Source organism: Thamnophis elegans, chromosome 2, assembly GCF_009769535.1.
Source record: "Thamnophis elegans isolate rThaEle1 chromosome 2, rThaEle1.pri, whole genome shotgun sequence".
Taxonomy (NCBI): domain Eukaryota; kingdom Metazoa; phylum Chordata; class Lepidosauria; order Squamata; family Colubridae; genus Thamnophis; species Thamnophis elegans.
This window is the reverse complement of record NC_045542.1, coordinates 8,927,246-8,999,334: the sequence shown is the minus strand read 5'-3', so window position 1 is coordinate 8,999,334 and position 72,089 is coordinate 8,927,246. Positions and strand designations below refer to the sequence as shown.

Genomic DNA, 72,089 nt, shown 5'->3' with positions numbered 1-72,089 from the left:
TTCTTCATCTGGATTGAAAGATGTGCTGTTTAAGGTACAGCTCCTTTTAAATGAATATATTTAGAAGCTTTGTCTGTTGAAACTTGTGTCTTGTCAACATTTCCCCTTCGGGGGGAAAAGGGCAGCATATAAATATAATAAAATCAAAATCAAAAATCAATTTCCTTCTCTTTTGAATTTATCTAGGTATATTGTATGTAAACAACTATAGGAATTTGGGGGCATTAAACACACAGATGTAGAAAGTGGGCAAATCCTTATAATGATTTAGTTTAGTTTAGTTTATTGAGTTTGTATGCCGCCCTATTCCCGAGAGACTCAGGGCGGCTCACAATAAAAGGGAGGGGATACAAAAAAATAAATAAATAACAACAATTTAAAACTCTGCAACAGCCATACCTCGAATGGGGCTGGATAGTTCAACAGCCCCAGACCTGCCGGAACAGCCAGGTCTTAACCGCTTTGCGGAAGGCAGGAAGGGCAGTAAGGGTCCGGATCTCCATGGGGAGATCGTTCCAGAGGGCCGGAGCAGCCACAGAGAAGGCCCTCCCTCGAGGAGTCGCCAGCCGACATTGGCCGGCGGATGGAATTCGGAGGAGGCCTAGTCTGTGGGATCTGATAGGTCTTTGGGAGGGTAACTGGCAGGAGACGGTCTCTCAAGTACCCAGGTCCGATACCATGTAGGGCAGGGGTGGGTTTTCTCGCCCCGTTCCAACCGGTTCGGTTGGAACGGGGCCAGCGGCGTCCTCGTGCACGCGCGCAGTGCACGCATGCGTACTAGCATCTGTGCGATGCTCCAGCTGCTCCTGGAGGATCGTGCAGGCGCTGTATGCGTCCTGCGCATGCGTGGAAGCGCAGAACTCGTCAAAACCGGGTAAGGAGCGCGGGGGGGCTGGGGGGCCCTTCGCCGTTCCCGGAAGTTACTTACTTCCGGGTTCGCCGACCAACCGGTTCGCGGGGACCGCCGCGAACCGGTTGAAACCACCCCTGATGTAGGGCTTTAAAAGTAACGACTAGCACCTTGAAGCGTGTCCGGAGACCAATAGGCAGCCAGTGCAGCTCGCGGAGGATTTGTCCCATAGTCAACCTATAGTGGGATATTCTATACATATTTCCTCTGAAGTAAATTCACAGTAACTGAACCAGAGGACAGCTGTAGCCCCAGCAGTAAACAGTGGTTATTACTAGTGATGTGAATGGAAAAATACTCAGGCCACGACCAGCTTTCTTCCTTCTGTATTATTACTTGTTGATATTTGTACCTCTTATCACACCTTGTACCTTCCATCATGGACTAAGTACCAGCCTATGCCCCATCTCTGTGCCCCACCCCTGCAGCATACCACTCAAGAGAGATAATATAGTTGATTAAATGGCAATAAGGAAATGAATCTTTGCTATTTTTTTTTTTAAACAATTTTATAAGTTTGCCCATCTCAAAGCTGTGACTCTGGGCAGCACAAATCGGATTAAGGCAACAAAAGATAATGCAACAATAGAAAACTAAATTAGTAATACCTAATCCAAGCAGAACAACAAATCCGCTGGTTTAACTTCTTGGTTCCGAGATATATGTATGTTGAGTATATAACATGACTAATATTTATAAGGGTGTTTAGACCAATTAAATAATGTGTGGACTTCAACTCCTTGAATTCCCCAGCCAGCCAAGGTTGCCAAGATTGAGAAACACTGTTCTGGCTGCTGTATCAAGATGCCTGAATACATGGTTTACAGTTCTACATCTGTTTAGCTAGAAATCTGTTCTGTTCAATTTTAGGGACCTTATTTTTAGCCAATATTGGTGGAACCTAGCAGGGGGAGAACAAGGCGGGAGTAGGACTGGATAGCATATGGATAGGAGAAATAAGTGAACAGACAGAAGATTGTGCTACAATCAATATTTGATGGCATAAACATTTATAGGCCACATATGGCCATAAGCTTATATATAGTTGAACCCACACTAACAGAAGCTACTTTATGGGCTCTGTGGCTTATGAATCTTCCGACTAGCAGTTAGCAGTTAAGACTTATAGACTTATATACCGCTTCATAGGGCTTCCAGCCCTCTCTAAGCGGTTTATAGAGTCAGCATATCGCCCCCACAGTCTGGGTCCTCATTTCACCCACCTCGGAAGGATGGAAGGCTGAGTCAACCTTGAGCCGGTGAGATTGAACCGCCGAACTGCAGTTTAGCAGTCAGCTGAAGTGGCTGCAGTACTGCACTCTAAACACTGCGCCACCTCGGCTCTTACAGGTGCATTACAGGTAGTCCTCAATTTGCAACTGTTCATTTAGCAGTCACTCCAATTACAACATCACTGAAAAAAATGGACATGACCAGTCCTCACAATTATGACCATCGCAGCATCTCCACAGTTAAAATGTGCGTGCTTGGCAACCGGCATGTGATTACAATGATTACCGTGTCCCTGAGAACATGTGATCATCATTTGAAACCTTCCTAGCTGTTCTTCCAACAGCAACATCAATGCTTAACTGCGGTGTCATTCAATTAATAAACTGTCATTCAATTAATAAACAGGGCAAAAATGGTCACAAAATTGGGCACGACTCACTTAACAACCTCCTTGCTTAGCGATGGAAATTCTGGGCCCCAATTGTGGTTGTAAGTTGAGGTCGACCCTGTAGTCTTTTCAGTTTTCCCCAAACCCTTCTGTTGTTTTGTTATTTGCACTTAACTAGCACAACTCCCTTCTAGGTTTGCAAATGGCTAGTGGTTTTACTATTTCTTCAGTTTCATTAAGCTTCCTCAAGATTTGAGCCTAACCACTAGAAAGGTCTCCAGGCCGTGGCAATTTTGGATCCTTTCATGTTTGGTGAGAATAGAATGAGCGGATGAGGGCTGGAAAGCACAAACATTATGAAATGGTTTGATATTTTATGACTGTACAAGAATATTGCTTGCTGCAAGTGGTGACTTCTAGCCTTTAACAATATTGGCTGAGCTAAGTAGCAAAAGGAACTGAAATGCTAAAACGAACTGAACGCCTTCATTCGGAGAGACATCAAGAAGTAGCATGAGAGCTTTCGAAAGGCAGAGACTTCTGTTCTTGATTTCTTTGGCAGCACAACCACAATTTAGAATTTAATTTAGAAAGACATTGTTCCTGTACTCTAATGAAAGACACATGACTGCAGATTTTTAACCAGATTACTCTTCTATCGTGCTAAAAAGAGAGGAAATACCAGCAAACACAAAATACGCTTAATTCTTTTGCCCATGCTTTCCATCCCTTCCCCTTAATTGCCAATACCTTCAACTTCTGTGGGTCCTTTAGGCCTTGTGTTGAACTTCCCTGCATTCCCTCTCCTAGCCACCCCAAAGCCATTTGACCCTTCTGATGCCAACAGGTGGATTGAGACCAGTGGTGGGTTTCAAAAAATTTTCGAACCTACTCTGTGGGTATGGCCTCCTTTATGGGAGTCCCTTGCTGGCCATGTGAACTGGTGGGAGTGGCCCTTGCTGGCCATTTGTTTTCTTTTCTTCTTGTCTTTATCTTTCTTTCGTTCTTTCTTGCTTCTCTCTCCGCTCTCTCTCTCCTTCCTTTTGTCTCTGTCCCTTTTGCCCCATCTCTGTCCCCAAAATTTTCTCTCTTTACTTTTTCTTTCCTTTTTTCTTTTTTATTTTCTTTCCTTTCTTCCTTTCCTTCTTTTCCTCTTTCTCTTTCTCTCTCCTTTGTGAGGCTTGTCTCTGTTTTGGGGTGTGTGTGTGTGGTGTGTGTGTGTGTGTTGTGTGTGTGTGTGTGGGTGTCAGTGGTCGGTTTTCAAAGATTTTGGAAGCCTCGCTCTGTAGGTGTGGCTGCTTTCCGCGGATCCACTGGTGGAACCTCTTCTAACCGGTTCGGTCGATTTGACGAACCGGTTCTACCGAACTGGTGCGAACTGGTAGGAACCCACCTCTGATTGAGACCATGAATTTCTAGTCCCACTTTGGACAAAAAGCAGCTGGGTGACCTTCGGACAGCCTCTTTTTCTCAACCCCAAGAAGAAGGGAATGGCAGACCATTTCTAAAAAATCTTGCCAAGAAAATTGCAGCCGCTTGTCCAGGCAGTCTCTGAGAACCGGATCTGGGTGAATGAAAAAACAAAACAAAAAACAAATCCACGTCAAGTTTGAATTGCCTGGCTTGGAATTGCTAAGTCTTTTCACATCATCATTGAAACTGCTTGTAATAGTGCTGCAAAATCATTCTTCATATACGCAAAGCATTTTCTTTGCTATGTCCCAAATCCAAACTCTGGCACTGAAAAAAAAACTCTCTAAACTCTTAAGGTATACTGTGCTGAGTTCTGATGCTTTAATATTTGTTGCCTTCTAACTCCTGTTACTACAGAGCAATACAGATAGTCCTTGACTTAAACTACAACTAGGACTAGAATTTCTGTTGCTAAACAAGGCAACTTTTAAGTGAATTCTTTATGATATTTGACACAGTTAAGTGAAACACTGCAGTTATTAAATGAATTGCAATAGCAATAGCAGTTAGACTTATATACCGCTTCATAGGGCTTTCAGCCCTCTCTAAGCGGTTTACAGAGTCAGCATATTGCCCCCAACAACAATCTGGGTCCTCATTTCACCCCCCTCGGAAGGATGGAAGGCTGAGTCAACCTTGAGCCAGTGAGATTAGAACCGCTGAACTGCAGATAACAGTCAGCTGAAGTGGCCTGCAGTACTGCACCCTAACCACTGCGCCACCTCGGCTCTTTTTTTTTTTTTGCACGGTCATTAAGCGAATCTGGCTTCCCCCACTGACTTTTCTTCTCAGAGGCTGGCTGGGAAGGTCACAAGTGACAATCACATGACCCTGGGGTACTGCAAAAGTTGTAACTACATGTGGTCTCCAAGCATCCAAATTGTGATCATGTGACCTTGGGGACTCTGATGGTCGTAAGTCTGAGGACTGGTCACAAGTTACTTTTTTTAGTGCCGTTGTAACTTTGAATGGTCCATAAACAAATGGTTGTAAGCAGTAATGTTATTCTATTCACTACCGGTTCGGTAGCGAGAGCGCGCACATCTGGGTATGCACAGAACCTTCTGCTCATGCGCAGAAGGTCTGTGATGATGTCAGGGTGGGTGGGTGGAGCCTCGCGCCGCCGCCACGACCGGTTCACTTGAACCGGTGCGAACCGGCAGCATACTACCTCTGGTTTTAAGTTGAGGGCTACTTGTAATCACCTTCACCAACAATAATCCTGATAAAAATGCAATAGCAACAATAATTGAACTTTTAACCGAACATTATGAGTAACGTTGGAATTATTCAGGGTAATACTTGTTCCAGCATTTCCACATATGGCACAGTCTGAATGCCTAAAGTGCCTCTGAGCAAACAGAGTTCATGAAATTGTTGGTGACATAATCAGTTTTCTTTTATCAGTAGGCTGTTATGAATGTACAGTATTCACTACTCTGTTGAACTTCGCAATCTCCCACTTCCTCTCCAAATGAACCAGGCTGCCTTACTCAGCCCCATACGGCAAGACGATTTTGCAGGAAGTTGCATGAAAAATAGTAAAGCACCCTTCCTTAGATGCTCCTTCCTACACGTCCTCCTGCACCCAAATGGGTGGGGAATAGCCACCACCTGATCACGTGGCTGGGGAGCTTTGGAAAATGCGCCCCCATTCATTTGTCCTCCCCTGACGTCCCCCTTCATTCCAGATTTAACCTGGATCTGCTAAGACCAGCCACAGAAGCTGAGCGAAGGCTCAGCTTCAATCAATCGGAACAGAGTTGGAAAGGACTTTGGAGATCCTCTAGTCCAGTGGTTCTCAACCGGTGGGTCGGGACCCCTTTGTGGGTCGAACGACCCTTTCACAAGGGTCTCCTAAGACCATCGGGAAACACATATTTTCGATGGTCTTTAGGAATCGCGACACCGATTTTATGGTTGGGGGGCAGTGGTGTGATTCAAATAATTTAACAACCGGTTCTCTGCCCTAATCACCAACCGGGTAGGTCATGTGATTGGGTGGGCGTGGCCAACTCAACATCACTTATGTCGATAGGCGCTTCGCCTTAGTTGTTACAATGGTAATAAGGGTTAACCGGAGAGGCAGTTTCTGTAAGCAGAGCAATAAAGATGAGGCTAGAAACAACACCAGAATGTTTCCTTCCTGCCTTCCTTACAGGATTAGCCCTGTAAAGTGGGAAAAAAACAAAATTGTTCTTCCAACAACCGGTTCTCCGAACTGCTTAGAAAGTTAACAACTGGTTCTCCCCGAATGGGTGCGAACTGGCTGAATCCCACCACTGGTTGAGGAACTGTATTAAAGGGTCGTGGCATTGGGAAGGATGAGAACCACTGCTCTAGTCCGACCCCCTGCTCAAGCACGAGACCTTATGCCACTGATGGCGAACCTTTCCAGCACCGAATGTCCAAATCAGGACACTCACATGCGTGCGTGTGTGCCAGAAACCTGAAGACCAGCTGAATTTTTGGGTTTCGGGGGGGCACATGCGCATCGGCCACCTGATCTTCATATGTGACGGAGCGCCAGAACTCAAAGACCAGGTGGCCGGTGCGCATTCTGCTGGTCTTTGGATTTCCAGTGCTCCGGCGCACACGAAGAGCAGCTGGTTGGTGAGCGACGGAAACCGGAAGAGCAGCTGGCAACAGCATGCGTGCCCACAGAGAGGGGTCTGCGGACCACCCCTGGCATGAGTGCCTTAGGTTTGCCATCACGGCCCTACGCTATTTCAGACAAGCGGCTGTCCAGTCTCTTCTTAAAAACTTCCTGCGATGAAGCATTCACAACTTCTGGAGGCAAGCTGTTACACTGATTTAATTGTTCTCACTATTAGGAAGTTTCTCCTTAATTCCAAGTTGCTTCTCTCCTTGATTAGATTCCATCCATTGTTTTTTTTTGTCCTGCCCTCTGACGCTTTGGAGCAATGTTCTCCCTCCTTGGCAACTTTAAGACTTGTGGACTTCAACTCCCTGAGTTTCTCAGCCAGCAAAGCTGTTTGAGGAACTCTGGGAGTTGAAGTCCACAGGTCTTAAAGTTGCCAAGGATGGAGACCACAAAGCTGGCTGAGGAACTCTGGGAGTTGAAGTCCACAGGTCTTAAAGTTGCCAAGGATGGAGACCACAAAGCTGGCTGAGGAACTCTGGGAGTTGAAGTCCACAGGTCTTAAAGTTGCCAAGGATGGAGACCACTGCTTTGGAGAATAAGTTGGCCCCCTACTCTTTGTGGCAGCCTCTCAAATCTTCATCAGCTCTGCTTGTGTGGGAGTTTCCCAGGTTCTGTTTCCCACCCCTGGCCTAGGAGTCCAGGGCCACCCTCTGCAATCTTCTGGGTTCCAGAAAGTTGGCCATCTACGTAAGAGCAGAAGTGAGATATTTTGATGTTCTCCAACTCAGTTTTCTTGGAGCAGATTGAATACAGGTAGTACTCATCTTACAACGGTTGGTTTAGTAACTGTTCGAAGTTACAATGGCACTGGAAAAGTGACTTACAACCGCTTTTCACACTTATGACCATTGCCCCATCCCCATGGTCATCTGATCAAAATTTGGATGCTTGGTCACTGATTCATACTTATGGTGGTTGCATTTGCTTGGGGGGGGGGGTCATGTGATCACTTTTTGTGACCTTCTGACAAGTCAATGGGAAAGCCAGATTCACTTAACAACCGTGATACTGACTTAATACCTGCAGTGATTCACTTAACAGCCACGGCGAGAAAGGTCGTAAAATATAAAACTCATTTCAATGTTTCACTTAGGAACATAAATTTTGGGATGAATTCGGATCGTAATTCTATTTTATGTGAGCTTTGGCCACATACAAAAACTTCCAGTTTTTAATAGGTTTAATCACACTGAATGTGTCCAATCCTGTTTTTAAAAACTATTTTAAGCTAGGGGCCATTACGACATTTCAGGGAAGTAATCTGTAAAATTAAATATATTGCAAAAGAAGTATTTTGTTTTTTATCTGCTGCGGATTGTGTTACTCATGTAACTCATCAATTTCATTTTGAAAACCTGCATTCCACTCACCTGACAGCACGACTTATTTTCTTTCCGCCTCCCTTCTACACCACTCATAAACCTCTGCCATGTGTTCTTAGTGCTTCCTTCCCTAAATAAACAAGCCTTTGGTTTAAGTGACCCATTCAGTCTTCCATTTATTTGCTTTGTGGCTGAACCCATGTGGCACGTTGATCCTAGATGAACCAAACAGACTTTCACCTCATATCTGCGCAGATCAGCCAATAAATGTATCGTAGGGTCCAGTATAATAATATTGAGATGATACAATCTCAGGGACTAAGGAATCTCATGTGTAAGCATGTTGTCTGAAAACAGCCTGGGTGTAATATATTGACATAATCAAATCAGTTGTTCAATCACATAGCAGCTCAAGTCCATCACTTCTAACTTGTGACTTTTCTCAAAAGCGTATCTTGGGGGGAAAAAACCAGGGCACCAGTCCTAATCACCTCCAAAGAGTTTTCCCTAATCTGGTATTTTATTGGCCTGTTGGACTGCCCCTTAAATCATTCCCAGCAAACAATCCAATAAGCTCTTTTTTCTGGGAGTCGTCCAGTTCCTCAATCTCAGTTGGGAGTAGAATTTCCATTCTTGAGCAAGACAATGAAATGATTCATGCCCGGTTTTATTATCTTTTTTTTCATTTCATTTCATTTCATTTATTATATTTATATGCCGCCCTTTTCCCCCGAAGGGGACTCAGGGCGGCTGACAAATCAATCTGGGAAGGGGGGGGGGTACAGACAAAAAAATAAAAAACAAACATGACAATACATAATTTAAAACACACAACAGTCATACCATTCGAGACGGGGGCAACAGCTCTTTAGCCCCAGGCCTGTCGGAACAGCCAGGTTTTAACGGCTTTGCGGAAGGCCTGGAGGGTGGTGAGGGTTCGAATCTCCACGGGGAGCTCGTTCCAAAGGGTCGGAGCAGCCACCGAGAAGGCTCTCCTCCAGGTAGTCGCCAGTCGACACTGGCCAGCGGATGGAATTCGGAGGAGGCCTAATCTGTGGGATCTAATCAGTCTAGTGGAGGTAATTGGCAGCAGGCGGTCTCTCAAGTACCCAGGTCCAATACCATGAAGGGCTTTATAAGTGACGACTAGCGCCTTGAAGCGTATCCGGAGACCAATAGGCAGCCAGTGCAGCTCGCGGAGGATAGGTGTTACGTGGGTGAACCGAGGTGCACCCACGATCGCTCGCGCGGCTGCATTCTGGACAAGCTGAAGTCTCCGAATGCTCTTCAAGGGCTGCCCCATGTAGAGCACGTTGCAGTAGTCCAGTCTAGAGGTCACATGGTTGATAAGTGAATCACTGCAGTTAAGTGAAGCATGCAGTCGTTCAGCAAATCCAGCTCCCCCCATCGATTTTGCTGATTGGAAGGTTGCACATAATGATCACATGACTCCAGGCTACTGCAACTGTTGTAAATATATGCCCGTTGCCAAGCACCCGAATTTTGATCACGTGATCACGGGGATGCTGTGATGATTAAGAGGACTGGTCACTATTTTCAGTGATGTTCTAACTTCGAATGGTCGCTAAATGAATGGTATATAAGTCGAGGACTTCCTTTACATTATGGCTTCCCGCTTGTAAGCATGCACCGAACTGTTCTATGAAATTATAGTGTTCATTCATTAATTCTACATATGTATAATAAATAAATAAATACAGCCTCTTTGTAGTAATCCATATAAAACATCCATGTTAGCAATAAATACCGGTAAAAAACATTTTAATGAAAGTCAAAAAGGGTGTTCTGGGTCTTACTATTGCTAACATTCAAGTACCATTTAAAAAATAATAATTACCTGTTTTCAAGAGAGCTTAAGAAACTGTCTATACATTTCAGTGGTGGGTTTCAAAAATTGTTGGAACCTACTCTGTGGGTGTGGCCTCCTTTGTGGGAGTGGCTTGCTGCCCATGTGACCGGATGGGAGTTTGCTTGCCGCCCATGTGACCGGATATGAAATTATGAATTAGTACTTAGATCGGTCCAAGTAGCTATTCAGAAACTCTGGCATTGAAGCATGCAAGTCTTAAAGCTGTCAAGTTACAAGATCCTTGCACCCCTACCCCTTTAGGAAAAAAACTAGGGGTCTTCAAACCTGACAGCTTTAAGACTTGTGGACTTCAACTCCCAGAATTCCTCCTCCAGTCATGTTGGCTCAGGAACTCTGGCATTGAAGCATGCAAGTCTTAAAGCTGTCAAGTTACAAGATCCTTGCACCTCTAACCCTTTAGCAGTGGTGGGTTTCAAAAATTGTTGGAACCTCTTCTGTAGGTGTGGCCTGATTTCCAGGTCCACTGGTGGAACCTCTTGAGCCGAGGTGGCGCAGTGGTTAGGGTGCAGTACTGCAGGCCACTTCAGATGACTGTTATCTGCAGTTCAGCGGTTCTAATCTCACCGGCTCAAGGTTGACTCAGCCTTCCATCCTTCCCAGGTGGGTGAAATGAGGACCCAGACTGTGGGGGCGATATGCTGGCTCTGTAAACCGCTTAGAGATGTCTGAAAGCCTTATGAAGCGGTATATAAGTCTAACTGCTATTGCTATTCTAACCGGTCCGGTAGATTTGACGAACCGGTTCTACCGAATAGGTGCGAACTGGTAGGAACCCACCTCTGATACATTTGCAGGGTGAGCCCACTCCAGGTCCCATCCGATAAGCAGGGAGTGGGAGTTTAAGAAGTGTGCCTTCTCAGTGACATTGGCTGCCCTGTGGAATAATATTATATTGTTCCCATCCTTCTGATTTTCTGCACACTGTTTAAAACCTGGTTATTCTCATGGGCCCTGGGCTAGGACATAGGTTGAAGCCCTTTGGATGGTTTTCTGATGTTTGGTTTTGGGGCGGGGCGGGGGGAGGAGGGTGTTGATTTCCAGTCTTTATTCTTGATATATTTTGTTTTCTTTTTTTAAACCTATACTGCAAACCATCAGACCGGCTATCGAGCTGCTTAAATATAAAACATTGGAATGAAAGTGGATGCACCTATTCAGGATGTCATTTGTCTCAAAGCTCAATTTGTCGCCTTCCCCCTTTTCAGAGAAGATGAAAACAAAGCATACTGCCATGATATGTTGTTATTATTATTATTTAATGGATTTATAGGCCGCCCAATCCAGGAGGACTCCGGGCGGCTTACAAAACAAAGAGAATAATTAGGAATAATACAAGAAAACAATTTAAAAACATCACCATGCACCCAATCTAATCGGGGCTGGACCTCAGTAATGAGGTCAACAGCCCCAGGCCTGCTGGAATAGCCAGGTTTTAACGGCTTTTCGGAAGGCCATGAGAGTGGGTAAGGTCCGGATCTCTGGGGGTAGCTCATTCCATAGGGTCGGAGCGGCCACAGAGAAGGCCCTCCTCCGGGGAGCCACCAGCCAACACTGCCTGGCTGACGGCACCTGAAGGAGGCCCACCCTGTGTGATCTCACCCAGCCGTTGGGAGGTATGCGGCAGTAGGCGGTCTTGCAGGTATCCTGGCCCTAAACCATGTTGTTTCCCTAAGCACAAGACATCCAAATTAAACTCGGTGCATCCATTTCATTTCATTTCATTTTCATTTTCACTTTATTTGTATGCCGCCCCTTTCCCTGGGGGGACTCAGGGCGGCTCACAGTTCAAAAGGGGGGGGAAGGACAAACAATTTACAACATGGAGACACTACATCATTTAAGAACACAACAGTCATACAATTCGAGTGGGGTTAGAATCGTTAACCCCAGGCCAGCCGGGACAGCCAGATTTTAAGGGTGGCGCGGAAGGACTGGAGGGTGGTGAGGGTCCAAATCTCCACGGGGAGTTCGTTCCAGAGGGTCGGAGCAGCCACCGAGAAGGCTCTCCTCCGGGTAGTTGCCAGTCTACACTGGCTGGCTGATGGAATTCGGAGGAGGCCTAATCGATGCGATCGTATCGGTCTAGTGGAGGTAATTGGCAGTAGGCGGTCTCTCAAGTACCCAGGCCCACTACCATGAAGGGCTTTGTAGGTGACAAGTAGCACCTTGAATCGCACCCGGAGATCAACAGGTAGCCAGTGCAGCTCGCGGAGGATAGGTGTTACGTGGGTGAATCGAGGCGCACCCACGATCGCTCGCGCGGCCGCATTCTGGACCAGCTGAAGTCGCCGAATACTTTTCAAGGGCAGCCCCATGTAGAGCACATTGCAGTACTCCAGCCTAGAGGTCACAAGGGCACGAGTTTATGACCCTGCTTCACTGATGATCAGGATCAGATCTTATTTTACTTTCTTAGGTTTGGTAGGAGAGATGCAAAAGAGCCTAAAACCCTACAGGTCGTCTAGGAGGAAGCCAGTTTACAAACTGAGTAATTTTTCCTGATCAGACTATTTGACTTCCCTTTGGCCTGATAACAACTGCTCGTAAGCTGGGAGGAATGTATGCCTGCCTGTTGTGCCATGGAATGTGTGGGTGTATGGAGATAATGGGGTTGTTGGTTCTTCCCTGCTCTCTTTCTCAACCATGGTGGCCTTCAGTCTGAGATTAAATGACGCCTCTAATCATTGTTTCCCCCACACATAGTCAAATCTCTTTGAATGGGCAAAAAATGCCTCTTGACCTCGCCTGGGAGAGTTTGTTTTAAATGTGAAATCCAAACCTAGGCACATGATGCCGTGGAAGGATGCCAGCTGGGCAGAAGATGCCCCTTGCTGTCAATTCCTTAGGTAGGGGAAGCTTAACCCTCCGGGATGCCCACAGTCTGTCTTTCCTAACCAAGGCATTTTTTTCCTCTATCTCCCACCTACTGTGAAAGAGGACAGTGGCCTATTCATGTATAGTTGCCAACTGACTGGGAAATTAAACTGTGCTTCCTTTGTTTGCTGTCCTTGTGGTTGTCATAACATGGGGTGGAGGTGGTGGTGGTGGTGCAGGGACAGGATGTTAACTCTTCTCTGATTAAAGCTTCCCATTTAATTGAACGGGCAGCTTTGTTGTAGGTCTGCTTCAGGCTTATTACAGTACCACCCTCTAGAGTCTAAATGGACTCTACTAACTCCATGCCCAGAACCCTCAAAATCATCCCCCAAATCCATACAAAGTCCAGCTCCACCCAGATGTAGCATCTGGCTCAGGCAACTAGTCGGCCTTTTGCCTCTAAAGCTCACTGCCATCAAGCAACTCTTTCCATTTTAATTCTCTTCCATTTTTACCCTTCCTGTTGGTTTTAGGGGTGCAAGGTTTAATCACCTCCCCCACCCCCAACTATCCAGGGATGTTGCTATTAGGAGACATCTGGGCAGAGGTGGGTTCCTGCCAGTTCGCACCAGTTCGGTAGAACCGGTTCGTCAAATCTACCGAACCGGTTAAAAGATGTTCCACCAGTGGACCCGGAACGCAGGCCACACCTACAGAAGAGGTTCCAAAATTTTTTGAAACCCACCACACACAACACACACACACACACAGAGAGAGAGAGAGAGGAAGAAAGAAAAAAAGAAAAAAAGAAAGAAAAAGTGAAAGAGAGATGAAAGAAAAAAAGGAAAAAAGGACAGAGACAAAAAGAAGGAGAGAGAGAGAGAGAGAGAGAGAGAAAGAAAGAAAGAAAGAAAGAAAGAAAGAAAGAAAGAAAACACATGGCCAGCAAGCCACTCCCACCAGGTCACATGGCCAGCAAGCCACTCCCACAAAGGAGGCCACACCCACAGAGTAGGTTCGAAATTTTTTTGAAACCCACCACTGCTTCTGGGTGTACTATGGGGAATTTAAATGGCAGCTTGGAGTCACCAAGGATGGATGGAGAAATCATTGCCATTGCCTGGTTACAATAATGTTAGTTCTATTGTAACACAATCATAATGTTACTATTATCTTGGGGTAACAGTAGCCTATCTTGCTCAAGCCTCCCTCAAATTGGGAGCATCACTCAGCCCTTCCAAGTCCTGAAAGCATTGCATCATTAAATAACTTGCTAGATGATCACCTATTAAAAAAAAAATGATAGCAACGCATGCAAGAGAATGATCCCTCCCTCTCTTCCTTCTTCCTTCATACACACACATGTCATACGGAAGAGCGCCTCTATTTACTCCTTCCCATCTCCTCACATTGTTTTCTCCTTCCTTAATGAAGAACATTGATTGCAAACATTTTCATAGCGCCGTGGAAACTTGCCTCTTGCTGAAGTCTCTCTCTAATGGTACCACGTGGATTGATGGTCTCCGCAGAAATAATAAAATAGGGATCAATTAGGGATGTGCCTTCAAAGGGGTGCCCAGTATGATTTTTGTCCCTTGCCAAACCAAGAAAAGAAATTATTTTTTTTCTCCTCAGAGCTTATACCTTTCTTCTGGTTTTACTAGATATAAAAAGAAACGCTTGTGGCCTCTGTGTATGACTGTTATGTGTGCCTGAAGACAGATCTTTCTCAGCTGACAGATACTCACCGCCTATTGCACATGGAGAGGGGGGGGGGGGAAATCACCAGGTGATGAGTCGGATTGTCCTCACTTGGTTGCAGGGCAAATGGGATGAGCAATTCTAATGTCAAGTTCTCTGGGGCTTGGGGTTGGCTTTCTCGGCGGGGCAGAAACTTTTGGCAAGGACCTTTTGATTTGCTTTTGATTGCATTCAGCGAAGTATGCAACTCCAGAGCTTTTTAAGGGAAGGAAATGAATGAAGGAGCATGGCGGGAAGGAGGGAAAGGGAGACAGTGCAAGCGTTACCATTTATTGCTTGTGTGACCTTGGCTGTGTCACTTGATCTCTTCAGCTTTGTCACCTTTCGCGAAATTTAAATCTCCGGGGATTCACTTAGGGCTCTCTGCATTGCTTATCAGGTTTCAGCCCCCAGCACAATTCCATATACCTTCCCTCTCTCTCTGCTCTTTCAGTTTTCTTGTTGGCTATCAAGTACAGAATTCTTTTCAACTCTTCTGGTCATTCCCTTCCCTTCCCATATCTGCGAGACCGCCTCCTGCCACACTCCTCCCAACAGCCGGTAAGATCCCACAGGGTGGGCCTCCTCTGGATGCCGTCAGCCAGACAATGTCGGCTGGCGGCTCCCCGGAGGAGAGCCTTCTCTGTGGCTGCCCCGACCCTTTGGAACGAACTACCCCCAGAAATCCGGACCTCGCCCACTCTCATGGCCTTCTGAAAAGCTGTCAAGACCTGGCTATTCCGGCAGGCCTGGGGCTGTTGACCTCATTGTTGAGGTCCAGCCCCGACTGAAGTTAATGTATTGGTGTTGTTTTTTAACTTGTTTATTTTTATTTTTTATTTTATTTTCTTTCTCTTTCTGTAAGCCGCCTGGAGTCCTCCGGGATTGGGTGGCCTATAAATAAAATTAAACTTCAAACTTCAAACTTCCTCTTTTTAATCTTGCATCAATTTCCCATTTAAAAGGATCACAGAAAATTAAACCAAGATTCTGGAGTTCTTTGGAGATCCAAAGACTGACCAAGGGGCCTACCTTATTTTAAGGTATTTAAGAGCCGAGGTGGCGCAGTGGTTAGGGTGCAGTACTGCAGGCCACTTCAGCTGAACTGCTATCTGCAGTTCGGCGGTTCAAATCTCACCGGCTCAAGGTTGACTCAGCCTTCCATCTTTCCGAGGTGGGTGAAATGAGGACCCAGACTGTGGGGGCGATATGCTGACTCTGTAAACCGCTTAGAGAGGGTTGAAAGTCCTATGAAGCGGTATATAAGTCTAACTGCTATTGCTATTATTTTATTTCCGCTTGTGAAGAGAGAATAGCAATTTATTAGAATGGATATACATGGGATATACACAGGATATTCATTGCCAACAGAGGTACAATTCTGCCAATTTTAATGAGAAAAACACCTAAAGGGGAGAGACTGGGACTATTAGTAGTATGGAGGCAAAGGATCGCTTAACTAAAGATTTTTTTTCACACGTGACATTTGATTCATCCCTGGAACAAATCACACAATGGCCACAGTATCATTCTCAATAGCTCTTTACTACTTAGCCTCATGCTTCCCCAGCCTTTTAATTCTACAGAAAAGACCTATCATGACACAAGCGAAATGGGGGCCATATCAAGCAGCTGATTTTGGCAATCATAGAAGGGTGGGACATTGTTATCACACAATTTTATTGCTTTTTCTGTTTTACTGCCAAGGATAGGCACTTGCTGAATTTGGTTTCACTCAGTGTAATTTGGCTGCCCCAGATATTTGTAAGATCTCTGTCTCTACCTCCCTCCCTCCCTCTCTCTCTCTCTCTCCCCTCCCTCCCTCTCTCTCTCCTAGCTCTTGAGGAATCTGGCACACAGAGAAGCAGATACTTGATTTCAGAGCTTGTAGGCCTGATCCAGATTGGCTGCAGCAAGAGTTCACTTGCTGCACTGTGGAAAATGCTTTATTGATTAGATTTATATCATGCCTTTCATAGAGGAGTGAAGTGGCATACGTAGCACTTGAAATTCTGCGTCCGGTTCTGGTCACCACGATAAAAGATGCTGGAGTCCTAGAAAGAGTACAGAGAAGAGCAACAAAAACTATTAGGGTGGCTAAATCACGCAATGAACGGCTAAGGAAACTGGGTATGTTTAGGCTGAAGAAGAGAAGGCTTGGGGTGGGGGGAGACATGATAGCTGTCTTTCAATGCTTGAAGGGCTGTCGAAGGGAAGAGGGGTGTTGATTTATTCCCCATAGAGCTGAAGAAATGGCTACCTATTAGTCTCCGAATCTGCTTCAAGGTGCTGGTCGCTACCTATAAAGCCCTACATGGCATTGGACCTGGGTACCTGAGAGACCGCCTCCTGCCGATTACCTCTCTCACACCAATTAGATCGCACAGGTTGGGTCTCCTCCGGATTCCATCTGCCAGCCAATGTTGGCTGGCGACTCCCCGGGGGAGAGCCTTCTCTGTTGCAGCTCCGGCCCTCTGGAACAAGCTCCCTGTTGAGATCCGGACCCTTACTACCCTCCCGGCCTTCCGCAAAGCCACCAAGTCCTGGCTGTTCCAGCAGGCTGGGGGGAGCTGAGAAGCATCTACCTCCACGGAAATTGTGAATGTTGGTTTTGTTTTTAATATGTTGTCTTTGTCTCGTTCCCCCCTTTCCCTTGTCTTTTGTAAGCCGCCCGGAGTCCTCTGGGAGTGGGCGGCATACAAGACAAATAAATAATAATAATAATAATAATAATAATAATAATAATAATAATAATAGAAGCTCATTAAAGAGCAACCCAACCTGGGAATTAAGGAGACATTTCCTGACAGTAAGAACAATTAATCTAAAACACAGCAGGTCTCTTGTGGTCCTCCGTCACTAGAGGTTTTCAAGAAAAGATTGGACAATCATTTGTCTGGGATGGTATAAGGATTCCTGCCTTGGCCAGGAATGGTTGAGCTTCCAAGGTCCCTTCCAGCTCTTGATTTTAGATGATTTTTCCCATCTACGAAGAAGGTTGGGCAGATAAGTGAGTGACTGACCTAAAGTTACTTTATTAGGTGGTGGGTGGACTAGAACCAGTGTTTCCTCACTTCCAGTTAAGAACCTTAAGCAGGATAACATATTCATAATAACATAATCATATAATATAGTATTTCAGTGCTTATTTATGCACAGGCATAAATACAGTTCTGTATTTCACAATTTTGGCAACCTTAATAGCAATAGCAATAGCAGTTAGACTTATATACTGCTTCATAGGGCTTTCAGCCCTCTCTAAGCGGTTTACAGAGTCAGCATATCGCCCCCCGCAGTCTGGGTCCTCATTTCACCCACCTCGGAAGGATGGAAGGCTGAGTCAACCCTTAAGATGTGTGTGTCAGGCCTGCAGTGGTTCCTTTAAGAATCTTTGGCCTGCCACACTCTTATTAAGGGGGGGGGGGATTTAGCAAGGGGTAGAATGTGTTGTTTTCAAAATAAAAAAATTCCTTCCTAGAAGCTCAAGGTCATCTTTTGTCTCCCAAACCTTGACACCTGACCGGAAGCAGTTAGGCGTAGACGCCAGCGTGGAAGAAGGAGATTGGACCATGTGATGGACTGTGGGTGTGGGGACAAGATCGTGAACTTTTAACTGGGTGGGATTCTGATGTAACTTCCAGAGTTAGAATCCCACAGCATGATGCCAACATGCCTGCCTTATTAAATAATCATATCCAAGGACCAGTGGTGGGTTTCAAAATTTTTTGGAACCTCTTCTGTAGGTGTGGCCTGCTTTCTGGGTCCACTGGTGAAACCTCTTCTAACCGGTTCGGTAGATTTGACGAACCGGTTCTACCGAATAGGTGCGAACTGGTAGGAACCCACCTCTGTATTACATCCCTCTCTAAGGATCAGCATATTGTCCCCCAACAATCTGGATCCTCATTTTAATGACCTCGGAAGGCTGAGTCAACCTTGAGTCACAGAATTGAACTCCTGGAGTGAGCAGTCAGTTAGCTCAGCAGTGCTGCATAAAACAAGGAAGGAAATTGAATGGTTCACATAAACCCTCCCATCCATGTAGATGCTATGGAGGTGTGGGGTGTGGGTGTGGGTGAGAGGTGGTTAGCTGTGTCCTTGCCCTGGTCATGACCTGCATCCCACGTGGGGATCCTGCTGTACAATCCATATTCCAGGGAAAAGCATGTTCAGGTGGGGAATGTTTCTCCGTATGAGGGGGGACGCCTCAAAGGTCCAGGATCTTCATGCAAAGGAGCTGAATGTCCACTTTCCCTGCATATGGCACCTCTCTACCAGTGGTGGGTTTCAAAAATTGTTTGAACCTACTCTGTGGGTGTGGCTTCCTTTGTGGGAGTGGCTTGCTGCCCATGTGACTGGATGGGAGTGGCTTGCCACCCATGTGACCGGATATGAAGATACCGATGACACTTGTCAGAACCACCTTAAATTACCTCACACACAGCACTGGCCTGCATAAGAATACGATGTAAACTTCTTTTTTAAAAGGCATCTTTGGTTTGCGTTAAAACAACTTCAACACACGCGATGTTCTGATTGCACCACAAATGCAGTAGTCATCCTTCCCTTTCACAGAGGCCCTGAGTTTTATAAATAGGATCATGATAGTGTAGAATAATCCTATCCAAGGACCAGTGGTGGGTTTCAAAAAATGTTGGAACCTCTTCTGTAGGTGTGGCCTGCTTTCCTGGTCCACTGGTGGAACCTCTTCTAACCGGTTCGGTAGATTTGACGAACCGGTTCTACCGAATAGGTGCGAACTGGTAGGAACCCACCCCTGCTCTCTACGATGTGTTTTTCCACGGCAAATCTCAGGATATTTGCCTGGTTGGGAATTGGCAGAAGCAGAGATCAAGACACCTGGAGGGAAGACAAATTAGGGAGGGCTGGCCTTGAGCAATACCCTTGGAGAGCCTTCCCTCCTGCATTCTGGCCACAAGGATAAGCTGATTGAAAGGAGAGGGAGCCAATTCTCTATGCTTCAGCAACAGGCAGACTCTGTCCAAGATGTTTTATTGATGACGGTATCCTATCTGCCCATGCAAATCATCACTAGATGCCATCATCGTCATCATCGTCATCATTACCATCATCTCTATATACTTACAGAGCCCGCCTGGCCAGTCAGTATGTACTGCAATGTACTGTTATCTAGTGTTATTTCCCGTCTCCGTGAGGCAAATGTGCCATCTAGCGTTTTTGGGTTGTAAACTCACCTTTCCTTGTGACTACAGAACCACAAATATCCTCTCCCTCATCCTCCTTCCTTAAGGAGGAGAGCAACATCTCAACTAAGATATTTCAGCTGCTTCCCCTCCCCTTAATTACCGTTCTGTATGAGCTATGACAAATCTAGTGGACCCGGTATAATTAGAAGCTGTGTATCATAACTGGATGCTGCGGCTGTTGTCATGACACCCTGTCTGCACCTCCTGAGCATATATTGTTAGAGCTTCGAAATTTCTGTAGCATTTAATTCATCTTCAATATACATCATCAGGGTTTTTTTTTTTTTTTTAAATGTCAACTTTTCTCAGTTAATCTTAATTCTTTTAAATAGGTGGATGCCGTGGCAAAGGAATTTAGCTTTCAAAATTTGCTGACATGGTTTTGGCAGCAAATGTTGGTAGTGAATGGAAAGGATAAAAAGTCAGGGGGATGTAGTACTTAACGTAAGAGGCTACAATCAGGAGATTTGGGTTCAAGTTCACCTTCAATCCTGGAATCAGTGCAGAGGTGGGTTCCTACCAGTTTGTACCTATTCGGTAGAACCGGTTCTTCAAGTCTACCGAACCGGTTAGAAGAGGTTCCACCAGTGGACCAGGAAAGCAGGCCACACCTACAGAAGAGGTTCCAAACATGTTTGAAACCCACCACTGGTCCTTGGATAGGATTATTCTACACTATCATGATCCTATTTATAAAACTCAGTGCCTCTGTGAAAGGGAAGGATGACTACTGCATTTCTGGTACATTCAGAACATTGCGTGAGTTGAAGTTGTTTTAACGTAAACCAAAGATGCCTTTTAAAAAACAAGTTTACATCATATTCTTATGCATGCCGGTGCTGTATATGAGGTAATTTAAGGTGGTTCTGATAAGTGTTGTCGGCATCTTCATATCCAATCACATGGGCAACAAGCCACTCCCATCCGGTCACATGGGTGGCAAGCCACTCCCACAAAGGAGGCCACACCCACAGAGTAGGTTCAAACAATTTTTGAAACCCACCACTGGTAGAGAGGTGCCATATGCAGGGAAGGTGGGCATTCAGCTCCTTTGCATGAAGATCCTGGACCTTTGAGGCTTCCCCCCTCATACGGAGAAACATTCCCCACCTGAACATGCTTTTCCCTGGAATATGGATTGTACAGCAGGATCCCCACGTGGGATGCAGGTCATGACCAGGGCAAGGACACAGCTAACCACCTCTCACCCACACCCACACCCCACACCTCCATAGCATCTACATGGATGGGAGGGTTTATGTGAACCATTCAATTTCCTTCCTTGTTTTATGCAGCACTGCTGAGCTAACTGACTGCTCACTCCAGGAGTTCAATTCTGTGACTCAAGGTTGACTCAGCCTTCCGAGGTCATTAAAATGAGGATCCAGATTGTTGGGGGACAATATGCTGATCCTTAGAGCGGGATGTAATACAGAGGTGGGTTCCTACCAGTTTGTACCTATTCGGTAGAACCGGTTCGTCAAATCTACCGAACCGGTTAGAAGAGGTTCCACCAGTGGACCCGGAAATCAGGCCACACCTACAGAAGAGGCTCCAAAAATTTTTGAAACCCACCACTGGTCCTTGGATAGGATTATTCTACACTATCAGGCTCATATTTATAACACTCAGTGCCTCTGTGAAAGGTAAGGATGACCACTGCATTTCTGGTACATTCAGAACATTGCGTGAGTTGAAGTTGTTTTAACGTAAACCAAAGATGCCTTTTAAAAAACAAGTTTACATCATATTCTTATGCATGCCGGTGCTGTATATGAGGTAATTTAAGGTGGTTCTGATAAGTGTCGTCGGCATCTTCATATCCAATCACATGGGCAACAAGCCACTCCCATCCGGTCACATGGGTGGCAAGCCACTCCCACAAAGGAGGCCACACCCACAGAGTAGGTTCGAACCATTTTTGAAACCCACCACTGAATCAGTGTATGATTCTGGGCCGGTCATTTTTTCTTAGGCCACTTTGTCTGACAAGACTTATGTGGTGGAAAAATTGGAGAGCAAGCATTTCTGCATGCTGGCATCGATTTCAAAGAAAAGCAGAATATCAGTTATTAAGCAAACAAATAAATACAGAATAATGGAAGACACACAGAAGCTTCGTGGAACTGGGTGCAGCTTGTGGACAGAGGCTTATCTAGCTCAGCTGAATGGTTCTTTGTAGTCCCATGATTTGCGGGCTCTAATAAGGAAAGTCGAAGTCAAAGGCCATAGTGAAAAAAAATGGGAGTACATTCTTTGTAAATGTAAAGAAGACCCAACTAATGATAGTAAGTACAGTAGCCAGCCTTAGAAGTGACAATGAAGATATTGAAGTGGTGGGTACCTTCTGCTTTTTTACGATCAACCCTTAATACTAAAGAAAGCAGCAGTCAAGAATTATGACGCAGACTAGCACTTATAGCAATTATAGCAGTTAGACTTATATACCGCTTCATAGGGCTTTCAGCCCTCTCTAAGCGGTTTACAGAGTCAGCACATCGCCCCCACAGTCTGGGTCCTCATTTCACCCACCTCGGAAGGATGGAAGGCTGAGTCAACCTCGAGCCGGTGAGATTTGAACCGCCGAACTGCAGATAGCAGTCAGCTGAAGTGGCCTGCAGTACTGCACTCTAACCACTGCGCCACCTCGGCTCTTAATGGAGCAGCTTTGAAGGCCTTGGAAAAGATATTCAGATGCTGGGATGTATCTATATTTACAAAGATCGGAACTGGGCAGGCAATGGTGTTAAGGCACTAAGACGCCTCTGACAGTTAATGGAAATGAAAGTTGGACTTTGAAAAAGCTGGATAGAAAGAGTATTGACACTTTTGAACCTTGGAGTTGAAGAAGACTACTGAGAAAACTGTAGATAGCTAACAAAACAAACAAATGGATGATCGAAGAAATCAACTTGAATTCTCCCTCAAAGCACAAAGAACCAGGCTCATTCTTCAGACACATTGTGCAAATATCTAGCTCTCTGGAGAGGAAAGAGAAGAAGGGGATGGCCAGTCGCAAGGTGGATAGAGTTGAATTATAACAATAATGGGTGCACTATTAGAAGACTAAAGGACTAGCTTGGGGACAGGAGAAAGTCTATCTTGATGCCACTTAATTGTTCAAAAGTCTTAACAAGTGCTGGTTTGCATCCAGTCTAACACTTTATTTGATCTCAGGAGACAATCTATCTAGAACACCATCTGTCGGCTGTGACCAGGGGGGCCTTTGCCCAGGTTCGCCTGGTGCACCAATTGCGACCCTATCTGGACCGGGAGGCCCTTCGGATAGTCACTCACGCCCTCGTCACCTCAAGACTGGACTACTGTAACGCGCTCTACATGGGGCTGCCCTTGAAGAGTGTTTGGAGACTTCAGCTTGTCCAGAACGCAGCCGTGTGAGCGATTGTGGGTGCACCTCAGTACACCCACATTACACCTATCCTCTGCGAGCTGCACTGGCTGCCCATTGGTCTCCAGACACGTTTCAAGGTGCTAGTCATTACTTTTAAAGCCCTACATGGTATCGGACCTGGTTACTTGAGAGACTGCCTCCTGCCAGTCACCTCCCAAAGACCTATTAGATCCCACAGACTAGGCCTCCTCCGAATTCCATCTGCCGGCCAATGTCGGCTGGTGACTTCCTGGGGGAGGGCCTTCTCTGTGGCTGCTCCGGCCCTCTGGAACGATCTCCCCGTTGAGATCCGGACCCTTACTACCCCTTCCGGCCTTCCGCAAAGCGGTTAAAACCTGGCTGTTCCGGCAGGTCTGGGGCTGTTGAACTATCCAGCCCCCTTCGAGGTTATGACCGTTGTTGTATTTTAAATTTCTGTTTTCTATTTTTATTTTTGTACCCCCTCCCCTTCTGATTGTTAGCCGCCCTGAGTCTTTCGGGAATAGGGTGGCATACAAGTCAAATAAAACCTAAACCTAAACAATCAAGCCTGTTACCCTCTTTGTCGCTAAAAAACAAGGTGAGCAGAAATGAGCAAGAAACTTGACTTTTCTGTCTTCCTGCTAAGGGTTCTCTTGCACTCTTCTAACATTGGAAATTGTCTTGGGGCCTAAATGACAATTGGACAGAGTGCAGTTTGATGACATCTTACAAGATCCTGCCTTGGAAATGGGAGAGTATGGTTTTGGATGGCCCGTAACTTACTGAGGATGCTCACTCCCCCCTTTCTTTTTCAGTGTCTACATATATTGCCTTGACAGCATCAGTCAATTGGAATTTTGAAAATCAGAGCTTTTGAAACACCCTGCTCCAAGTCGTCTCAATTAAGACCAATAGAAAATGGAATATTAAAAAAATCCCATGTTATTAAACCTCAGATTTAGTTCTTGAAAGCAGCAATTCTTGCATTTTGCTATTAGCAGACACTATTTTATATATTTTATTATATTTTTGAGGTTTCCTCAGTTGTGGTGGCATCCAGTTTAGCTGTGGAATTGTAGGGAACTGAAATCTGGAGGACACCAGGCTGCCCTAGAGTTGGCCATAAAGATTTATTCGTTTAATTATAAATCACATCTAGATGGCTGTCCATCTCACAGAAGATGACAAGATAGGGGCTATCTCCCATGCCTTGCTAGAATCTTGTATAGTTGATCTGCAGTGTTATTCTCAATCACAGTATATTTCTTGTGGGGGGGGGGAAGAGAAAGCTTGAGCTAGCTGAAGGTAAGACCCAGGAAGGTTGGCTTCCCTTCTGAGTTGTAAGCCAATCTCTTTAGACCACCCCACTACCTCATCCCGCGTGATTCAGAGATACACTGCTTTTGCTCGTAGAGGTTTCACTTTAGGGACGTGCCTAAATTGCGGTCCCCGCTCTCTTTCCCAGGCTGCAGAGCCGAGAAGTCCAGCTGCGGGATGAGCACTGGTGGGGGGTCCCTCTTCGCTTGATTTCCAGCCGCTTCCCTAAGCCCACCTCCGCCTGACATTGCCTTACAAGGCAGGGGTGAAGAGAAGCCTAAGGAAGACGGAGTAGAAGGGTGGAGTAAGTCAGCAGGCGAGGCGTGGCGAGGTGGGTCGGGCGGGCTGGCGGGAGAGGCAAAGCGCTGGCTAGAGGATGGGAAGGGGGACTGCCGGCAGCCAAGCGGCTCAGGACTTGGAAGCAGGTAAGTGAGAAGGACGAGGAGGGAGAGAGGAGAAATCGGACTCGGGTAGGGGGAGGCGAGGAAGGGTCGGTTTCCCTTCCTCGCCCGCGCTTGCCCACGCACACACGCGCGCGTCTCGCTCGGTCCCCATTCCCCGCCCCACCCAGCCGCTCGCCTGCACCAGGCTGGGAAGCGCGCGGGATGCAGAGACGCCTAAGGAATGTAAACGAGTCCGGATTGCAGCGGATCCGGGCAGGGTGGCGGAGGAGGAAGATCGCCGGAGAGAGAGAGAGAGAGGGAGTGAAACCGCGAGAGGTAGAACACCTGGGCCGGGGAGGACCCGGGGAAAAAGGGGAAGCGGGGTGCCTTGCGGGTGATTCAAAGGGACGCGACGCGGCGAGGCGCGCACAGCTTGCCTTCTTCGCCTGCGCTTCTTCGGGGCTCCCCATCCTAACCAAAGGGCAGCGGGTGCTAAGGGTGCGCTTGCAACCGCACACGCACGTCCGAAGTTGGGGCGGGCGGAAAGCAGGTGGGTCCTTCGCGAGGGTGCGTAAACGAAAGCAATGCTGCAACCTTAAAGACACCCGCCTGGCCGGCAAGGCGGTGCTTCCCGTTATTTTGACGCAAAAAAATTGCTTCGGGTTGCCCCGGCTGTAAAGTTGAGCTTAGACCTGCGCGCTGGAGACCGCGGCCGAGCCGTTGTTTCGGCAGGAAAACAACGGGGGGCCTCTGGGAATGATGGGTTGTGTCCCCCGGGTTGGAAAGCTCTGGGCTTGGTTGCGCTGGGCTTCCAAAACAGGTGGCCGTACCATTGGCTGAAAGAGCGGTGGGTGGGTGGTGGGAATCTGAAATACTTCATTTTAAGCTGTGTCCCTGGAAGCCTACATGTTGCGGTCCTAAAGTGGAGGCCCTAGCAAGCTTTTATCTATGTTTCATCAGTCCGGTTCACTCAACTAAGTCTGTATATCCATTTTCTTGACTCCTCCTTGACTCCTTGCCTATCCTTCCAGCTAGTCCAGAATGCGGCCGCGCGAGTGATTGTGGGTGCACCTCGGTTCGCCCACATAACACCTATCCTCCGCGAGCTGCGCTGGCTACCTGTTGATCTCCGGATGCGCTTCAAGGTGCTACTTACCACCTTTAAAGCCCTCCATGGTAGTGGATCTGGGTACTTGAGAGACCGCCTCCTGCCAATTACCTCCCTTCGACCTATTAGATCGCACAGATTAGGCCTCCTCCGAGTACCATCCGCCAGTCAGTGCCGACTGGCAACTACGCGGAGGAGAGCCTTTTCAGTAGTAGCTCCGACCCTTTGGAACGATCTCCCCGTGGAGATTCGTACCCTCACCACGCTCCAGACCTTCCGCACAGCCCTCAAGATCTGGCTATCCCGTCAGGCCTGGGGTTAAAGATTATAATCCGTCCCCTCCCGAATGATGAATGAATGTTGCTTCTTTTTTTAATTACGTACTGTCTTTATATGTCATTGTGTGTACTCCCTTCCCTATACGTTGTAAGCCGCCCTGAGTCCCCTCAGGGAAAAGGGCAGCCTATAAATAAATTTATCTATCTATCTATCTATCTATCTATCTATCTATCTATCTATCTATCTATCTATCTATCTATCTATCTTCTTCCATTCTTCTTATAACATGATGGATGCGTCTTCATAGCATTCGCCAAATTATCTCCACAACATTCCCTTTTTTTTGTGAATGCCTTAAATATATCCCGCTTTCCCCAACTCTCCTTCCTCCCTTTTCATCCGTCACCAAATTTTCCCTTCTGCCCCTCTGTTCTTTTCATCCTATCTCATTCCTCATCCGTTCCCTTTTCATGCCGGTATTTGTACACAAAGGGCAACAGGTTGTCAACCATTTGTGCAGGATCAGACCTTCTTGTCACAAGGCGGGTGCGTGCCTGAGCAAACACACACATATGCTTTATTTATCTTGCATGGAAACCTTTGATGTCCCATCGGAGATTCGAGAAGACCCATAGCACCGTTTGCAAGGATTGATGGGTAACTGCCCTTACCGCACATATTAATATTTTTGCAACCTATTGTAAAACCCATGTGTTGTCAACAGCAACAAAAGGAAATGCCTGCGTGTTTATGTGTGTTTTTGCATTCATCAGACATTGCTGTAGCTTTTGTAATTTTCACCTACTTCTTCCCATTCTCTAAAGACATCATGTTTTTGACATCATGTACCATACCCCTGGAATACGAAGCATAGTGGTAGTGCATTGTGCACTTTATATGGATTCAGACAGTTTCACCTCAGGCCAAAGGAATAAATATTACACGTGGCACATAAACAACCTCCCTCTCTCCCTCCCTTCTAGGCTAACTGAACTCTATCAAGACACACTGATATGTGTGTGTGTGCACGCGCACACACACACACACACACACACACACACACATGTTGTATTTGTGCTGATAAATAAAGGGAGACTAGTATAGATCTATTTCAAGCTATTTAGCTCTCATCAGCTAGCCATACCCTTACTGGGATTAGAACCTGTGCTATATTACATCTTAGGCAGTTATGTTAACCACTAAGCCACAAGGTTCTCCTCCTTTATCAGCTAAGCCAGGGAAATAGGTATGTATTTAGTGTCACAATCCCTGGTATGCCCAAATATGGGAGGAAGCCCACTGCTTCCTATCTCTGTCTATTGGCTCGTCACAAGAGACCATCCAGACAGAAACCCAATATTTTTACTGTTGCCTTTGTTACATTTGTGTTGTATTTGTGCTGATAAATAAATAAAGGGAGACTAGTATAGATCTATTTCAAGCTATTTAGCTCTCATCAGCTAGCCATACCCTTACTGGGATTAGAACCTGTGCTGTATTATATCTTAGGCAGTTGTGTTATATATAACACAGCTGTATATATATATACTTTGTGTGTGTACCGTTAAACATAGGACCAATAAGCAGTTCCAAATAACTATATATATATCACTAGAAACTTAGTACAGAAATTTATAATTACTTAAAGAATATGAGAGTATAAGAAAGGTTTCCTCAACCTGGGGTCTTCCAAATGAGTTTGGACTATGAGTCCTAAAATTCTCTACCCAGCAAATCTGGAAGGAAGAATCCCAGTTGGGGAAGGCTGGATAGCAATCAGACTGGGAGGAGGAACACCTGTCATTTGCATGGCTCAACCAGGCCGCCTGGTTTTAGCAGTGAGCAACTATTTTTTTGTAAAAACAAAACAAAACCTCTACAGGTTACTCTTCAACTTACAACCACGGTTGAGCCCAAAATCTCTGTTGCTAAGTGAGAACAGCTGTTAAGTGAATTTTGCCCCATTTTACAACCTTCTTTGTCCCAGCTGTTAAGTCAGTGTTTCTCAACCTTGGCAACTTGAAGATGTCCGGACTTCAACTCCCAGAATTCCCCAGCCAGCATTCGCTGGCTGGGGAATTCTGGGAGTTGAAGTCCGGACATCTTCAAGTTGCCGAGGTTGAGAAACACTGTGTTAAGTGAATCACTGCAGTTGTGAAGTTAGAAACACAAGTGAGTCTGGTTTCCTTATTGACTTTGCTGGTTCAGAAGGTTGCAAAAGATAATCACATGAGCCCAGGACACCGCAAAGGTCATAAATATGACCAGTGTATGAATTTTGATCACATGACCCCGAGGATGCTGCAACAGTTGTGAGTGTGAAAAATGGTCGCAAGTCATTTTTTCACCCCCCAGTGCCATTGTAACTTTGGCCACTAAATGAAGTGTTGTAAGTGGAGGACAACCTGTGGTAAGTTTCCTCTATAGTGAGCTATTCATCAGATTTATTGTCCCAAAGGCCAGTAGTCCTCCATGTCTATTTGGCATCCAGTGGGCAAAAAATGGGAAATTCTTCTCTCAAAGAAATGGATGTGGTTTTTGTGATCTGACTACCAGTTTCTGCATTAAGTATCATTCTTTGTTTTTTTTAATGCATGGCTCAACTTTCACAACACACATTAATTGCCTTTCATCCATGCACACACCCTGGCTATCTGAGGCACCCGTGGTGCAGCTTTCTAGTTGACAAATGCACACATCCCATCTGCCAACCAACAACTGAAACTATTCAGCTCTGGATTTTTAAAAAAATGCATCCAGTTAGTGAGAGCGTTAATTCCTTTAGGTAATATATTCTTGCAGATTCAAAAGTAGTAGTGGTGGTAGTAGTAGTAGTAGTAGTTAGTGGTGGTGGTGGTGGTGGTGGTGGTGGTGAAGGCTTATTAAAGAGAGAAACACTCCGCTTTATTAAGGTTGGAACAACGGGGAGGGACTTCTGTGGCATAAGAACTCTGGGCTGGAAAAAAGGCAGGTGGCATGATATTTTCTAGCCTCTGCCAGCTCAAGATCAGGACTGCAGGAGGCTCACGGTGCCCTTTGTAAAGGGCACAAAGCACACCTTGTCTTCACTCTTACAGTCCTTTGGGGAAATTGAAAAGGGTGAACCAAGTCTCTTGACTCAGGGACCCCGAGGTGGGTTCCTACCAGTTCGCACCTATTCGGTAGAACCCATTCGTCAAATCTACCGAACCGGTTAGAAGAGGTTCCACCAGTGGACCCGGAAAGCAGGCCACACCTACAGAAGAGGTTCCAAAATTTTTCTGAACCCCATCACTGGTCCTTGGATAGGATTATTCTACACTATCATGCTCGTATTTATAAAACTCAGTGCCTCTGTGAAAGGTAAGGATGACTGCTGCATTTGTGGTGCAATCAGAACGTTGCGTCTGTTGAAGTTGTTTTAACGCAAACCAAAGATGCCTTTTAAAAAAGAAGTTTACATCATATTCTTATGCATGCCAGTGCTGTGTGGGAGGTAATTTAAGGTGGTTCTGACAAGTGTCGTCGGCATCTTCATATCCGGTCACATGGGCGGCAAGCCACTCCCATCCGGTCACATGGGTGGCAAGCCACTCCCACAAAGGAGGCCACACCCACAGAGTAGGTTCGAACAATTTTTGAAACCCACCACTGCAGGGACCCGAATAATTGAAGAACAAACAAGATGGGAGGGAGATAAATATATCCACTGACCAGGCTACTCTTTCCTTTCTTGACTTAATTTATCCCCTGCCCATCAAACTTTATTTACTCTGAAAGAGAGAAACCTATAGATGTGGGCATGTAAGACAGGAGGGAGGCTTAATTCTATTTTGACCCTAATTGGTTTTTTAACTTTCTTCCTGAAACTTCTTGAAAGAAGTGAAGAAAAATAGCATAGTGAGAGCTTTCCTCTTCTTGTCTGCTCTTCTTTTCCCATATTGGTTTTTTTTCAACCTGGTGCCCTCTAAGGCGTAAGGGATTATGTAATTTGGCACATGTAGAAGGATTCATTTGGGGGGAAGTTGTTCTATTTTCTTTACATTGTTTCAGACAGTGATTCAAGGGATAAAATATTGTCTCTCTTTTTTCTTTCCTGAGATTATCATGGTTTATTATAAAGCTGGCCTAAGTAGCTGCTTAGGCCAGCAAGGGCTTGCAACTATGTCTTTCTCTGTCTCTCACAATTGAATGCATTCATAGAAAGGGAAACCTAGAGATTCTAAAAGCAAAAGTTTGATGTGGAAATAGAATAGAAAAGTGTGAAATACTGCTTGTTCTTATCACTTGAAAAAGATGCGTTCTTCATTTGAAATGACAGCCTAAGCACACTTCTTAATAAATCTGTCCAGATCAATTTTTCTTCTATTCAGTTGAGTGGACATATCTCTTTGTTGCAGTGGGAAGTACGTCCAAGAGAATCTTTCAAGTTTTTAACCAGATTCTGTCTAATCCTGAAAACAAATACAAATGATCAGACCATCTTGTCCAGTAGTGAATTACAGCTAGTTTTTGACTTGCAATCTTTTTACCGCACTGAAAAAAGAGACTTATGACTGGTTTTTACACCTACAACTGTTGTAGCATCCTGTGAACAAAATGCAGAGGCTTGGCAACTGTCATGTATTTATGACAGTTGCGTTGTCCTTGATCACCATTTGCAACCTTCCCAGCTAGCTTTGGATAACCAAAGTCTATGTGGGAAGCCAGATTCCATTATGACCTGTTGTGGCCCGGCAGGAGCCGTTGGAGCTGCCGCCAGACTCTGACAGCGAGGGGTCTTATGAGTCGTCCCCGGAGGAGGTGGAGGACCCTGGACAGGGTGCCGACTCCAAGAAGGGTGAGGAGAGACTGGTTGGCCACCATGTGGCGCCGGAGCCTTGTATCAGTGGGGAGGAGACAAGAGGGAGTGATCCAGAAAACACCTGTGAGTTGTTTCGGGATGCACACCCTCGAAGGGCTACTCGGCGGCAAGAACAACTGCAAAATTATAGGAGATGATTACGCTCAGCTGATGCTTATTAAGATCCTCTCCTGCTTATAAAAGAGACTGCTTGTGCCACGCCCTTTTGCAGAAGTCAACGTTAACGATTAACAAGAAACAAACTTGGTGAATGTGATTGCTCTTAAAAAACATTCTCATTTATGTTTGTTTTGGCTTTCGTTCCTGGAAAGGGGGGGGTCAGAACAATGACCCCATGATCTACTTAACTGCAGTGGTTCGTTTAAACAACAGTGGCAGAAAAGTTTGTAAAATGCACCACAACTCACTTAACTGACTTTTTTTTAGCAATGGAAATTTTTGACTCAATTGTGATATTAAATTAAGGATTACCTCACTTCTTTTTGTTGGTCTATACCCAAATAAAAGTTGATTGATTGAACTACTACTTTCCTAGCATCTCTGATGTGTAAATAGTAAACTGGTTATTATTTTACATCTTATTAGTAAATTATACTAAAGAAACAGAATAATGTTCAGTGATAATATCTTCAGAAATAATATAGCCAATAAGCTTTTACACTATATAATTTTCTTTCTATGACCTCTGATTACCATTTGTTGCTGTTAATGAATCTGGCATTATTTCCTCATTTTTTTTGGTATTTCTTCCTAAATATCAGGGAGAAAAGTCAAAGATGCTAGATTTTCATGACCGTTTTTTTTTTACTCTCTAGAACAACTTTTTAAAAGAGTTTATATTAAGCTTTTACTTGACAAAAGAGCCTCCAGTCTGGTTTGTTCTCATGCTTTTGAACTACAAGTGGATGTGCCGAAGCTGGCAGTGAAAATCTCTCATGCCATTGTGACAAATTTCCACTTCCTGTGTTATTGACACTTGAATAAGAAACCTCAAAAGTTGCCAAGTGGTCCAGATGTGGTGTTTATTTTATTTTTTTACATTTTGAATTATTTTTTTATTCCACTAGACTCATGGCAGTTTACAGATCAAAATGATCTAGGATTTTCTGATTTCAAATTCTTCTGGGTCAATGTTTTCTACAGCCCCCGTTATGTGGCCACGGGGAGCGTCTTCTTTTTTTAAAAAAATAATTTTTTTTATTAGTTTTATTACAGAAAAAACACAAAAAAAACCCCCATCATATTTCATTACATCTTGTAGAAAGTGTATCCATTGGTCACAAGTACATTTCATGCGTTCTGTCCACAATCACATATATTCCATTCAGTTTAAATTGTATATGTTAAAAATTTATATATTTTACTATCACCATACCACAATTTCCATTTAGTTAAGATTCAAAAACACAGCTACCTGCTGGCATTTTTTTTTCTCCCCTTGCCCCAGTTCCAGTCAATCTACCATATCTTTATATCTTTATAACATATTCTAAGAAAAAAAAAGTCAATTAGTAGGACATCTAAAATTTCCTCTCTCTAACATATCTTTATTAGTATTATTATTATAGTTAACTAGGGGTTATTTACACTAGGGGAGCATCTTCTTAATTGTCAGGATGTGAACAGAACTCTACCTTTGCTTGGTTCAAATGTGCCTCTATAATCAAACCCTAAACCATTTGGACAGAACACACCATAGGGCTGATGAAAGAAATGTCCTTCTGGGTTCAGCTCCAAGTGGGGAAAAAGACACTGGAGACATGGAGGCTGCTTGGAAAGATGGTTTATTGGTGGACAGGACCACGTGGCTTGAGCCCTGAACAGAAATGATGATCACATGCTTCAATGTTGGTGGAGAAGAAGAGAAGGGCTGAGGGAGGGGCTTGCTAGGCTTTTTATACCCTGTTTAGTCCCACCTCTCTGTTTCCTGTTCCTGTGTAAGAAATGTATTCTGATTGGTTGTCAGACTCCCATGGGACCATGCAGGGACAACTCTCTAGGCTGTGTTTTGAATCCGGGTTTAGTTGAGTTCTCAGATGCCGTGCTCAAGGGCCAATATTATCATGCTTTCCTGTAGCTGCTGGTGAAGTCTTTATTATGTAAAGTGGACTAGCTTGGCCTTCTCAATGGCCCATTAACAGTGGGGATGGGCAGGAAGCTACAGGCAACTATTCTGTCTTTTAAAACATGTTTCTTTCTTTTCACATCCAGAGAAATATTCTGCCTTTTCAATATTTCCTAGGATGTTTCATTTTTCTGGGAGAGGGCTGGGTGATAACTTCCCATAGGGCAACTGTAGCTTCTTGCAGTCCGTTGGTCTCCGGTTGTGATAAATTGCAGTTCCCAGACATCGGGACAACTTCTTGGAAAGCCTTGCAGGCAATGTGGTTGCAGATCTAGAGCTGCCCTGAAATGAGGAGACCTCCCCACTCAGGTATTATTAAGCACAGCAGAACCCGGGATCTTCAGAAAACCGCCTTTCCTTTTATTTCAAGAATATTTGGAACTGAGAATGAAGTTCTTAGGGGCGTGTAGCTCCACACGTGTTTGCGTGTTGCCTTTTAAATCTCCATCTCAGAATCAAGATTTCTCATTCAGTACCTTACAGTAGAGAGGAGTGGCCAGGAGATTTCTGGCCCAAGGAGTCATGGGAACAGGCTGACCCCTTCCTAGATGTTTCCATTACAAATTTCCATCTCTGTTAGTAACATTTTCCCCCCTCTCCTCTGCTTCCCTATCCCCAGCTCTTTCTAGCCGGCCTGCTTCGAGCTGTTGTTCATAATGCCTCTTGGGAAAGGCTGGAAGAAAACAGTGGAAGACATCGCCAGTGTCTACGACATCAAGGAGAAGCTGGGCGCGTGAGTAAAAAGGAGGGGCTGGCTCGAGATCTGCGTGGACGCTCTCCTGCTCTGGGAATCCTGCCCTTGGGCTTCATCCCACCCTCCATTTCTTGACCTAATTTACTTTCCATGCTCTGCGTTAGCCCTTCTCTACTTTTACACTTCTTTTCCCCCAACTTGGGAAGATGAATTGTTGGGGTTCTCATAGGCCACGTCATCTGGGGGATTCAGAGTCTTGGGGTGCAAGACTCTGCAGGAGGCTGTTATAGCTTCAATTTTGCTTTCTCTCCACCTGCTTCCATTTCTCTTTTTTTCCCCTTTCTCAGTCGCACATTTTAGCATGCAGTTAAACCACGCTTCCCTCCTTGTCTTCGGTACCCCTCGAGTATGAAGCACTGGAGAGATGGTGTGATTTTAAATATATGCCCAAAGAAGCATCCCCCCTCCTCCCCCGCAGTGTAGCAGATCATCTCCCACGTGCAACGTTGCAGTGTGTTTGCAGGTCTGAGATCTGCCTTCTACTCTCCCGTTCTCCATCCCTAGCAGGATGCTGACTGCTCCCCATCTGCTTTCCTTGCCCTGAGGTCCTCATCCTGCCCCGCCAGCACAGACGGGTCTCTCTCTCTCTCTCTCTCTCTCTCTGCGGCTGGATGTGGTCCCTCCTCCTGGAAGCCTCTTCTGCAGACTCCAGGAATGCTGCAGCCCGATCTCGGCTTCATTTGCATACCGCGATCCCATTGGCTTTTGATGCCCTCGGACAGATCTGACGTGCATTGGACAATAATAGATCAGGAGCCAGCGGGAATTTGCGGAGGGTGGTGGGAGAGAAGACAGGTTAACCCTTTCTTAACCAAATGCGCCCAAGCCTTCGAGATTGGATGAAGGGCAGTTGGGCAGAGAATCCAAATCCCTTTCCAGAGGGACAATCAAATGCGGGCTTCTTCTTCGTTTGCTCAGGTTTCCTAGGGAATGCCTCCCTGTTGTTTTCTCTGCCGCACGAGGAGAATGAGTCAGCCATCCCTGAAAAAAATATACACGTTGCCAGTTTGCATACTCAATGCCGGAGATGCTTCAGCCAATTTATTCCAAAACCATAAAGCACCAACCAAGGGATCAGGCAGACCTGAGTTAGGATTAGGATTAGGATTTATTTCATTTATATGCCGCCCTTTTCCCCAAAGGGGACTCAGGGCGGCTCACAACCCAGTCAAGGGAAAGGAGGTACAAACAGGGGATAACAGACAAACGAACAATACACAATTTAAAAACACACAACAACCATACCATTCGAGAAAGGGGGGCAGAAGCTCTTTAGCCCCAGGCCTCCCGGAATAGCCAGGTTTTGAGGGCTTTGCGGAAGGCCTGGAGGGTGGTGAGGGTTAGCTCCAGTTTGGTGTGTGGTAGAGCAAAGACTGTGGTGGGGGAGTTGGAAGACAATAGCAATAGCAATAGCAGTTAGACTTATATACCGCTTCATAGGGCTTTCAGCCCTCTCTAAGCGGTTTACAGAGTCAGCATATTGCCCCCACAGTCTGGGTCCTCATTTTACCCACCTCGGAAGGATGGAAGGCTGAGTCAACCCTGAGCCGATGAGATTTGAACAGCCGAACTGCAGAACTGCAGTCAGCTGAAGTAGCCTGCAGTGCTGCATTTAACCACTGCGCCACCTCGGCTCTAGCCCCTTGGGAGAGCCTGTGTAGTAAGTCTCAAAAAATGCGACCACCTTTGTATTTTGGTCACTCTTGTTTACTTCGAACGATTTCCCTCCTGTCAAGCCAAAAACAAAACCTGATCTCCCCCAAAACAAAACAACCTTCCCCCCCTTTGAACGACTCGTTCTGCCCGCCCTCTCCCATTTTTTAAAATAAGGCAAAGTTCTGTTTACTGATTCCATATTTTGAAGTGGAACAGACAATTGCTTCTTTGTCCCAGAACAGTTTGAAGCAAACTGAACATTTTTTTTTCCATGTAGCAACTCTCAACTCAGACAAATCGGCAGGGAGTTAAAAGAATTACATTGGCAACGCTTTCCCCCTTACAATCGTAATGCTGCTTTTGCTTAACATCCAACATCCAGGAAAAGGTTCCAAGGAATTTAAGGGGAAAACAAACAAACGAAACAAAACAAAACTCAGCTTTCCTAGAAATCACAATTAATTTAGTTGGGCATAAAAGTACATAAGCAGACTTATGTGTATACTGCTGAATTGCTATTGCAACTGTATTGGATTTTTGTAAGGAATTTTAGCGACTGCTTATGCAGCTGTGAACACTTACAATTACATGCCTCTATTCCTCCTTCCTTTAATTCTTTTTTTTTAAAACACATAAACACGTCAACAAAAACAAACACATGACTTAAAACAACATAGGAACAAGAAGCCCCATCATATATCGTACAGCAGTTCCGTATCGGTTTCTTTACAGTTAGTGTTTTCCCTTCTATACATTTCTATCTTGCATTCATGGTCCCCTTAATCGTTATCCATTTTTATGTACTATTCTATATTTATTTATACTTAGCTATTTGTAACAAAATATTGTTACCTATATTATGCTTTATATTCTTACTGTCATTTATTCTCTTACATACAATGATAGATATACATTCACATGGTTATTCTTTTTCTTTGCCATTCTTATACATTTGTTATTCCATTAAAAAGGTTATAATATACAGTTTGGGTTGCTTTGTTTACCATCCCTAGCGCCTGTTGTAACACTACCTTATTTTCCCTTTCTTTTCTCCCTCCCTTCCTTCTCTACTTCCTTCCTTCCTCCTCTCCTTCCCCTTCCTTCTTCCCGTACCTCTCCCCTACTCCTACCCTCTCTCTTCTCCTTCTCTTTCTCTTCCTTCCACCTTCCTCTCCTTTCCCTTCCTTCTTCCCTTCCTTCTCTCCTTCCTTCCTCCTCTCCTTCTCCTTCCTTCTTCCCTTACCTCTCCCCTGCTCTTCCTCTTTCCCTTCCTACCCTCTTCCTCTCCCTTCCACCCTCCTCTCCTTCTCTCTTTCTTCCTTCTTCTTCCTCTCCTCCTCTCCTCCTCTCTCCCTTTCTTTTTCTGTTGTTATCCTTTAATTCTTATTCTTACAGAGGGGCCTTTTCAGAAGTGGTCTTGGCCCAGGAACATGGATCTCAGCGCCTTGTAGCCCTCAAATGTATTCCTAAAAAAGCACTGCGTGGTAAAGAAGCAGCTGTGGAGAACGAAATTGCTGTGCTCAAAAAGTAAGTCAGTTTGCATTTCTGCACTTTTGTTCCGGAATGTAAAATGAATTTACTGGTTCAGTGCTCAGGATCCATTTTTTATATTAGAACTTCATTTTGTTCAGGGACAACAACAACAACAACAACAACAACAATAATAATAACTTAATGCAAGTATAGACAATATTTCACTGATCTTGTAGAAAGTCCCAGTTTCCAGACATGGAAAAGAGATAACATTGTCTTTCCTTTTGTATGGCAAAGGGAAAATCAGAGAGGCAACTTGACCTGTAAGCATTTTTTGCATAGGCCAACCTATCACAGTTCTGGACTGTGAAAAGCAATGCCTTTTCTCTTTGGGTAAGGGAATGCAGTTTCCCTATGGTTTTGATTGCCTTCACTTGACTGCACTTTTCCATTCTTTTAACTTTCGGTAATGTCTGGGCTGAAATAAGAAGCACCCCACATTCAGCAGGGATTTCAGTGAGTTTTGCAGGGATAATTTTATTTATTCCATATTTTAGCCTTCAGCCAAGAACTTCAGAGTGATGTACTTTTCCTAAGAAATTATCTAGCAAGGTTAAAGTTAGCGATAGTAATTGTCTCAAGATTACTTATCACTTTCCCCCATTTTGCACTTGACCATGGAATAAACATGTCCTAGCAGTTGTGAGATTTTTTGTCATGATCTCAAAACCTTCCCTTCAGCTCATTGCCAATCCACATCTGAGTGGCCTTAAGTCATCTCTTTTTTTAATTTTTATTTTAAACACATAAACACATCAACAAAAACAAACACATGACTTAAAACAACATAGGAACAAGAAGTTCCATCATATATCGTACAGCAGTTCTGTATCGGTTTCTTTACAGTTAGTGTTTTCCCTTCTATACATTTCTATCTTGCATTCATGGTCCCCTTATTCGTTACCCATTTTTATGTACTATTCTATATTTATTTATACTTAGCTACTTATGACCAAATATTATTTACCTATATTGTGCTTTATATTCTTACTATCATTTATTCTCTTACATACAATTATAGGTATACATTCACATAGTTATTCTTTTTCTTTGCCATTCTTATACTTTCGTTATTCCATTTAAAAGGTTATAATATACAGTTTAGGTTGCTTTGTTTACTATCCCTAGCGCCTGTCGTAACACCACCTTATTTTCCCTTTCTTTTCTCCTTACCTCTCCTTACCTCTTTCTTGTTCCCTTACCTCCACTCTTCCTCTTCCCTTCCCACTATCTCTTCTTCTCTTTCTCTCCCTTCCACCCTCCTCTCCTTTCCCTTCCTTCTTCCCTTACCTCTTCCCTACTCCTGCTCTCTCTCTCTTCCTCTTCCTATCCACTCTCCTTCTCTTTCTCTCCCTTCCACCCTCCTCTCCTTACCTCTTTTTTCTTCCCTTATCTCTCCTCCACTCTTCCTCTTCCCTTCCTATTATCTCTCCTTCTCTTTCTCTCCCTTCCACCCTCCTCTCCTTTCCCTTCCTTCTTCCCTTACCTCTTTCCTACTCCTGCTCTCTCTCTCTTCCTCTTCCTATCCACTCTCCTTTTCTTTCTCTCCCTTCCACCCTCCTCTCCTTACCTCTTTCTTCTCCCCTTACCTCTCCTCCACTCTTCCTCTTCCCTTCCTATTATCTCTCCTTCTCTTTCTCCTCCTTCCATCCGGCCTTAAGTCATCCTTAACAAGGTCTTCTTCCTAAGACAGCATTCATTTAGCGACACCTTAATGGATAGGATGGCACACACCTAATGGCAAGTTTAGGCTGATGTGGGTATGACCACTCCCATCTCCTCTGTATTCTGGGGCCATTCTGTCCATTTGAGGACAGTAGTAGGAGAATGTGGGTCTTTTAAACCAGCTTCTCCCCCTGTACCCATCAAGTCTCCAAACTGATCCCCAGCTAAAAGACCTGTGTTTTAAAAAATACATCAGCCCAACTCACAGCTAACAGGTACTGGAATTGGGGCAGGGGGAAATACTAGGAAAAAGACTCCTGGCACACCATGCAGTCCCCCCTCCTTATTAGCAGTACGATTACTTTTAAACCTGGATTTACTGATCTTTCAGGGAAGCATTGAAACTATGTCTAAATATCACCTGAAAATAGCTAATAAGTACTGGGGAAACTCTCTTATCACCCAAGCCATCCTAACCCGTCTATTGCACCATTCAACTACCTGTTTCAGACCTCCCCGGATAATAAGCCCAATCAGGCTTTTGAGTGCATGTGCTAAAATAAGCCCTCCCCCAAAAATAAGCCCTCTCCAAAATATGGCAACACAGCAGCAGGCATGAGGTGACCACGCTCGCCGCCTCCTATACCTCAAAAATAATAAGACCTCCCCGAAAATAAGACCAAACACTTATTTCAGGGGTCAAAAGAAAATAAGACCCTGTCTTATTTTGGGGAAAACACAGTATCCCCAATTCCCATTTTTTTTGGCTTTGCTGAAAAATGTGGGAGAGCTCTGTGGTGATTTCCACACCACAACTGGGAGAGAAGTCAGCTTAATTGAGGAGAGCTGGCCTTTTTACCCTCTAAATTTCTAATCCTACCGTAGCATCAGAATCTGCTCTGCCCTTTTTCTGCCACCTCTCACAGCTGTACAGCTGGCAGATATATAATCCACTTCTCAGAACTTACTTCCTCCTGTGCCCCGTCCCAGTGAAAGAGTGTAACTGGTGGATTCTCACCAGCTGTTAATGTTTGGTGGAAGTAGCGGGAAGCCAAACTCTAGAAATCCACTATCCTCCTTAACTTGCTCTCTATATAAGCGCTAGTAAATAAGCAATCATTTTCTGGCTAGTGGTTGGCAATGGGAGCAGCAGGTTGTATGCCAGGATACGTTTTTGCTCAAGGATTGGTGGAGAGCAATCTTAACTGTAGAGAAGAGTCCCTAGTGAGATTCCTATGTGAGTAGGGCTTTACCCAACTCTAATCAAACGTTCGGCCTTAGGAGTATCTACATAGCTTTCATTATGCTTCCTACACATGTAGGAGTTGTCCAGGCTGGGTCAAACGCATCTCAATCATGAGTCCCACAAGAGATCTAAGCCAGCCCACCTTGAATTCCTTTCTTTTCTTAACTCCCACTAATTTCCCTTGACCATTAGTAGTTCAGATTCTCGTAGAGAACTTGAGCTTACAATAAATCTTTATACACAATTGGATTGCCTTGATTTCCCTGGTGCTTGACAACACATACCTTTCTGAAAAGGTGAGGGTAGATTCTTGGGATGTTGGCTGCCCTTCACTCTCCAATCTCCTAATTTTTGTTGTAGGATTCAACATGAGAACATTGTTGCTCTGGAAGATATTTATGAAAGTCCCACTCATTTGTACCTGGCCATGCAGCTGTGAGTAGACGTCCCTTCCTTATGAATGTGTTTCTACTTGTGAGGTCTGGGGTAGGCAATTTGTCCTCTGAGATAAATGTCTACTTCTGGAGGGATATAAAATGACAATTCTTTTGTAGATCACAACAATGCATGTAGTTCTTTCAAAGAAAAAGGTCCTTGCATCCAATGAGGTTACAACTCAAATTATTTTTTTTTCCTAATTGGTGCAATCCTGATTGTAATTTGAGGAACTGCATCTTGGGAAGGGCTGGTTATAATAATCAGATAACATAGGGAAGGCAGGTCTGCAGAGAATCAAGAGCAACTGATATTTGAGATACTTAATTTTATTCCAAGTCCATGTAAGAATGAGTTTGGAGGAGGGAACTAGAGAAAGATAGCACATTGAACCCTCTAAATAAAGGATCCCAGTTTGTAGGACCAGTTTACCTTCTTCTGGTATGAACAGAAGCTCTGGAGCTCACCATATCAAATACTGTATATGTATGTATTAGAGGTGGGTTCCTACCAGTTCGCACCTATTCAGTAGAACCGGTTCGTCAAATCTACCGAACCGGTTAGAAGAGGTTCCACCAGTGGACCCGGAAAGCAGGCCACACCTACAGAAGAGGTTCCAAAATTGTTTGAAATCCAACACACACACACAAACACACACACACAGACTCACACAGAGAGAGAAAGAGAAAGAAAGGAATAAAGAAAGAAAGAAAGAAAAAAAGAAAGAAAAAGTGAGAGAGATGAAAGAAAAAAAGGAAAAAGGGACAGAGAGACAAAAGGAAAGAAAGAGAGAGAGGGAGGGAGAGAGAGAGGGGGAGAGAGAGAAAACACATGGCCAGCAAGCCACTCCCACCAGGTCACATGGCCGGCAAGCCACTCCCACAAAGGAGGCCACACCCACAGAATAGGTTCGCATTTTTTTTGAAACCCACCACTGGTATGTATGTATCTATGAGTATATAGTTGTGCCTTTGAATCAGTGTTCCCGGTGACTGGACAATTTTCCAGGCAAGATTTCAGAAGTGGTTTGCCCTTCTTCTTCCATGGCCCAAGGTCATCCCACTGCCTTTGTGCCTAAGATGGGATTGAGTTTCTGATCCTCAGGTTTCTAGTGTGATGTCTTAACCACTACACCAAACTGACTCAAAGGCATAAAATAAACAAATCAGCATTACTCATATAAAGCTGCACATTAGATTCCCTAGCCTCCCTTTTCAAGAGCCGAGGTGGCGCAGTGGTTAAATGCAGCACTGCAGGCTACTTCAGCTGACTGCAGTTCTGCAGTTCGGCTGTTCAAATCTCACCGGCTCAGGGTTGACTCAGCCTTCCATCCTTCCGAGGTGGGCAAAATGAGGACCCAGATTGTTGTTGGGGGGCGATATGCTGACTCTGTAAACCGCTTAGAGAGGGCTGAAAGCCCTAGGAAGCGGTATATAAGTCTAACTGCTATTGCTATTGCTAATTGGGAAAGAAAATCATTCCTGATAGTTGGATTCTTCCTCCTGCTGAAAGAGTGTGAATATAAATCAGCTCTCTCTCCGGGGTACAGGGTGACAGGTGGAGAGCTCTTTGACCGCATCATTGAACGAGGCTATTACACAGAGAAGGATGCCAGCCACCTCGTCCGTCAGGTGCTAGAGGCTGTGAATTACCTACACGATCTGGGAATCGTTCATCGGGATCTCAAAGTGAGTATGTTGGGATGCTTTGGGGTGTCCAGCAGGTCCCAACTTTATACAAGACAGAGGACCCCCCCCAAAAAAAACTAGAAACCATGTTTTGCTGATAGACATTTGGTCTGACCCCCCTCGTCTCCCCCCAACACACTCCGAGCCAAAGATAAGTTACGGCATTTAATTAACAGAAAGACAGGTCCTTGGCAGCAAACCGGCACAGACAAGCTTGGGCAGCAATAAACACAGATAAGCCGTGGCAGCAATCCAGCCTGCCAAGCTCACAATAATGTTCTCCAACATTAGTTCCTGCATTGACTTCTGCAAAAGGGGCGTGTGCACAAGCAGTCCTTTTATAGTCTGGAGAGGAGCCTAATTACCACCAGCTGAGTGCAATTACCTCCTGTACTTGCGCAACTGTTCCTGACGCCTATTAGCTCTTTGGTGCCGGGGATCCAGGAACAACTCACTGCTGACGTCTGGATCACTCTCCCTTGTCTCCTCCCCACTGGTCCAAGGATCAGGCGCCTCTTGGTGGCCTATCTCTATCTATCTATCTCTATCTATCTCTATCTATCTCTATCTATCTCTATCTATTTATCTATCTTTCTATCTATCTATCTATCTATCTATCTATCATCTATCATCTATCATCTATCATCTATCATCTCTATCTATCTCTATCTATCTATCTATCTATCTATCTATCTATCTATCTATCATCTATCTATCATCTATCTATCTATATCTCTATATCTCTATCTATCTATCTATCTATCTATCTATCTATCTCTATCATCTATCTATCATCTATCTATCTATCTATCTATCTATATCTATCTATCTATCTATATCTATCTATCTATCTATCTATCTATCTATCATCTATCATCCATATCTATCTATCTATCTATCTATCTATCTATCTATCTATCTATCTATCTATCATCTATCTATCTATCTATCTATCATCTATCTATCTATCTATCTATCTATCTATCTATCTATCTATCTATCTATCTATCTATCATCTATCCTCATGAAGGTGAATACTATTGGACTGATTATTTTGTTTAAGTTGTAATTTTGTAAGCAGGGAGTAGTAATCTGTGCCCTAATAGGCATTAGGCCTTGTTTGTGCTAATCAAAGAGAGCTTCTCTGTTTTTGTTTATTGAGTGTATAGCCCACAATACATTATTTGATTTTTATTTATTTATTTATTTATTTGTCTTGTATGCCGCCCACTCCCGGAGGACTCCGGGCGGCTCACAAAAGACAAGGGAAAGGGGGGAAACGAGACAAAGACAACATATTAAAAACAAAACCAACATTCACAATTTCTGTGGAGGTAGATGCTTCTCAGCTCCCCCCAGCCTGCTGGAACAGCCAGAACTTGGTGGCTTTGCGGAAGGCCGGGAGGGTAGTAAGGGTCCGGATCTCAACAGGGAGCTTGTTCCAGAGGGCCGGAGCTGCAACAGAGAAGGCTCTCCCCCGGGGAGTCGCCAGCCGACATTGGCTGGCAGATGGAATCCGGAGGAGACCCAACCTATGCGATCTAATTGGTCTGAGAGAAGTAATCGGCAGGAGGCGGTCTCTCAGGTACCCAGGTCCGATGCCATGTAGGGCTTTATAGGTAGCGACCAGCACCTTGAAGCGGATTCGGAGACTAATAGGTAGCCAGTGCAGCTCGCGGAGGATAGATGTAACGTGGGTGTACCTTGGTGCACCCACAATTGCTCGCGCGGCTGCATTCTGGACTAATTGGACTAATTGGAGTCTTCGAACACTCTTCAAGGGCAGCCCCATGTAGAGCGCATTACAATAATCCAGTCTTTGGGATTTTGGGATTGTCCATCCATTAATGTCCACGTGTAGAGTTACCGTATTTTTCGGACTATAAGATGCACCGGTGTATAAAGATGCACCAAGATTTCGAAGAGGTAAATAAGAAAAAAAGTTTTTGCCCCCAGGCCACTCTGCAGGCTTCAGGAGGGCTGGGGCAAGGGAAAAAACAGGTAGTTTTTCGCAGAAATGGAGGTTTTTTTGCCTTGCCCCAGCTCTGCTGAAGCATGCAGAGTGCCCTGGGGGCTGAGGGAAGGCAAAAAGTCCTCCATTTTTGTGGAAAACGGCCTGATTTTTGCCCGTTTTTTTTACAAAAACGGGCATTTTTGTCTTGTTCCAGCTTTCCTGAAGTCTGCAGAGTGCTATTGGGGCAAGGCAAAAAAGCCACTGTTTTTGTGGAAAACGGCCTGTTTTTCACCCGTTTTTTTTTACAAAAACGGGGGCATGTTTGTCTTGTTCCAGCTTTGCTGAAGTCTGCAGAGTGCTATTGGGGCAAGGCAAAAAAGCCACTGTTTTTGTGAAAAACGGCCTGTTTTTTGCAAAAGTGGGATGTGGGGGCTTCAGGAGGCCAAAAATGGCTGTATTCGGTGATAAGACGCACCAACATTTCCACTCTTTTAGGGGGTGGGGAAAGGTGCATCTTATACTCTGAACAATACGGTACCTTTTAGATTGTTGGAAGGAGGTACTTGCTATAAACATTACATTTTCTTGCCAGAATTCTTATTAGTCTCTCCCCTACTTTGTTTTGGGCACAGAGAAAAGTTTTCCTATTATTCAGAAATGGTATTGCATAGCTTTTTGAGAAAAGTTTTGTGGTTAATACCTCAGGCTATAAATCAGGAGACAGTTCTAGTCCCGCCTTAGGCATGAAACCACAGAGTGACCTTGGGCCATTCACTTTCCAGGAACTTGTCTAAGCAGTTACCAGGAATCAAGACTGACTCGAAGGAACCAAGGAAACAACAAAACATCCTTTTAGTATGATCTCTTCTTTTGGTGCAGCACGTCGCCATAAAACGTGCTCTGCATCTATGGTTGGAGTATAGTTTCGGATCACTTCAGTGGTGGGTTTCAAATCCCGATCCAACTGGTACAGTTGGAACGGGGCTGGAATGGATGCGTGCAGCGTGCGCGCACATGCGTCTTAGCACCTCTGCGATGCTCAAGCTGCTCTGTGGAGCATCGCGCAGGTGGTGTACGCGCCGTGCTCATGCACGGCAGCGCAGAAGCTTTAAAACACAGGTAAGGAGCTTGGGCGGGCAGGTAGGCCCTCCGGAGCACTGTACTGGAACGGTGCTCCGGGCTGGCTCTGGTACGCCCGTTACTGGGGCGTACTGCCTGCAGCCCACCACTGGATCACTTGTAACATTGATCGGGTTGCCTTGGATTTATTTGTGATCATTCCACCATTTTTAAGTTCTATCTAAGCATTGGCTTCTACACCCTTTTGTTAACAGCGATGGCTACTCCATTGCTCCTGTTCTTGCCCAGGGCAAAAAATATGGTGTCTCACTAATGTGAAGTGATGCGTTTCAGTCCATTTCATTGTGTTGATTTTCAGAATGTCAATGTCAGCCTTAATGTTTCTGCTCTGAAAGCATCAAATTTGCCCTGGTTCATAGATCTGACATTTCATTTGCCAGGGATACACATGTAGCATCTGTAGCATCAGATTTTTATTTTGCTTTGGACACATCAGCAGTTGAACATCCTTTTGGCTTTTGTCAAATCCTAAACTCCAGTGCTATTTCTGCTTACCTTCTTTGGTAAGTACCTTTCAAATTGTTTGTACGTGCGTCCGTGTGAGGGTCATTGTTCAGAATTATTTTGCGGTTCTCTTGGTTGTAAATGTCCATTTGTTGGCAGAATACTGGAGTGGGTTACTATTGTCTTCTAAGTTGCATTGGGTTTGGTTATGATCTCTGGTTTGTGACACCTGGAAGTTACACAATGATGTAGCTCACAGTATTATTGGAATGGACAAACCCCCTTACTGATCCATGAAGGGAAAATAGCATTAGATGGTGCACGGGCATCTCATTCTTTCCCTCTCTCTCCCTCCCTCCCTCTCTCCCTCCCTCCCTCCCTCCCCCCCCCTTGCTCTGTCTCTCCCTTTCTCTTTCTCTCCCCCTCCCTCCCTCCCCCCTCTTGCTCTGTCTCTCCCTTTCTCCCCCTCCCTCCCTCCCTCCCTCCCTCCCTCTCTCTCTCTCTCTCACACACACACAAACACATACAGACCAGTGGTGGGTTTCAAACTTTTTTGGAACCTACTCTGTGGGTGTGGCCTCCTTTGTGGGAGTGGCTTGCCAGCCATGTGACCTGGTGGGAGTGGCTTGCCGGCCATGTGTTTTCTTTCTCTCTCTTTTTCTCTCTTTCCTTCCTTTTGTCTCTCTGTCCCTTTTTTCTTTCGTCTCTCTCTCACTCTTTTTCTTTCTTTTTTTCTTTTTTTCTTTTTTTCTTTCTTTCTTTCTTTCTTTCTTTCTTTCTTTCTTCCTTCCTTCCTTCCTTTCTTTCTCTTTCTCTCTCTCTCTCTCTCTCTCTGTGTCAGTCTGTCTGTCTCTCTCTGTGTGTGGCAGTGGTGGGTTTCAAAAATTTTTGGAACCTCTTCTGTAGGTGTGGCCTGCTTTCCGGGTCCACTGGTGGAACCTCTTCTAACCGGTTCGGTAGATTTGACGAACCGGTTCTACCGAATAGGTGCGAACTGGTAGGAACCCACCTCTGATATACACACACACACACACACACACACACACACACAGAGTGAGTTTTTTTGAATTTCTTTGCTGTCATCTAATGTTCCTCTGAATTTTTGCTGCCAGACATATCTATATAAGGGTCTCTTTTGCACCTCTGAAGGCATTGAAGGTGTTGGAATAAGGGATGGGGGGAAACCTACATTAATGCCAATATAGTTAAGGACAACTTAAGCCTGTGCCAGTCATGAGGTATCGAGAAGACGAAGGCAATGCCTTTAGGGCAGAGCAGAAAAAAAAGTGCAAGTGGAAGAAAAGTTCTACTCTTCTTATCTTTGGTTGTGTAGAAACTAGGAACTCTTTTAAGTTCCTTACATGAAGGAAGACATACGAAACTTAAGGTATGTAACTTTACTCTGTTTTGCTTGTCCTGAAACAGCCTGAAAATCTTCTATATGCCACACCGTTTGAAGATGCCAAGATTATGATTACGGACTTCGGGCTGTCTAAAATTGAGGCTGATGGCATCATGTCTACTGCTTGTGGAACCCCTGGCTATGTTGGTGAGTGTGGCAATGGGGAAGGGTGAGGGGCTGTGAGAAGTTATCATCCAGCCCTCTCCAAGAAAAATGAAATATCTTAGGAAATATTGAAAAGGCAGAATATTTCTCTGGATGTGAAAAGAAAGAAACATGCTTTAAAAGACAGAAGAGTTGCCTGTAGCTTCCTGCCCATCCACACTTTGTCAATAGGCCATTGAGAAGGCCAAGCTAGTCCACTTTACATAATAAAGACTTCCCCACTGCAGCTGTAGGGGGAAGGGATATTACTCAACTCTCCACAGGGCCTCTGAGAACTCATACCTGTATTCAAAACAGCCCAGAGAGTTGCCCCTGCATGGCCCCATGGGAGTCTGGCAACCAATCAGAATACATTTCTTACACAGGAACAGGAAACAGAGGTGGGACTAAACAGGGTATAAAAAGCCTAGCAAGCCCCTCCCTCAGCTCTTCTCTTCTTCTCCACCAACATTGAAGCATGTGATCACCTTTTCTGCTCAGGACTCAAGCCATGCGGCCCTGTCCAACAATAAACCATCTTTCCAAGCAGCCTCCATGTCGCCAGTGTCTTTTTCCCCACTTGGAGCTGAACCCAGAAGGACATTTCTTTCAACAGGGCCAAACATGTTCTGTGTTAATATCCACTTTTGTGTAGATGTTTCGCACATTTTGCCATTCATGTAGAAAATTGATCATTGAATTAAATATTTAATGATAACAGTCCATGACAAGGAAAGACTACATTATGCAAATGTTTTACAGAGCATGTGATTTGCCTTTTTTTTTTTTTTTTTGCAACATTTGATTTGCTCCACTATTCTTGAGCTGGGGATAATATAGGGACCGGAAAATGCAACCCAAAACTTTGAAACTCAGCCTTCAGTGGGTTTTGAACCATCAGGGGCATTCCCCCCCCCCATTTTAAAGAGGCTGCCAATTGTTTCTGTTCTGTTTCCCTTTTTCACCTACAAACTGAGATTTTGCAATATTTTCATAGCATATTCCGATTCATAATCCATCTGCTCACAGTCCATCTGCTCATTTGCAAGTGGGGGAGCTGGAGCTAAAAAATGACTTTCATCCAGTTAAGGAATACACAAACCTATTAGTTATTTATTCTTGTATAAAATATTTTATTCAATTTTCACATTCCATTTGCAATCATTTATATACAGGGTATTTACTATAAGAAAAGAAAAAAAAAGAAAAAGGGAATAAAACGAACAAATAAAAAGGAAACACAACTCATCATTCACAACCCCACCTAACCCTTGCATCCTCCATACACCCCATCTACCCCCTCCAACTTTCCTTTCTCCCTCTAACACTCCCCTCCTACTTCCCTTTCCCCTCAAACCTTCCTTCTCCCCTTACTCCCCAGACACCCTCCTTACATTCCTCTTACTCCTTACATTCCCCTTACTCCTTCCTTACTCCTCCCTCTTCCTTCCCTCTACCTCCCTCCTTGGTGTATGCCTTTATTCGAGTATTGTTTGATCTGATAAAAGTAAAGTGAACCAAGGAAAATAATAATAATAATAATAAAAAAAAGAACCACCGTATATAAATACATTCTTGTTCTTATTAAAACTATATTAACACCCCCCCACCCCACCCCCCACAATCCCCATCCCTAATCCTCCCGACTTCCCAGGGCCCACACCTGGCACTACCTTCTATCTAAAATATCTTGTATACATATGGATTAAAAAATAAAAGTAATATATCAAAAAAAAAAAAAAAGAAAAGCAGAGAAAGAAAAAAAAAAAAAAAAGGAAAAAAAGAAAAGAGAAAAGAGAAAAAAGAAAAAAAGAAACCACTCTTTGTGTTGATCTCAGCCCCCCATCTTTATCTATGCTTAAATAGTATAAATCATTCTATCTATATTTTATTCTCATCTCTTACTTCTTTGCTATTTACCCCGACCTTCTGTAGGCTCTCCCGTTCCCTTCCTAAACCTTATGATCCCTTCCAATAAGATTTAAGCAACGTGGTTCATGCCATATATTCAAATATAACTTTACAGACAAGTAATCAAACTTTCCCTTCTAGTAAAATTTAAACAACGTAAGTGATCTTTCTTTACCCCTTTTTCAAACAGTAATTCAAAATAATCTAACCAGATTTCCCCTTCTTAATAAAGTTAAGCAGCGTAAATCAGATATTACTTTACACAGGAATCAATTTCTATCTTAAGATAATTCCAACCGACTTCCCCTTCTAATAGAATTTAAATAACTTAGTTCATTCCACATGTATTTTACCCTCATCCCCCACTTGTCTGATATTTACCACTATCAAATTTATACTACCATTTGTTTAAAATATAACTCAGAGCGATTTGTAGCATAAATCATTCCACATATTCCAATAATACTTTCAGCAAGAATCAGTTAACCTTCTATTTTAAGGTAGTCGCTTCTAACAAAGTTTAAACAACATAAATCATTCCGCATTCTTTTTACAGTTATCTTAAGATAATCCCAAGCGGCTTCTTATTCTAATAAGCTTTAAACAACATAAATTTTGCCCTCTTCCCTTGCTTGTCTGGTATTTACCTCAAATAACGTAGTTCATTCCACATGCATTTTACCCTCATCTCTTGCTTGTCTAATATTTACCACTATCAAATTTATACTAGCGTTTATTTGAAATGTAACTCAAAACTATTACAACCAACTTTTCCTTCAAATAAAAGTTAAATAGCATGGATCATATTCAAATAATACTTTCAGCAGGAGTCAGTTAACCTTCTATTTTAAAATAGTCCCATCTAACAAAGTTTAAACAACATAAATCATTCCGCATTCTTTTAACCACTATCAAATTTATGCTAACGTTACTTTAGAATCTAGCTCAAAGTAGTTTCACCCAGCTTTCCCTTCTGATAAAAATTAGTCCACTTTTTCTACCGGAGAGAGGTCTCAAACCCCCATTCAGTCCTCAACTTTAGGAAGTCTTTTGAAGTATCTAAATTCTCGATCTGCGTTCTTCTGCTTCTCCGAGGGAGGAGGGGCTACCCCCTCCATCTTGCAGCCGCATGGCCAGCCGTTTGCTTTCTCCTTCCGCTTGTCTCTCCTCTCTTCCAAGCGCATCAGGAAGTCCCGCCTTCAGAATCCTACAATAGAAATCTTGAGCCTCTGAAACAGAGTTAAGACGAAATCTTTGATTCTCAAATGTAACCGTGATGCCGGCAGGGGCCTCCCATCTGTATCGAATCTGTTGACTCCTAAGCTCTTTAGTTAAAAAGGTGTAGTCCCTTCTTGCTTTCAACATCTGGGAAGGTATATTTTTGAAGACAATCACGTCCTGGTCATCAACTCGGAGACTGTTATTATGAAACTTTTGCACAATCGCGTTTCTAGATTCTTTTGTAGAGAAATGTATAATTATATCCCTCGGGAGCTGTCGCTGTTCCGCTATCAATGAGTTCTGGCGATAGATTTTCCGAATCTGCCAATCAAAGTTAAGTCCCGGGCTTCCCAGCGCATGGCTGAAGGCTTCAGCAAAGGTCTGTTTCAAATTCTCTTGCTCCTTTTCACGGAATCCTCTGACTCTTATTGAAAATGCCTTCCTATCAAAATTTAGCATCATAAGCTGTTCTTCGTTATTTCTAATTTTTTCTTGTAAAATTTGAATATTGGTAGTCAAATCAAAATTAGCCTTCTCCAGACTTTCCAATTTGTTCTCTATTTCAGCAGAGTAATCCGACAGGGCAGACACGGCTGCAAACGTATTCGCCTTCATTTGATTAACTTTAGATTTTAGATCATCATAAAGTTGCAATACAAATTCCTTAAGTTCTTGCTTAAAGGCATCAAAGATTTTAAAGAGATATTCCTGTGTTAAAACTTCTCCAGTAGAGGGCGTAGGAGACAAAGGCTGTATTTCCAAAAAAGATTCTTTAAATTCTTTAGACACATTTGTAGCAAGACGCTTCTTTGATCTGGGTGCCATAATAAATAAACAAGTAAGCAGCACTTCGCTCCCCTCTATTTCCAAAGAAAAAGAGTTTATTTTGTTAAGGAGCGGTCTGCAGGAAGATAAGCCCGGCTAAGTACATCTAGTAATCATCCACGGAGAGAAATCGCCATTTTGAAGTCTATTTAAACAAAGAAGTCTTTAAGACGAATGGTGCTGGTATTTAAGATAGTAATAAAAGCATAAATCTCACAGGGGTGGTACCCTCCCGTATCAAATCTAGCTTGAAAAAAACTTTGTTTTGTCCTGGGGGGGGCTAGCCTGTCTGGGGCTGCCAAAAAAAAAAAAAGGCAGCTGAGAAGAACTGGCCGGAGATAAAAGCTCCGCTTCGGCTGGATCTAATCTCTTCCACAGCCAAAAAAAGAAAAAGGCTGTGGCTTACGAATAGACCCTAGTCTACGGAGCTACCCTCCCTGCCCCTTTCTTAGCCAAAAAGGGGTGCTATCTATGATCTTATTTAGATATACAGACCAGATCTCTGAGGAGCTCGGTGGAGCCCTCCTCGGCAACAGGCCACGCCCCCAGGAAGTCCAGTTATTTATTCTATGTATTGGCATTTATAAGCTGTCCAATCCTGGGTGGTACATAAAACGAGGAAAAAAACAAACAACTTTAACAACAGATAAAATCCTTTAACTAAGTGGGCAGCCCAGACTACAATAATCTCACAGACAATAACAAATTGAAACAAACAAACAAAAAAAGGATCCTAGATGAACAATAATACATCAGCCCCAAGGCCAGATTTTCTCAAGCTTTCTGGAATTCCAGGAAAGATGGCACCATCCTTATCTCTAGGAAGATGCTGTGCAAACTTCTGGGGGCCTTGAATTAGAATCAAAAGAGATTGGGGAATACTTGGTCTTTTCCTAAACATTTACTGTTTCCTCTTTCCTCCTGCTGCTTGGATGCTACATGGGTGGTGGGCTGAGAATAGATATGTCAAGAAGAGATTACAATTAATGCAAGACTTTGCAACTGGCAATTGCCTTAAATACTGACAACAAAAGCGAGGGTTGTACTACATTTAACCAAAACAGGGAGTTGCTGGAGCAATGCACTGAATCTACATGGGAATCTTAACGGTTATAGTCTGGGAAATAACTCTGCATTTTAATTATAGGGTTACAAGGACAGTATTACAGGATTAGTTAGTTACTTAGATGTCCATATATTGGAATCCACCTTTGACTGTATGGACATGTACTTATGAGCCAGTGGTGGGTTTCAAAAATTGTTGGAACCTACTCTGTGGGTGTGGCCTCCTTTGTGGGAGTGGCTTGCCACCCATGTGACTGGATGGGAGTGGCTTGCCACCCATGTGACTGGATGGGAGTGGCTTGCCACCCATGTGACCGGATGGGAGTGGCTTGCTGCCCATGTGACCAGATGGGAGTGGCTTGCCGTCCATGTGACCGGATATGAAATTATGAATTAGTACTTAAGTCGGTCCAAGTAGCTATTCAGAAGTTAGTGGTTAGAAGCAATCATAAGGCAAGATATGGAATTAAAACCAGAAATATTTTGTTGGCTATTTGAAAGGGAGTATAATATATATTTAATTTAACACATGTTAGCAGCTGCTGGAATTGTGTTTGCACAACAGTGGAAAAACAGAGATATGTAAATGAATAAATATTACAATGTGCAGGAATAAATAAATTGACATTTAAAATCAAGAAGGCTTTGAATACTTTTTCACGTGGGATTGGTTTTAGCAATTGCCAACTAACGGAAACAGAAATTAGAAATCCAAAAGTATGAAAGAAAACACCAAGTATGTAATGAAAGGTCCCTAAAATGTATAAGGAAATATTACTAGATCACTATTAATGCGTAGATAACTGCGGGACATTACACACCCACCAGTGGTGGTTTCAAAAAAATTTTTGAAACTGGTTCGGTAGATTTGACGAACCGGTTCTACCAAATAGGTGCGAACTGGTAGGAACCCACCTCTGGTATGAACACCTTGATCTATTTGTAACAACAAATAGTTGTTCCAAAAACATTTCAATAATCTCTTTGAATTTGTTCATTTATTTCATTTGTTGTCTTTCCAAGCATAATATTTTTTCTAGTTTATCTTCTGCTCATATCTATGTCCAAATTATGCAAATGTCTGCTTTACCTCAAGAGACAATAAGTCTTTATTGCCCAGGACTGATTGATTGATTATTTTTGCAGTCTATGGTACTACAACTCACATGTTCCGTTCAGTATTATGTTCAATTAACTAAGTGGTTAACAATACAAAAAAAAGAATAGTACTCAGAGTTGCTATTTTGCCCTTTTTCTGTGCACAGCTATAGGGGTCGAGGGTTGGCTGTAAATACATACACCCAATGGAAGGGTGGAGGTTGCAAGTTCAACATTAATAGGTTTTGTTGATAACAATTCCCAATAGATGTCACCAAACCAGTGGTGGGATTCAAATAATTTAACAACCGGTTCTCTGCCCTAAGGACCATCTGGGTAGGTGGGGCTCGGTGGTCATGTGACTGGGTGGGTGTGGCCAACTCAAGGTCACTCAGGTCGATGGGCGCTTCGCCTTAGCTGTTACGATGTAATAAGGGTTAACCGGAGAGGCAATTTCTGTAAGCAGGGCAATAAAGATGAGGCTAGAAACAACACCAGAATGTTTCCTTCCTGCCTTCCTTACAGGATTAGCCCTGTAAAGTGGAAAAAAAAACAAAAGGAGATTTCTTCTAACAACCGCTTCTCTGAACTACTTAGAAAGTTACCAACTGGTTCTCCCGAATAGGTGCGAACTGGCTGAATCCCACCACTGCACCAAACCCCAAGCTCATCGTACTGGCTGCGGTTGGTGGGAATTATAGTTGGTCTATTGGATAACTGTTTCTTCCTTTCACAGTTTAAAACAATGTTAAGCTGCAGAAAGTTGAATTGTGGGTACAGCTCTTAATAAAGCCTCATATCTTCCTTGCCTTCCTGGCCATTGTGTCTTTGTAGCCCCTGAGATCCTGGAGCAGAAGCCCTATGGAAAAGCTGTGGATTCTTGGGCACTTGGTGTCATCTCCTATATCTTGTGAGTACATTTCTGCTTCCCTAACTGTTCTGACCCCCTCCGTCCAGTAATGAAAGCTGAGACGAGCTTAATTAGAATGTCCTTTAATAACAAGACTAGAATCTCGGTGGCTGAAAGCCAAGCAAACAAACAGATAAGGACCTTGGCAGCAATTCAGACAAACCTTGGAAGCAATCCAGCCTGCCAAGTTAATTACGTTCTCTTTAGTCAATGCGTTGACTTCTGCAAGAAGGGCGTGTCACAAGCAGTCTTTTTTATAGTCTGGAGACGAGCCTAATGACCATCAGCTGAGTGCAATTATCTCCTGTAATTGTGTAATTGCTCCTGACACCGAGTAGCTCTTCGATGGTGTGCATCCAGGAACAACTCACTGCTGGCTTCTGGATCACTCTCCCTTGTCTCCTCCCCACTGGTCCAAGGCTCAGGTGCCTCCTGGTGGCCAACCAGCCTCTCTGCGCCCTGCTCGGAGTCGGAACCCTGTCCAGGGTCCTCCACCTCCTCCAGAGCCGACTCATAGGGCCCCTCGCTGTTGGAGTCTGGTGGCAGCTCCAACGGCTCCTGCTGGGCCACAACACCTAACTATCCATCTTTTGCATTTAGAATAAGTCACAACATGTTTTTGCGTGCATATGTGAGATTTGTTGCCTGTGTTCCAATCTGTAGACTTTGTGGTTATCCTCCTTTCTATGACGAGAACGACTCCGAGCTTTTCAACCAGATCCTGAAAGCTGAATATGAATTTGACTCCCCTTACTGGGATGATATCTCTGAGTCAGGTGAGTGGCACATTTGGGTAAAGAAAGTGGCACTGGAAGGACTTCTTGCCAGTTCTAACCTTGGAAGGGGTAGAAACCCTGTTCAGAATCCCTCTAAAGGGGACGTGTTTTGACTGAAATATATTGATTGGGGAAAGGACTTCAATCCTGTTCCTTAAATGCAGGGATCCATGCCTTAACCATCCTATTCATTTTGCTATCTGCATATTCTGGTTGGCCCCCTTTCCCCCATGAGTAGATGCATTTGATAACAACAACAACAACAAAAATGTGTGTATATTCTTTACTTTTTTTTGCCAAGTAAGCATTTTGCAAACCATTTTTCTTCTAACAAAATACATTTTCATGCACACCTCCCTCTAAAATAGTGTCTTTTGTGCAAGCTGTCCTTTAATGTACACATTTTGCCTTTAATATAAGCCTTCTTTTTTGGCATCTTTTTAGTTGCAACATTACTGTGTGTGCTTTTATAGATTTAAATGGTCTGGAAAATTCATGTTAAAAATTGGATAAGCAGGGTCCTCTAAACCAGTGTTTCTCAACCTTGGCAACTTGAAGATGTCCGGACTTCAACTCCCAGAATTCCCCAGCCAGCGAATGCTGGCTGGGGAATTCTGGGAGTTGAAGTCCTGACATCTTCAAGTTGCCAAGGTTGAGAAACACTGCTCTAAATCTCTGTATATCTTTCTTTCTTGCTTGGCAATATACTCTGTCACATACTTCATATTCTCAAAGGAATGAAGAGAATCATTAAGCCTTGTGATGCACAAAGGGAAGGGCCCACCAGGAACATCCTTAAGGAGGGGTTTAAAAAAAGAAGAAGATGGCGGCTATGACTGTGTGATCAAAGCTCCATCCCTTTACTAACATGAATGGCATGTAAAATAAGAGCAGGGCTTTGAATATATGCTTCAAGCTGCCATCTTGGCTTTTATTTCATTTTATTTTTTTATTAAAGAGTTTTATTAGATTTTACAAATATTACCCCTTCCCCTTCCCTCCCTCCCTCCACCCCAACCCTGCCCCCCCTCCAACCCTCCCTCCCCCCAATCTCCCAGAGCAAAATAAAGGGTATAAACATTTAACAATCATACACTAACATAAGCTAACTAACTATAGCATCCTACCTCCCTCTTGTACTTTAACTCCCCTTTTATTAAGCTAACTTTAGATAAGTTGTAACCTCCTTGTTCATTCATTCATAAGCTAATTGAAATTTCTTAGTCCAATATTTATTTTGAATGTAGTCAATCCATCTTCTCCATTCCAGCTTGCATTTCTCATCTGAATAGTCCTTCAAATATGCTGAGGTTTTGGCCATCTCTGCTAAGTTTACTACTTTTAACGTCCATTCTTGAATGGTAGGCAATTCTTCCTTCTTCCAGTACTGCGCCACCAACAATCTTGCTGCCGTTGTTAAATTCAGAATCAAATTAGTCTCTATAACTGTACAATCTGTAATTATACCTAGCAAGAACAGCTGGGGCATCTTGGCTTTTATTGATACCTCCCCACAGAGGTGGGTTCTACTAGTTCGCACCTATTCGGTAGAACCGGTTCGTCAAATCTACCGAACCGGTTAGAAGAGGTTCCACCAGTGGACCCGGAAAGCAGGTCACACCTACAGAAGAGGTTCCAAATTTTTTTGAAACCCACCACTGGTCCTTGGATAGGATTATTTTACACTATCATGCTCATATTTATAAAACTCAGTGCCTCTGTGAAAGGTAAGGATGACTACTGCGTTTGTGGTGCAATCAGAACATTGCGTGTGTTGAAGTTGTTTTAACGCAAACCAAAGATGCCTTTTAAAAAACAAGTTTACATCCTATTCTTATGCATGCCAGTGCTGTGTGTGAGGTAATTTAAGGTGGTTCGGACAAGTGTCGTCGGCATCTTCATATCCGATCACATGGGCGGCAAGCCACTCCCATCCTGTCACATGGGCTGCAAGCCACTCCCACAAAGGAGGCCACACCCACAGAGTAGGTTTCGAACAATTTTTGAAACCCACCACTGCCTCCCCCAAAACCCTCCAGACACTCCTGATCTACCATCTTCATGAAGCATTTTAAGTGGTATTTTCTTTCAGATTTCCAGCAACTGTCACTGGTTCCTAGTGGCAATAAGCTGGCACAAATCGCTATCTTTTGACACTCCCCAATCTTGCTACATTAAGTGACAAAGTGATGGTTCGGTGGCTAAGATATTAAATATAGACATAATGGGGGCGTTTTATCTATTTGGTTGCCGGGGTGTGGGGGTGGGGGAAAGCTTTTTCTGGTAACTTTAAACTAAATCATGAGAGGTTTGTGTTTCTGTTCCCCTGTAGCCAAAGATTTCATCCGGCATCTTCTAGAACGGGACCCCGAGAAACGATTCACTTGTGAACAAGCTCTGCAACATCCTTGGTAAATCTCACTCTCTGAGGGGATAAACGTTTTCCCTTTTAACCATTCTTCCACACCACTCCCATTTCCATTCCTATTCTCTCGATCCCTTAAAACAGGGGTGTCAAATTCCCGTTCCGCAGGCCAGATGCTGGCCACGCCCACCCCTGGTTTAGCAAAGGGGGGAAAAAGTCCCAAAACATCACGTGACAATGACGTGATAACGTGAGTTTGACACCCCTGCCTTAAAAGGATTATGGATCTTGGAATTTTTTTTTTTTTGAAGCTCTTTTACTGATCTAAAGAATCTTGCCCTGTCCTACGCTACTGTAGATGCTGGAGTGACAAAGATTCCCGTATACCACTCTGCACAAAAAACAAATAAGATAAATTATATGCATCCCCTACTTCTACTACTACCATCAGGGCCGGATTTAGATGAAAAGAGGCCCTAGGCTATTCCACTTATGAGGCCCTTTCACCTCCCATTTTTAAGTTTGTAAATTGCATGAGAGACAATAAAATACATCATTACTGTGATAGATATCAATATATATCAATATATATAGCTGGCCTCCCGAAGGAGGGCAGCTCTGCTCTGCGGCGAAGGCAGCGAGGCCAGCCGCCTCCCCTGCTGCGCTCAGCTGCCCGGCTCGGCCCCCTCGCCCTCACCTGCCTGGCCGCTGGTGGGCTCCGCGTCAACGGGGCGGCTACTGGGAGCGGCCGTGCCTCTCGCCCGACCGCCGGTGCCGGGAACGTGGGTGGGCTCCCCAACTGCCGCGGCGCTGGAACGATCTTAACCAATACATTTTTATGTTTGTTTATTAGTCATATGCGTAGAATTTCTCCTTATTTTCGGTTCAGTGTTTTAGTGTTCACTGTTTTTAGAATAGTGTAATTTTAATTTTGCTAACAATTTGAATGTAGGCCCCTCTTGATCTTGAGGCCCTAGGCTGAAGCCTAGTTAGCCTATAGGAAAATCCGGCCCTGACTACCATCATACTCTTAAAGCGGTTTGCCTTTGGTTGGATATGCACAAAAAAAATCCCCTGAGCAGTTCCTATTGACAGTGAGCAGCAAAATCATCAAGCCACCTTTCTCCTTCAAAGACCAAATAGGGTGGTTGGAGCCCAGGGTAAAACAAGAATTCTCGCGAACAAGGAAATAGATCATACACAATTCAGGAAACACTCAGAGGATTACTTCCCTCTCTTTTATCCCTTTCAGGATCTCTGGGGATACAGCTCTGGAGAAGGATATCCATGGATCTGTGTGTGAGCAGATTCAGAAGAACTTTGCCCGCAGTCAATGGAAGGTAAGGTCAAAAGTTGAAGGTCAACTCAAGATGTGGATGGTTCTGCCTTCCTTCTGCACTCCCTTTTTAATTTCAAAGAAAGGCATGCTGGATTTCAGTAGCTGTGATGAATCTTCCTACTTTTGTCCTCTGGTCTGGATAAGTTAAATTATATCTTTTTATATCATTTCTAGGGTTTTACTTAGTTGGGGTACTTTGTAATCCACACAATGTGTTCTGATTATTAGGTGGACTAGAATTAGAATTAAATAAAAATAAATGACATCAGCTTTCCTTTTTCATTGGTTCTACTTCGGTACTCAGGGTGATGTTTACAAAAAGTTACGTTCAATATTTTAGAGAGGAAATCGCCCTGAATTTCTTCAAACTAATACTTCATGGTGACAGGTCTGCTGCAATTCTATATACGAGTCCTTCCAGCTTTGGCTTGTTTGATTATCTGCTTGTGTTTTTGTGTTGTTTAATCAAAGGAGATACGATATCATTATGTATATTGCTCAACTATTATTGTCAGCTTTACAGCCGTCTGCATACCTGGGCTTATCAACAATAACACACTGATGGATACTGTATGTTAATAGTTCCATTGGTAACTTTCACCTGGTAGCTTTAAAAATAAAATCAGTCAAGACATTTTTCCATCCTTCTGGTGGCATCTGATTCCCATTTTTGTTTTTCCAGCGAGCAATCAATGCCACGTCCTTTTTACGCCATATCACCAAGATGGGACCAGGTGCAGAGGGTGAAGAAATTGGAGAGGCAACATCTGGAGGACAGCGTGGAAAATGGTGACACCCCTCCCAGAGGTGGGTTCACTAAAGAAAAATAGGTTTAACGTCAGCTTAAGGTTTCTTTGAGTCCTGGTTTTTACTGAATTATTACCTGGCTTAGATTGAGAAGGCCAATTGCCTGTTTTCAGGACTGCACACCAAAGTGTTTACTTAGCAGCAGGAAAATGCTCATGTGCAGCTTTTGAGCTATCACAATTAATGTGGCCGTCTTTGCAAAACAAAAGTTTACTCCTGGCGAACGTCATCTAGGCTTCTGGATTACCTAAGGAATCCTTATATATACAAATTCCATAGGCTGTTTATTTTTTTTTTAAATAATTTTTATTTTTATTTTTGTTACATAGACAACATATACACACAACAATAGAAAAAGAAAAAGAAAAAAGAAAAAAGAAAAAAAACACACAAAAGAAGAAAAAAAAACAAAGCCCATCATCACATACAGCGTGTCGTTTGGTTACAGGTGTTTTAACATTTATCATTCTTATACATTCATTGTTTCATTTAATAGATTATAATTTAGTATCGTTTCTTATTCCCCTACCTGTGCAATAGCAATAGCAATAGCAGTTAGACTTATATACCGCTTCATAGGGCTTTCAGCCCTCTCTAAGCGGTTTACAGAGTCAGCATATCGCCCCCAACAACAATCCGGGTCCTCATTTTACCCACCTCGGAAGGATGGAAGGCTGAGTCAACCTTGAGCCGGTGAGATTTGAACAGCCGAGCTGCAGTCAGCTGAAGTAGCCTGCAGTGCTGCACTCTAACCACTGCGCCACCTCGGCTCCCTCACAATCCCTGTGACAATCCCTCCCAACTACGTTTCCCCCCCGCACACACCCCCATATCTCTGTTATATATTTAATAGACACAATAAAATAATAAATAAATAAATAAAATTAAAAAAAACACAAAAAGAAAAAAAACATCATCACATGCAGCATGTCGTTTGGTTACAAGTGTTTTAACATCCACATCCTCGAATAATATTTACCATCTCAAACTTTTCATCTAGTAGAACTAAAAACCTCATTTTCATTCTACAATATATATTCAGTTAACATTAGTATTATTTTTTTCCAGAAAATATTCTTATGTTCATTATTATCCTTGTACTTCATACCTTCAAACAGAGATCTTATTCCTTCATTTTTCAACAAAACGTCACTGCATATATATATATACCAGTTTTCAATTATTCCCTTATTAAAATTGTTTATCAGCAGCGAAATATCATTATAATACGTTCTTAACATTATACATTATATCACCAGACCTCGTTAGATTATTTCACAACCATAGGCTGTTTATAATGATTGGCCAATTGGTCGTTCAGGGTGTGGGGTGACTATATGACCTCTGTAGGTCCATCACTGTGGCATGCTGGGGTCTGCTTTGCCAAGTGGCCACTGTCAACCTGAATGGTTCAGTGTTTGTCTGCCTTCCTCTACATCTACCCTGGAAGAGGAAAATGAGGCAGCAGTGCTGCCGATGGCAAACAGCCTGTATCATTGTAGAAGAGATCCTATAGGACCAAGGCCGATCATCCTATGTTCTCCAGATGTTTTGAACAAGCCCTGCCATTATTTCTGCTGCCTGGGGCTGTCAAGAACCGGAGACAAAAACATCAGGAGCCCACTGGATTTCTCCTTGATATCAAGAGGGATAAATTGACACTTGAAATTAGAGAACAAGAGGACGAGCAATTTTATAAGATATGGGACTTGTTTTATCAGTGGCTGGGGGGAAAAACTTGGAAATGAAAAATGTTTTACTCATGCTTTAACTGAAGGAGTTAAATGATAACACAATTATGCTGTGAAATAGATTAACAACAATACAACGAAAAACTGATACATCTGTGAATTGAATACTTTAGAATTTTTTGCTTTAAAAAGGATAAGGATAACAACGATTTTATGTATACTTGATAGAGGATTGGTGATATAATGTATAACCTTAAGAACATATTATAATGATATCTTGTTGTTGATAAATAATTTTAATAAGGGAATAATTAAAAAATGGTATATATATGTAGCGACTATTTAGAATATTTTGCTGAAAAATGAAGGAATAAGATTTCTGTTTGAAGGTATGAGGTATAAGGATAACAATGAACATAAGCATACCTGATAGTTGATTGATGGAATTATGTATAATGGAATGGATATATAAATATAAATGGTTGGTTAAAAAAAAATCTTTTCTTTCACATGGGGATTATATAAAGGTATACTGTTATCAAATAGATAATCAAGAATGTAAGGGAACTATGATTTATTGGGAAAAAAATAATACAAATTGTAATTGAACATATACTGTACAATGAAAGTGAGGTATTTAGTTATACTAGATGAAAAATCTGTGATGGTAAATGCTATTCGAGAATATGGATGTTAAAACACCTGTAACCAAACGACATGCTGTATGTGATGATGCTTTTTTTATTGTTGTGTGTATGTGTTATCTGTGTAATAAAAATAAAAAATTATATTAAAAAAGAGGAGCAGGGGGACATTTTTTAGGTTCCACCACAAAACCGCGCTCGACTAAACCGCATCCGACTAAACTGCGTCGCTGACGTCATCAACAGGGTGACAACAGCGCGGAGACAGAAGCACGCTGTATACCCTAAACCTAAAATTAACCCCTAAACCTAAACCTAACCGCCCTAAACCTAATCCTAAACCTAACCCTAAACCTAACCCTAACCTTAACCTAACCCTAAACCTAATCTTAACCCTTAACCTAACCCTAACCCTAAAGCTAACCCTAAACCTAACCCTTAAGTTGAATCGGCTTGCTTTCAAAGCGCTATTTAAAGCGCCCTTCCTTCTCCGTGCTGGCTGTTGTCGCCCTGTTGATGACGTCAGCGATGCGGTTTAATCGGGCGCGGTTTAGTCGAGCGCGGTTTTGACGGCTCACGCAATTTTTAGAGATTGTTCCCACAGCAGGCACGTTAGCAGGCCTTCCGCAAAGCGACCAAGACCTGGCTGTTCCGGCAGGCCTGGGGCTGTTGAATTATCCAGCCCCACCCTAAGTCATGAATGTTGTTGTATTTTAATTGTTGTTTTTTTATTTTTATATTCCCCCTTCCCTTTTATTTGTAAGCCGCCCAGAGTCTTCCAAGAGTGGGCGGCATACAAGCTAAATATGCCAATTACCTCCAATAGACTGATTAGATCCCACAGATTAGGCCTCCTCCGAATTCCATCCGCCGGCCAATGCCGACTGGCAACTACCCGGAGGAGAGCCTTCTCTGTGGCTGCTCCGACCCTCTGGAATGAGCTCCCTGTGGAGATTCGACCCCTCACCACCCTCCAGGCCTTCCGCAAAGCCCTTAAAACCTGGCTGTTCTGACAGGCCTGGGGCTAAGAGCTTTTGCCCCCCTCCTCGAATGGTATGACTGTTGTGTGCTTTTAAATTGTGTATTGTTATGTTCGTCTTTTTTATTCCCTGTCTGTACCCCCTTCCCTGATTTGAATTGTGAGCCACCCTGAGTCCCCTTTGGGGAAAAGGGCGGCATATAAATGTAATAAATCCAATCCAAATCCAATCTAAATAAACTAAACTAACTAACTAACTAACCCATTTCTTGTCCCACAGGTACTTCGAGAGCCACTCTCTTGCATGAGCTACCCTCCTGCATGCGGCTTCACAGCCACAACGCTGCGTCAGCACCCTCCCCCAAGTGTGGGGTATCCTTTCATTTTGTGCTCTCCCCCCCCATCTGGGGATATCTCTGCCCCGAGGGGCTCAGGAGTTCAATCAAACCAAGAGCATCACCGTCCAGCCTGCTTCGAGCCGGCTCAAATGCAACCTGCCTGGGGCCAGAGGTCATCCCATTGAAGCCGGTGGAACCTTTGCAATCTTGCTGCGTAACTCACTTCACGTCCATCCATGTCAGCCGTCGAGGCCAGCAACCTACTGGGGAATCAGTGGAGAAGGCGGTGGCGGGGGAAATAAAACGCTCCGCCGTTCTTTGCCAGCTGTTGGGGGGTAATTTCAAAATTGATTTGAGAAGCTATTTCTCTTCTCCTGTCCTCGTGAGTCCTAGAAGGATAGCTTTCCCACGGAGGGGAAAGCTGGTGTCGCGGAAGGAAGACAGGGAAACACGACAACTCTTGTTATTGGAAGAGAAGGGACTTCTCCAGTAGGGAATTGGGAGCTGCCAGAGCAAAGTTGAAGGCTTGTCCCGAGATAGCTTGAATTGGAGCTACCTTAGCTCAAGTTGAATCAGGATCAAAATGAAATTCGATGGGTGTTTGAGGAGCCTTAGAAGGGTATGCCTGGATATTGCCAGACTCCCCAAAGGATATGACTTCCTTCTGATCTTAGAGCAATATGTGAGTGAGATTTTGGATGGATGATATCACTGCTGAAGATAACACAATGTTTTAAAAATGAGCTGCTTGTTTAAGAAGTGCCTGTGTGATGGGTCAAGGCGGTGATCTGATGCTTCTCCTTGGCCTAGGAAGCAACTGCCCGATCTGAGGATTGACTCGTAGGTAATACAAAACAAAGCTTGTTCCACCTGCTGTTGAATCTTCACATCTGGGTTTGGTTGGGTTTCTTTTTTTAGTTTATATTGTGATTGCTAGGCTGGGTAAGACAAGACCTTGTCAGGATTTGATGGAAACAAATGCCACCAGGGAGCCAGAGAGGGTCCTGTCAGAAGAAGACATGGACCTCTGGAGGAGTTTGATGCTCCAAGCTAATTAAAATTAGAACTATTTACTGTAGTATCCCTTCTTCCTGTAATAGAAGTGAACCACCATCTGTAGGATGGCTTTAGCATCTAGGCTGCTTCCATCCATGAATCTTTCTTTCCATTATACCATTGCTTTTCAGGTTTTGTAATTTGTGGGAATAGGAATCCACGTGGTGTGTTTCCATTTAGTGATTCATTGCAAAAATCCCATCTACATTAGCAAGCAGATTACGACAGGATCTTCTCAAACTTCTACAGGCCATCCCACCAAGCCTTTATTCCCTCAGACACCCCCACCCCCCCCCCGGTTGTTCTGAAAATACAGGTGCTGGTGTTTTGCACACCTGCACACTGTTTTCTTTATTTGTGCCAGAATCTCAAAATACTATCAGGTTTTCCGTAAAAACTGCCTAGTGTAATGTTGGCGTTTTGACATTCTGCAACAATAAAAGGGTTAACCTGCAACATTAAGGGATCCATTAAGGTTCTTAACTGTATAAATAAAATGTGCTGTAGACAGCCGGGATCCTGATATCCCCAGCCAGAAGGTTCGTGCGCATCTTTTCCTTCTTCTATGTCAATATTCCAAAGGAGCAAATGGTAAACATTTTAAAAAGTGCAGACACATTGGCTATCCGCTTACATACAGTACATATGTAGGAAAATATATTTTTTTTGACCTTGAAAGGGAACGAGGAAAAAAAAAATCAATAGAGGTGAGATATAGAGCAAATTATATATATATAAAAAACAAATGGGCTTTGAAATTTTAGTTTTATCGTTTAAAACAATTCGCAATCCTGGAATATAGGATTAAGTGAACTGGGGCATTTTCTCAAAATTTTTGAGAGTGAAGAACTATAGAAGATTTTTACTTTGTAGAATAGTGTTTTTTTTCTCTGTTTCTAGCTAAATGGATTATCTGTGGTAAAGGGGGGGGGGAATAAAAAACAAAAGTGTAGGGAGGTATTCATGACCGAAGGATGATGTAGAAATCCCTCTGATGATATTTTTGCTAGCACATGTTAAGAAGGTCCATCTGGCCTCCACTGTAAGTGGAATGGAGACCATGGATGCTCCCCCACCGCAAACAATAGGGTAGCCACAAGATTTCCATCATAGGGACAGTGATTGACAGGGAAACAGGTAGCAAGGCCAGTAGTTATATTCAATCTTTGACACCTCCTGTCTGCAGCTTGCCTGCTGGACTGGACATCTGCTTTGCTGAGTTGCTTGGAATTGGAGATTTTCTCAAGATTCTTGGTGGGATGGGTGAGAATCGTTTTCCTTCATGCTTCCCTCCCCTATACAAATGTGTCAAATAAACTGGTGAAAACAGGAATATGGTTGTGGAACGCCTGTCTTTGTTCAGCGAAACGACGGTCATCTCTCTCTTCCTCATGGGTTTTGGAGGTTCATCTTCCTTCTCCCAGAAGGCCTGGGGAGCCAATCAATGTGCTAGTTGGAATGCTCTCCATGCATAAGAACAAGCTTTAGCAGGTTGACACTGAACTTCCATTTACAAGCTAGTACCTCTCTTGCCTATTTCTGTTGAGGCTGTTGATGAATCCAGCTGGAAGATGGGTGTCCCATTGTGCAATTCATCCAGCTGCAAACTAGGCTATCAAAAACAGTACAATACGCGTTTGGGGATGGTTGGTGGTGTGACTTCTTTCCCCTCAGTCTGCTGCTTGGAAAATAGCAGCAGCTTGGCTGTGAGTTCATCCGCATAGCTCCCTTGCCCTGGCCAGCTTGTTAGTTAGGGATCTGTTGTGGCCCAGCAGGAGCCGTTGGAGCTGCCACCAGACTCCGACAGCGAGGGGCCCTATGAGTTGGCCCTGGAGGATGTGGAGGACCCTGGACAGGTTTCCGACTCCGAGCAGGGAGCAGAGAGGCTGGTTGGCCATCAGGTGGGGCCTGAGCCTTGGATCAGTGGGGAGGAGACAAGGGAGAGTGATCCAGAAACCAACAGCGAGTTGTTCTGGGATGCACGCTGTCGAAGAGCTACTCGGCGTCAAGAACAACTACGTAATTACAGGAGGTAATTACGCTCAGCTGATGGTCATTAGGCTCCTCTCCAGACTATAAAAGAGACTGCTTGTGCCACGCCCTTCTTGCAGAAGTCAACGCTTGGACTAAAGAGAAACTAACTTGGCAGGCTGGATTGCTGCCAGAGTTTGTTTCCATTGCTGCCAAGGTTTGTCAGACTTGCAACCAAAGTCCTTATCTGTTTGTTTACTTGGCTTTCAGCCACCGAGATTCTGGTCTTGTTATTAAAGGACATTTCATTTAAGCTTGTCTCGGCTTTCGTTACTGGACGGAGGAGGGGGTCAGAACAGGGATCTATGTTCAAATAAGAGCCTCCATCCCAGGGACTTGCTACTGATGTAGGCTAAAAATGTCTCAAAATCTCATTCATTCATTCATTCATTCATTCATTCATTCATTCAATTTCTATAGTTGCCCAGCTCAACCATATGACTCTGGGCAGCTTACCATTCTGAAGTTGTCCAAATGATGGTCTTTTCCATCAAACAACAGAAGACAAACCACCTATTCTGTGTCACTGGAGGATGAGCCTGAGGGAGGTGGGCAACCTCCAATTGGCCCACTGCAGGACAGCTTCCAGTGGTGGGTCTCTATGGCCAGCAAATTTAATATCCAATGCGCACCAACTGGCCAAATGAGAACCCTGATGCCCAAGTTGGAGAAAACCGGCTGAATGGATTGGGCAAATGTTGCCATGGTGTTCAATGGATTTGACTCCCTAGACGATTGCAACTTTGATTGCAAACCGGTCTTTCTCTCAGAACCTAGAAACCCTCAAGAATCTCTTATTAATTAATTTAGAAATAACTTATTCAGATGGATTTTAGCTTGGGCCAAGATATGACATTAAATGCGACCCTTGGAACTGCTTGTGGCTCTTCCATGGCAGTGGCTAGAGATGCTCAGGCAGCACAAGGAGTGCAGTCAAGGGAGAAGAGAATTTGGAAGCGTTTCTTTATTTGGTTTCATCTCCATGACAAATACTTGGAAGTGCAGCTTGGGAAGGATCAATGGCACCTTTCCTTGCCTGCAGCTGTCAACAAGAAAACACTATCCTAAACAGTTTCCAAGAGATTAAATGTACTTTGCCCTTGTCCACAAATGACAAAACTCACATTACTGTACAATAGGATGTTACTTATTTTCTCAGGTTCCAGAACATCATTGAATCCCAGATAATATTGCAAGAAACTACCTTAGTCATTAGGCACGATCCTGCCCATGTGGTACCCAGTACTCAATAAATATGAGCAATGTTATCTGTAAATAATCTAACATATGCGTCACATTGGCTGCAAGAACACCATCCTTTCTAATTTCCACAAAAGATAGCAATAGCAATAGCAATAGCAATAGCAGTTAGACTTATATACCGCTTCATAGGGCTTTCAGCCCTCTCTAAGCGGTTTACAGGGTCAGCATATTGCCCCCAACAACAATCCGGGTCCTCATTTTACCCACCTCAGAAGGATGGAAGGCTGAGTCAACTCTGAGCCGGTGAGATTTGAACAGCCGAACTGCAGAATTGCAGTCAGCTGAAGTAGCCTGCAGTGCTGCATTTAACCACTGCGCCACCTCGGCTCTTTTACTGGAAAAATCCAAGCATCCAAATCTATTAAGTACTTTGAGCAGACTATCCAAAAGTGGCCTTCTATCTTTGAAGGGATCAGGGCAGTGGTGGGTTTCAAAAATTGCTCGTACCTACTCTGTGGGTGTGGCCTCCTTTGTGGGAGTGGCTTGCTGCCCATGTGACCAGATGGGAGTGGCTTGCCGCCCATGTACCGGATATGAAGATGCCGACAACACTTGTCAGAACCACCTTAAATTACCTCACACACAGCACTGGCATGCATAAGAATATGATGTAAACTTGTTTTTTAAAAGGCATCTTTGGTTTGGGTTAAAACAACTTCAACACACGCAATGTTCTGATTGCACCACAAATGCAGTAGTCATCCTTACCTTTCACAGAGGCACTGAGTTTTATAAATATGAGCATGATAGTGTAGAATAATCCTATCCAAGGACCAGTGGTGGGTTTCAAAAAAGTTTGGAACCTCTTCTGTAGGTGTGGCCTGCTTTCCGGGTCCACTGGTGGAACCTCTTCTAACTGGTTCAGTAGATTTGACGAACCGGTTCTACCGAATAGGTGCGAACTGGTAGGAACCCACCTCTGGGTCAGGGATGCCAATCTTGTGTGGCTTGACCAAGAAGTGATCTCGCCATGTAAAAGGATTGGTGATTATGTCCTCTATATTGAGATCACATGCTTGGAGATGAACATCAGTTTTATGTGATGATCTCCATTGGGGGTGAGATATTCCAGGACAAGCTAGTTTTGCCATGAAATCCTCAGCACATTTGGACATGGTGCTGAATTGAAATCCCTTAGCACTATAAGCCTGGGGCAGCCCTCCCATCTGCCCTAATCTAGGAGCTCAGGAAAGGCTGCTGATGGACTAGATCTCCAACTTCACTTAACCATGTATCAGTAATATGCACTAGATCAGAAGTGGGTTCCTACCAGTTCGCACCAGTTCGGTAGAACTGGTTCGTCAAATCTACCGAACCGGTTAGAAGAGGTTCCACCAGTGGACCCGGAAACCAGGCCACACCTACAGAAGAGGTTCCAAAAAAATTTGAAACCCACCACACACACAGAGAGAGACTCACACAGAGAGAGAAAGAGAAAGAGAAAGAAAGGAAGAAAGAAATAAAGAAAAAAGAAAGAAAAAGTGAGAGAGATGAAAGAAAAAAAGGAAAAAGGGAGAGAGAGACAAAAGGAAGGAATGAGAGAGAGAGAGAGAGAGAGAGAGAGAGAGAGAACACATGGCCGGCAAGCCACTCCCACCAGGTCACATGGCCGGCAAGCCACTCCCACAAATGAGGCCACACCCACAGAGTAGATTCAAAAAATTTTTGAAACCCACCACTGCACTAGATTCACTTGTTCATCCGCCTGACCCTCTGCACTGTAAATGGACGAGGTCTTATTTCAGATGGACATGGTGCTCACCACCAGTAGCCTAACTAACTCCATTGTAGTACATATATGAATGCAGTCAATATAATTTGCAAATCATGGGTGTTATGAGTTTAGTACAAAGTATGAATCAGACCTATTGTAACTTCTAATTTAGCCTCAACGTTTAGATTTCGAAAAGCATGATTGTAAAGAAGATTGAAGATATTTCTAGAATAAAATCATGTTTTGGCCAACATGGGTGGTTTTATGTGTGATCCAAACTCAAATATAATAAGGTAAAGGTTCCCCTTGCACATATGTGCTAGTCGTTCCCAACTCTAGGGGGCGGTGCTCATCTCCGTTTCAAAGCCGAAGCCGCTGTCCAGAGATGTCTCTGTCTTGTGGCCAGTATGACTCAACACCGAAGGCCCACGGAACGCTGTTACCTTCCCACCACAGGTGGTTCCTATTTTTCCACTTGCATTTTTTACATGCTTTTGAACTGCTGGGTTGGCAGAAACTGTGATAAGTAACGGGAGCTCACTCCGTTACGCGGCGCTAGGGATTCAAACCTTGAACTGCTGACCTTTCTGATCAACAAGCTTAGCATCTTAGTTACTGAGCCACTGCATCCCTTTAAGAAAAGCAATTTCCTACCTGAGAGCTTATGTAAGCTTAGAGTTAGCTGGCAAATATTTCTTTTTTCCTTTCAGGAAGTTACTTGGGATTTTTTTTTTTGTATACATGTACAGAGAAACCCAGTTCCTGGGTAGGCTGCAATCAGAAAGTTACTCTCCATATTTTCCCATCCTTCTTTCTGTCCCATCTGTTCACCAATTCCACCCGCTGCGTAACACACCTGTCAGCTTGCTTGTCATGACACAAGGAGAAGAATGAAGGACAAAGGGAGCCGAGAATAAATGAACAAGAGAAGACTGGATGGCACCCACTTTGCTTGTTATGGTTCAAACCCAGACAATTCCTGGGTTATGGAAGCATTATTCTCTCTTTATATTGGTATCAGTCTCTAAATACCTCTTATTTTAAAATCTACAGGGCAGTGGGGCAAATTTTTTTAGAATCTCTTCTGTAGGTGTGGCCTGCTTTGTGGGAGTGGCTTGCTGGCCATGTGACTGGGTGGGAGTGGTTTGGCAGTCATGTGACTGGATGGGCATGGCCAACTTGTAAAATGGGGTGAAATTCACTTAACAACACTCTTGCTTAGCAACCAGAATGTTGGCTCAGAAACTCTGGCATTTGAAGCACGCAAGTCTTAAAGCTGTCAAGTTACAAGAGCCTTGCACCCCTAACCTTTTAGAACCCCCCCCCGGGGTGTTCAAACGTGACAGCTTTAAGACTTGTGGATTTCAACTCCCAGAATTCCTCCTCTCGCTCTTCATCTTGATGATGTACAGAAGGGCTGGGGGAGGGAGCTGGAACCGGTTCTAAACGGCACTGTAGATTTGTGGAACCTCTTCTATAGAAGAGGTTAGAACTGGCAGGATCCCACCTCTGCTACAGGGTGAGTTGCATAGGTTTGTTAGCAACTGAATAAATATAAGTTAAACAAGGTCTTTTTCGACACCAGGAAAAAGTTCAACTAAAAAACTGATATGTGAAGAGATCTTTCTTTCTTTCTTTCTTTCTTTCTTTCTTTCTTTCTTTCTTTCTTTCTTTCTTTCTTTCTTTCCTTCCTTCCTTCCTTCCTTTCTTTTTTCTTTCTTTTTTCCTTCCTTCCTTCCTTCCTTCCTTCCTTCCTTTCTTATTTCTTTCTTTTTTCCTTCCTTCCTTCCTTCCTTCCTTCCTTCCTTCCTTCCTTCTTTTTCTCCTCTCTCCCTTCCTCCCTCCCTCCCCCTCTCTCTTTCCTCTCTTCTCTTATGTAGATGGTATTAAGTTCAACAGTTGTGCCATGTTTGAAGGGACATCTATATCTTTTGAAATGGACCAGCCCTTCTCCACACGATATACTCTAGGAACATTGGACTGTGATGATGGGAATGATCAGCCAGCACTGAAACCAGTTCACTTTACTTGGACCATGCTGGCAAGGATGAGAGATAAAGTTACCCACTGAACCTATAGGATTTTAATGATTAAAGCATAGTCACTTTCATTTGGAAGGATATGGAGCAAGAAAAAATCCATTGTAAATGCAGATTTTTTTGATCCTGCATACAGTATAGGTCACCAATGCTCCACCCTTACTCTGTAAAACTACTGTTTACCGGTTCACCGACAAATGCACACTTGACAAAACCGCGCCGACAAAACCGCAGGGAGAAAAGCGCGAGTTTGAAATCATGCTGACGAATAAGCACAGAATCGCGCCGACAAAAGAGCGCCGACAGAAGCGCACTCTAAACCTAACCCTAAACGTAACCCTAAACGTAACCCTAACCTAACCCTAACCCTAACCCTGAACCTAACCCTAACCCTAACCCTAACCCTAACCCTAACCCTGAACCTAACCCTAACCCTAACCCTAACCCTGAACCTAACCCTAACCCTAACCCTAACCCTAACCCTAACCCTAACCCTAACCCTAACCCTAACCCTAACCCTAACCCTAACCCTAACCCTAACCCTAACCCTAACCCTAACCCTAACCCTAAACATAACCCTAACCCTAACCCTAAACATAACCCTAAACATAATCCTAACCCTTACCCTTACCCTAACCCTTACCTTAACCGTAATGGCGCTTCTGTCGGTGCTCTTTTGTCGGCGCGCTTCTGTGCTCATTCGTCAGCGTGCTGTCGACGTCGCGGTTTTATCACCGCGCTGTTGTCGGGCGCGCATTTGTCGGGTCACGCTGTTTACCGGGTTGCTATTGCCTCTTGAGATTACATCCCAAACCTGAGATGCTTCTCCCTCACTAGCCTTTTGTGGTCTAAAGGAGCGTT

The 72,089-nt window shown here is 44.0% G+C and overlaps 1 protein-coding gene across 1 annotated transcript; it reads left to right on the top strand.

Annotated features, from left to right (window-relative positions):
* Nucleotides 1–24,702: 24,702 nt before the first annotated feature.
* On the top strand, nt 24,703–65,508 carry PNCK (pregnancy up-regulated nonubiquitous CaM kinase). Its single transcript, XM_032212364.1, has 12 exons — nt 24,703–24,782; nt 33,715–33,828; nt 36,901–37,032; nt 40,310–40,384; nt 41,934–42,072; nt 47,036–47,159; nt 54,111–54,186; nt 54,850–54,962; nt 57,295–57,373; nt 58,580–58,667; nt 59,349–59,473; nt 63,068–65,508. The coding sequence occupies exons 2-11, from the start codon at nt 33,752–33,754 to the stop codon at nt 59,457–59,459; spliced, it is 1,014 nt and encodes a 337-aa protein (XP_032068255.1). The 5' UTR covers nt 24,703–24,782; nt 33,715–33,751; the 3' UTR covers nt 59,460–59,473; nt 63,068–65,508.
* Nucleotides 65,509–72,089: the final 6,581 nt, after the last annotated feature.

What these genes read in the sequence shown, in the direction of transcription:
- PNCK (XM_032212364.1), top strand. Translation starts at nt 33,752, where the DNA reads ATGCCTCTTGGGAAAGGCTGGAAGAAAACAGTGGAAGACATCGCCAGT. An exon ending in GGTGTCATCTCCTATATCTT is followed by an intron (nt 54,187 to 54,849) that starts GTGAGTACATTT and finishes TCCAATCTGTAG; the next exon opens with ACTTTGTGGTTATCCTCCTT. An exon ending in CAAGCTCTGCAACATCCTTG is followed by an intron (nt 57,374 to 58,579) that starts GTAAATCTCACT and finishes TATCCCTTTCAG; the next exon opens with GATCTCTGGGGATACAGCTC.